General features: G+C 43.4%; 1 protein-coding gene across 2 annotated transcripts; it reads left to right on the top strand.

Annotated features, from left to right (window-relative positions):
• Nucleotides 1-20,868: 20,868 nt before the first annotated feature.
• neurod4 (neuronal differentiation 4) lies at nucleotides 20,869-35,024 on the top strand. Of its 2 annotated transcripts, none has more exons than XM_051925088.1 (2): nucleotides 20,869-21,039; nucleotides 32,370-35,024. In XM_051925088.1, exon 2 carries the CDS (start codon nucleotides 32,376-32,378, stop codon nucleotides 33,441-33,443), a length of 1,068 nt encoding a protein of 355 aa, XP_051781048.1. In that variant the 5' UTR covers nucleotides 20,869-21,039; nucleotides 32,370-32,375; the 3' UTR covers nucleotides 33,444-35,024. The 2 variants fall into 2 exon arrangements, with proteins under 2 accessions (XP_051781048.1, XP_051781047.1); XM_051925087.1 differs by lacking the exon at nucleotides 20,869-21,039 and adding an exon at nucleotides 26,619-26,753.
• The last annotated feature ends 37,065 nt before the right edge of the window (nucleotides 35,025-72,089 follow it).

Genomic DNA, 72,089 nt, shown 5'->3' with positions numbered 1-72,089 from the left:
ATCTATCTATCTATCTATCTATCTATCTATCTATCTATTATATAGTGCTTTTCATTTCTATCTATCTATCTATCTATCTATCTATCTATCTATCTATCTATCTATCTATCTATCTATCTATCTATCTATTATATAGTGCCTTTCATATCTATCTATCTATCTATCTATCTATCTATCTATCTATCTATCTATCTATCTATCTATTTACATAGTGCCCCAGTTGTACAATTATTCCAAATTTGTTTTAACTAAACGTGAAATAGTGTGTGAGTGAGTGAGTGAACGGGTCAGCTTTGCATTTTATGTAAGGGTTAATCAGAAATACCGAATAGAAGCTGACGCAAAACAACACGTTTGCCGGTGGCCAGTGGGTAGCTCGAACACGCACGGCGCAGCGCTCTGCCGTTACTCTAGTTGAAGGTCAGTTGGACACGGACGGACTCTTGCACCATGTTGAACAACGCGCCGTACCGATTTTTTTTTCATTTAAGGCAGGGGGAGTGAAACCTGCTGAAATTCACTGAGCACTACAATGAATCCACACGGTAGACTTGATCTGTTCCCATACCCTGCTGTTGCCCCCTACCCCCCCCCCCCCCCCCCCCCCCCCTCGCCATAGGAGTTGACTAAAATAGCTCATAGGAGTAAACTTACAGGTTCTTTATATGATAGTCAATTGCTGAGCCACCACACTGCTCTTCAGTTGGGTTGCTCAGCTCACACGGTGTACCCTTGCACTACATTGTAGATCGATCGACCCCGATCTGCAGTAATCACCTCGTTAAATACAATGGAAGCTCTTTCTCGCTCACCTGTCCTACCTGGGCTTTTGAGCGCTACGAATTACTACTTTAGGAAATGGTTTCCATCGTTTCACTTCCAGAAGCACTCCCGCCGCTTAATAAAAAATAAGAAAAACGCATATTCTTGAACATAACGACACTCAAACAAAGACTAAGCAAGCCATCACCAAAAAGTTAAACTGAATTCGCACTTCCTCAAACCGCCGCGCCCTCCCTACTCCCAGTCAGAGTCAGTACGTCCATCAGCCCGCAGACACGTGACGTAAACTTCGGTAAGGGGATCTAAACGTGGCGCGCTTGTGAAGCTGCGAAAGCAAGAACCGGCTTGGAGACTCACAGACCTGTATAGATAACCAGTGTGCTGAAAATAAAATACTAAAGTGTCACCGTTATCAGAGACACACGTGCCCAGCGGTAAGCGCAGCCCCGCGGCTCTTTAAACAAAAGCCGTTCAGTTGACAATCCCGACTGTAATCCGCTGTGAGGACCTTGGTGTCATATTGGGTGTTTGTTTCTGTGGAAAAAAAAGCTCCTAAAAAGCAGTTAAGTTTGTAAAGCAAACCGTCAAAGGCTAAGAGTTGGTGTAAAGTTACATGAAAATACTGCGCAATTTTATATAAGGGACTTGAGCATCCACAAATTTTGGTGTCTGCTTCTTCTTCATCATCCTTTTCCCCATTAGGCCTACGTCCTAATGCCTAATAAGACGATGGATGGAGTCCTGGGGGATCTCCTAGGACCTTCTACGAGGGGCCCTGTCCAGCTCTCCTGGAGTAACTGCCTGTCTCCTGGAATCTCCTCCATGCCCTTGAGACTGTGCTGGGAGACACAGCAAACCTTCTGGCAATGCCACATATTGATGTGCCTGCCATCCTGTAGAAGTTGGTCTACCTGTGCCAGCTCTGTAGGGTCCAGGTATGGCCTGATGCTACCAGTAGTGACACTGACTGTAGACAAATGCAAAACGAGTGGCAAAACAGATGAGGAAGGAAAAACGTCAGTGGCCTCCCTCCACCTGTGAAACCATTCATTCCTTTTTTTGGGGGTCGTCTCATTGTGGCCCCTCTAGTGCACCAAAGCAGCTGAAACTGACGAACATGCCCCTCTGCTACTTCACTGACCAGATTGATATCCCACAAGTGTCATTGACTTGATGCTATGCTCTCATAAAATAGGGGTCCTTTCATTTTTTTTGAGCAGTATATAAACGCTGAACATGTGATGTCCACAAATCACACTGGCACCGATTTCTGCCGTTGAAGAGCACATCTTATTTTTCATTAAGAGTTTCTTCACGTTATGAGAACACTTTCATCGCGATGCCCGTATACACTTAAAAATACATACGGGTATTTACTGACCAAGAACTGATTCATTCTGCGAAGGCTTCTTTGCATATGACGTTTGTTCTTTGGGCTTTGAAAAGGTTCTTAATATGTGGACAAATACAGACATCTTCATGGTGTAGTAGGCAGGATACGAACAGATCAAGAAAACCTGATCTGAGCTTGGGTTATTACAGGAGAAGTCAATTTTAAAATCAAGAACCCATTGGTGGCGTCTATTCTTGGATATTTATGGAACTCGTCAGGGATCTGAACAAATGAATGGTCTTTCCGGAACCTTCTTTAGAAAACAAAAAATGGAATCACTCGGTAGGACCACTCTGCCTGGAGGACCCTACACTCTTAAAGGTTGCATTTATTTATTAGACTGTAGTAGGCATCTTTAGGACTTGGCACAAGTATGCCAATGTCATAGGGGGTTTAGTCAGTGGAAGTTTGATTCAGAGCTAAAATGTTTCCCCCTGCAAGAATTCATTTAGTGACCCCCACCCATACTTTACTTCATCCAAAGCTGTGCCTATGCACCCCTGCTATTACCAAATTTATTTTTGCTTTGACTTTTTATTATTGTGTTACATTATTCTGCATCTGTCTGTGAGAAAGGGCTCTGCGAGGAAAAATAAATCAGAGGAGGTTCATTGTTTCTAGAGATTTCTCACAAAAGGGGGCAAAACTCGTACTTAACAAATTGTTTTGCAAGATGTTCCATTTGGTAATTAGTTATCACTTTATACGAACCATCTAACTTGTTAAACAAAGGTCAGCCATCTGTTCTCTAAACCTCTGCCGCGTTTCTGAATCACTTCATTGAACGAGGCGGCTGAGTTGGCGCTGCTGCCTGACAACAAGTAGGCTGGGCAGGGATGGTGGCGTCCCCAGTGTCCCCAGCCCGGAGTTTACATGTTGCCTCCTTGTCCTGTTCTGTGCTCCATTTTCCTCCTGCAGTCCAAAGACATGTGACATGTGAGGTGGATTGGCACCTGATGTGTCTGTGTAATCAGCTGGTCGTTCCCTGACTTGTGTCCTAATCATTGCTGTGTGGGATCGGCTCCAGCTGCCTCACCAACTCTGCCCTGGATAAGGAGGACAGGGAATTGGATGGAAGGGGTCTCTTCACATCATATCAGTGATGCACTTTTCCACTCTTTAAAGAGTTTAACACTCTGTAGTTCAGAGTGAGTGACAGACACATTGTAACTCCGGGGGCTAAACAGGGGGCTTATAGCCAAGTCTTAGCCATGTGACCATGCTGACGACCTTAAACCCGACTGACTTACAAAGGAAAAGGTGGACATGCATTTCCACTTTTTTATTAAATATGGTAGTACTGATCAACAGAGTCAAACGAGCTGCCCTGTGGGAAATTCTGAGACTTCGTGGGATCCTCTCAAGGTGATGGACTGGGTGTTAAGGGGGGGTTATGGGGTCCAGTGGCAGTTGGGTATCTGTTGGTGAAGAAAGACTCACTGATCTTGACTTTGCTGATGATGCTGTGATCTTCAATGGAGGCTCTGATCGGGGCTGTTGGGAGACTGAGCATGGAGTTTGAGGGTCTGGGCTGGCGAGTGTCCTGATAAAAACCAACATCAGGCCTTTAATTACCTCTTAGGCACGGCCATCAGCAGTGTGTCTGTCTGCAGAGAGAGTGTCGACCTTATCAAGAGGTTTACTCATCTGGGCAGTGACATTCATGTCTCTGGTGACTCTTCCTATGAAGTCAGTAGATGGATTAGGAGAGCATAGGGGGGTCGTGAGGTCACTGGAAAGAAGTGTGTGGGGCTCCTGCTATCTGCAAAAGGACGAAGGTCGAAGTCTTTAGAGTCCTGGTACTCTCTGTTTGTGAGGCATGGACGCTATCCAATGACCTGAGATGAAGACTGAACTTATTCAGTACTGGATGTGTGACCTGGGTGACACAGATGGGGCATTTGTAAGATTTAGACAAAAAAAAAAGAAAGAGGATTCCCTTAAAACCTGGTCTAGATTGCATGTTCATAGAATTCAGTTTTGAAAGGTCCAGTTTCTTTTCTGCGTGGTATTATCTGATTACTAATGTGGTGGACGGCAGAGGCGCCCCTGTGTTGGAAGGACCGGGGGAGACGGCATATTTAGGGCAATACCTCTCCTGAAACACAAGAGGACAAACAGCCACTATATAATAGATAGATAGATAGATAGATAGATAGATAGATAGATAGATAGATAGATAGATAGATAGATAGATAGATAGATGTGAAAGGCACTATATAATAGATAGATAGATAGATAGATAGATAGATAGATAGATAGATAGATAGATAGATAGATAGATAGATAGATAGATAGATAGATGTGAAAGGCACTATATAATAGATAGATAGATAGATAGATAGATAGATAGATAGATAGATAGATAGATAGATAGATAGATAGATAGATAGATAGATAGATAGATAGATGTGAAAGGCACTATATAATAGATAGATAGATAGATAGATAGATAGATAGATAGATAGATAGATAGATAGATAGATAGATGTGAAAGGCACTATATAGAGCAGTGGTCTCAAACTCTGGTCCTGGTGGGCCGCAGTGGCTGCAGGTTTTCATTCTAACCCTTTTCTTAATCAGTGACCTGTTTTTGTTGCTGATTCACTTCTTTTGAATTCATTGTATTTCATTTGCTCTTGAAGACGTAGACCCCTTAATTGTTTCTTTTCCCTTAATTAGCTGCCAAACAATATTGAGATACAAAATGAGCCAAAACAACTGGTGTCCATCATACAATATCTGAAAATAAAGAAAGGTGAAGGTCTCAGGAGTGCTGGTCTGCTCAGATCCCCAAAATATTTGACCAGAGCTCTTAGAAAAAAGAATTATTGCCAAATAAGAGCAGCAACAAGCCATGGAATTAAAGAACGCGTTTAATTAACAACGAGACCCTGCACCTGATTAAGCAACTGGTTGGAGTGAAATTGGTTGGAGTTTGAGGCCCTGACTTAGTTGGTCTTCTGTTGGCTCACTCACTTCTCATTTCATTTGTGTTTGGGTGCCATTTAAGGAAAGAAATAAAGCAATTCAGAGGACCGAATCCTAAAAAAAACTAGTCAATTACATTTAATTCAAAAGATGTTAATCAGCAGCCAAAACTGGTCACTAATTAAGAAAAGGATTAGAATGAAAACCTACAGCCACTGTGTCCCACCAGGACTGGAGTTTGAGAACCCTGATAGATAGATAGATAGATAGATAGATAGATAGATAGATAGATAGATAGATAGATAGATAGATAGATAGATAGATAGATAGATAGATAGATAGATGTGAAAGGCACTATATAATAGATAGATAGATAGATAGATAGATAGATAGATAGATAGATAGATAGATAGATAGATAGATAGATAGATAGATAGATAGATAGATATCTCAGGGTGAGCACGTCTGAACAATTTAGGAGCAGCGATTCACTTAATGTGCAGGTCTTGTGCTTTCCAGGCGGGATGAGATTTGCACCAACAGCCGGCAGAACGCCGTAGGCACTGCAGCACAACACGGGGTTTTGTGTGTTTAATGTGAAACGTCATTATCACAAGACAGGTGTCATCTTTATTTAAAAAAATAAGCTCACAGTTTAAAAACGAGAAGTGTAAAACTGATTTTAGTTTTGATGAGCTCATCAGACATTGCGTTTGAACATTAAGAATCAAAATTATTATTATAGATGAAAATGAAAGCAGCATTTAAAGTTAATTTTCCGTTAAGAGTCGTCTCTGTGATATATCGTCACACGGTGACATTCACTTTTTGTCGCCAGACCCACATGTTGTCTATTTAGAAACAAACCCCCCAGTTTCTGATGTGTGCCTTTGTGTTTCTGCGTTTGCATTTTTTTTTACTAGAGAATGGCGCCTTATTACAAGATGAAGCTTCACGTTTGTTCTTCTTTAAACGACGTGATGATCAACTTCGTCCCCTTGTCCTATCACGCGTGTTCCCAAAAAGTCTCCCAGACTTACGTTTATGGTTAACCTCTTTTGTAAATCTCTTTGGTTAAAAGCGCCTGCTAAGTGAATCATTTATTAGGAATGTAAAAATTGTTCCTGAAGCCGAACTCATCTCCGCACTGGGAGCGCCTTGCAGAGCACGCGACGATCTCAGGGATGAAGATTTTTCTGTTTTTCTAAAACATTTGTGACGATTAGAAAACTCAAACTCCGTAATCAGCGCACAGCTCAGATGTTTCCGTGAAGACGGTGCGCCAATGATGTGGAAAAGACGCACCAACTTTTCTTTTCGCCGATTTCAAATTAAGAATTTACACTTGGTGTTTGTGAAACCGCGTAACGAAATATTGTCATTTTGTAAGCCAATTCATAACACAGACTTACTCTTATCTTCTCTTAAAAAGTCAGCAAACGTAAAAAAGTGTATATTTAGTAAAAAAAAATAATTTCTCATTTTAATATAATATTTTTTTTATTTATGAAGCTTGTGCTCATTCTTATCAGTAGTCTTCTGCCGCAGCAGCCACTTCAGCTCAGCACTTTTCCTCGAAGGCATCTACAGCCATTCAGCGCCTGCTGGGAGGTCGTCACCAGAGAATGACCGGGGGTCTCCACACTGAATATATCTTTTATACCGACAGCTGCAGTAGTTTTTACTTCTTTGATATTTAAAGTCTGTTTATACTTCAGCCCCGCGCAGTTTACAGGATTATAGGATGAGGAGTTTGAGACATGTTTGGGACCTTTCGGTATACGTACAGTGACAGTTTTTGATTTGAAGAAAAGGGGTAGCACTTCCTCCACCCATCAGTCTGCAATAGGGGGCGAGTGTCTGGATTTGTTATCTTTACGAAAAGATTACGACAGGCGGGTTTCGGGAGTTGGCACTGTGCACCTTTTTAATAAGGGGGTTAAGAAGAATGACGTCACAGTTGCACGCGGTCGATGCGAAGTAACTTGCATTGCCTCTTCTCCACATTCCTAACAGTCTTGTTTTCTACTGGGTTATGTGGTTCCTTGTCGAACATTTTCTTGACTGAGAGCCATTTTTATTCTGTTGGTTCTTTGAGTTTTGACAAACGTCCTCATTTGTGGGGAAAACACTGAAATCCTTCATGTATGACACTAACAGATTAAGAAAGCGGGGACTGAGCCTGTGTGATTGTATGCAATGAGAGTCTTTATCAGGAGCCACTGAGACTCCTCACATCTGTTACCAGCTTTATTTACTACAGGGAGTCTGTTACAGATCTTAATAAATAAAAGGGTCTTCCTGAAGACTTCCTGTGGATGGGTCTTACCAAGCTGGTCTGTCTTAACTTACGTATGAGGGCCCCAGGACCGTAAGTGCCCACAGTGTTTCTGATGCCTATTTATGTGTCTCTTTTGCTCTCAAAACAGGGGCCCCAGCACACGGCTTTGCCCCGGGGGCTTATGATGCTGTTTAGATGGCCCTGGGGAACGCAAAGCTCTGAAGAACCACTTTATGAATGCAGGAAGAAAAAAAAACATATAATATTACTCCGAGCTCCAGACGAGACCATTAAAGGGCATCTGTGGAATACTGGGATAATATCCTAAAAACCCAACAAGTAACACCATACCCTTTAGCAGGGGTAGGCAACGTCGGTCCTGGAGTGCCACAGTATGTGCAGGTTTTTGTTCCAACCCAGTTCCTTAACGAGAACTCAATTATTGCTGATGAAGCACATATTGCTTAAGTGACATTTTAATGCTTCATTTTAGTGGTCTCGCTTGTTAAGGTTCTCCAACCTTAATTGCTTATTTCAATCTTAAACTGCTGCATTCAGTGTTTTAATTGCTCCTTATTAGCAATAAGATGTAAAAGACAAAGCAGCCAGCAGTTCTCCAGCTAGCTTTTTTCCAATTACATCTGTGTGTGTTCATCATGCACGGTTTGATTTAATAAAACACTTAATAGAAAAATGTGACAGACTGAAAATGATCTGTTTTAGGCTTCAAATCATTTGGATGATATCCTTGGAAAGGAAAAAAATCTACGATATAAAAGCCTTACATTGCACAGACTAACAAGCCATAACATTAAATAAGGTCTGAGATTGGCAATGATTGGTTTCTAATTAAGCAATTGGGTTGAATGAAAACCTGTAGCCACTGCGGCTCACCAGGACCGACATTGCCTACCCCTGTTTTACGTCTTATTGCTAATAAGGAGCAATTAAAACACTGAATGCAGCAGTTTAAGATTGAAATAAGCAATTAAGGTTGGAGAACCTTAACAAGCGAGACCACTAAAATGAAGCATTAAAATGTCACTTAAGCAATATGTGCTTCATCAGCAATAATTGAGTTCTCGTTAAGGAACTGGGTTGGAACAAAAACCTGCACATACTGCGGCTCACCAGGACCGACGTTGCCTACCCCTGCCCTATAGCATAGGTGGGGTGTTTCAAGTTCAAGTTCAAGCACTTTATTGTCATTGTGTAACACAACGAAATTACTTTTTGTGACAGCCTCGATGTGCATTTAAAGAAAAGTCAAATAATTCCAAATCTATATATATTAAATCCCTATGTGCGTTCAGGTGTCCGTGTGTGGGTGTCTTCTGGTGTAGTACGCATGCGCGGGGCACGGTGCGATGAGCGATATTACTGTCAGAGAAAGTTAGAGGCATTTACGGAAAAACAAACCAGTATTACTGCGAGAGGAAATTAAAGGTACACAATACAGTGACGCATATTACTGCCACATACAAGCCAGTATTACTGTCAGAGGAGATTAAAGGCATATTACCGACGCGCACGCCTGTATTACCGCCAGAGAAAATTAAAGGTATATTACGGACGTACAAGCCAGCGGTCGTACAAGGCGGTATCCTTCAATAAGGGCGCGCACAAAAAGGCGACCTCAATTGGGCGCAGCGAATAAAGGCGCGCGTAAATAAAGATCTGCACCTTTGTTGCTCTTCACATATTCCAGAGCCATTTGAACTAAATTATCTATGAACGCCTTTATTCGCCGCGCTCAATTGAGGTCGCCCTTTTGAAGCTCGCCTTTTTGTGCGCGCCCTTATTGAATAGAGCTGTACAAGACAGTATTACTGTCACAGAAAATTAAAGACACACAATACATGGCGGCAGCCCACGAAGAACGGTCAGCTCAGCAAGTAAACATCAACAAAAGAAAGGCTGAAAGAAAGAAAAATACGACCAACAAAAAGAATGAGGTCAAAGTCCCTTGCCATTTAATATAGACTGTTCCTACTAATGTTTATGCACTACTGTTCTAGCGCCCATTATTGTAACGGGCTAAATGACTAGTATGTCATATTGCTCAAAGTACAGCAGCATACAGTAAATTGTTATTGCACCTGATAATGAATAGTACATTACATATTCGACAGTATATTGTATTACATTAGTATATTGCACATTACCATTAGCTTATTGCACATGTTCAATTTAAAAATGGTCATCGAATGAGGAGATTCAGAGTTCAGAAAGTTTATGGCAGATGGGAAAAAGCTACATTTGAGTCTGTTTGTGCGTACGCGGATTGACCTAAAGCGTCTGCCTGACGGGAGGAGCTCAAACCAAGAATTTCCAGGGTGAGTTTTGTCCTTGAGAATGTTTTTGGCCCTTCTCACACAGCGAGTCTTATACAAGAGTTCAAGTGATGGCAGTTCAGTCCCTATAATGGCCTCTGCTGTTTTTACGACAAAACTGCAGGGCTTCTTTAGCAGCCTTGGTGCAGCTGTTGTCCAAGACCATCATGCAGTTAGTTAAAATGCTCTCTATAGTGCATCTATAGAAATTAACCAGCAGCTTCTGGGGGAGGTCAGCTCTCCTTAGCTTCCTGAGAAAACAGAGGCGTTGTTGTGCTTTGCCTATTATAGCCAAGTTGCTGTCAGCCCAGGACAGGTCCTCTGAGATGGTGAGTCCTAGAAACTTAAAGCTGGAAACTCTCTCCACAGGATCTGCATTGATTGTTATCGGACTGTGATTGGTCTTTTTAGTGGTCCTAAAGTCCAGAATAACTTCTTTGGACTTTTTGGTATTTAAGACCAGGTTGTTGGTGTTGCACCATTCTATCAGATTCTGAACCTCTTCCCTATATGCAGCTTCACTGTTGTCTGTTACAAGCCCGATGACAGTTGATTCATCCGCAAATTTAACAATAATGTTTGATTGGTGGATGGGTTGACAGTCACGAGTGAAGAGTGCATAGAGAAGGGGACGTAGTACACATCCTTGCGGCACACCAGTGCTCAGGGCTAGGGTGGAAGATGTGTGTATGCCCATCCTGACAGACTGGGGGCGGTTGGTGAGAAAATCCAGTAACCAGTTGCATATGGACGGAGCAAGTCCTAGTGCATAGAGTTTTTGGATCAGCTGGTTAGGTATGATGGTGTTAAATGCAGAGCTGTAGTCAATGAAGAGCATCCTAACATAGGCATTGGGCTTTTCCAGGTGCGAGAGGGCACCATGTAGAGCCACACAGATGGCGTCCTCAGTTGATTTGTTTGACCGATAGGCAAACTGGTGTTGGTCTAGATCAGCTTTGATGGAGGCTTTGATGTGGGTGATTACCAGTCGTTCAAAGCACTTTGCGATGACAGGGGTGAGAGCAACTGGTTGATAGTCATTAAGACAGGTTATCCTCAGTTTTTTGGGAACAGGTACAATGGTTGTGGATTTCAGGCACAAGGGGACTACACCTGAGGAGAGAGTGAGGTTGAATATGTCTGTAAATACCTCCGCTAATTGGTCAGCGCAGGCCTGGTTTGATAGGTTTGATATGATATTTGGAGAAGGGGGGGGGGGGTATGATGTACAGAGTGCATCCATCCATTATCCAACCCGCTATATCCTAACTACAGGGTCACGGGGGTCTGCTGGAGCCAATCCCAGCCAACACAGGGCGCAAGGCAGGAAACAAACCTTGGGCAGGGTGCCAGCCCACTGCAGGGCACACACACATACACACCCACACACCAAGCACACACTAGGGACAATTTAGGATCGCCAATGCACCTAACCTGCATGTCTTAGGACTATGGGAGGAAACCCCGCAGACACTTGGAGAACATGCAAACTTCATGCAGGGAGGACCCGGGAAGCGAACCCAGGTCTCCTTACTGCGAGGCAGCAGCACTAGTATATATATATATATATATATATATATATATATATATATATATATATATATATATAACAGTATATATTGTCTGGAGGATGGGGGCCAGACCCAGCCAGCACGCTTGAAAGAACCAGAAGGTGGTCTATATGTCCCCCAGGCCACGAAGGTGCAACCGGTCTGGATGAGGAGGGGACCACGGGGACGGAGCAAGGAGGCTCAAACTCAATGGGGCCCGTGGCCACCGCCAGGGGGCGCGCCAAGCATCATGGAGACCCGGGAGATTGACACTTCCACCACACCTGGGAAGGTGGAGGAAGGACATTCCAGAAATGCTTTCGGATGCAAGGGCAGCACTTTTGTCACACCAGGAAGTGCTGCCGGAAGGATGTCATCAGGCACCTGGAGCACATCCGGGTGGAAATAAAAGGGGCCGACTTACTCCAATCAGAAAGCTAGAGTCAGGAGGAAAGGCGGCCCACGGACCTTTGACAGGAAGGCCCGTGGTAAGGGTGATTGATGCTGGGAGCACTGTGTAGGACTGTGCTTAAAAATAAACGTGTGTTTTGTGTACAGTGCTGGTGTTAGTCTGATGGTGTTCGGACCCGTGCTCACAATCTATATATATATAATTCACTAAAGCAGCTGACCATGGCAGGCAAGACGCAAGACAGAGCCCCGCCCGCCAACTCACCGAGCCCCGCCCACCAACAATTTACTATGCACGACATGACAGAGCCACACCCACCAACAATTCACTAAGCAGCCTACCATGGCACGCAAGACAGAGACCATTGGATACGCTTGAAATAGCCACGCCCACCAACTCAGAGCCCCGCCCACCAACTATAAGATCATGGGATCCTTAAAAGAAATGTGAAAGTTTAAAAAGCACAACAATGGAAAAGCAATCAATCCTTTAAAACTGAGTTTAAAACACAATGCAGGAAGCATTCTTTAAACACCATTAAGCCCAGTGCTTCTTTTTCATTAGCGTCACCCATGCGGGCCCTGCAACAGGCGAGACGCTCTCTCAGCACCTGACCGATCCTTGGCTCTGGTCGGCTCCCCCTGACAGTGACTTGGGATTCCCCAACGACCAAGGCTCTCACGTTGGGGACACCACGTCCCAAGTCCCGACTCCCGCTACCTTCCGCGGAAAGTATCCCACCTTCCAGTCACTCCTGCTCTCCGAAGTAATCTCAGCAGAAGCGAATACAACTACTACTCCTCCGGGTCTCAGCCAAACACCCAGGCTGTCTGCTCAGCTGCCGCTCGCTCGCTCGCTCGCTCGCTCGCTCGCTCTACCGTACGGGCTTTCTCTCTCTCCTCACTCGCTCGCTCACTGCACAGGTGAGAAACGCCTGCAGCACGACTCCACTCGGAAACCGCTTCAGCCACACTACCACGCCCCTCACTACGCAGCGAACGTGGTGATTATTTATTTAAAAACGGCCTTTTGAAGGGGAGCTGTGCACCCACTATACCACAGGAACACCTGTGACATTGCCTTCACATTGTTTTCCTTTAATTTCTGATCCAGTTCAACAACTATATGGCGACATCGACTTCTCAACTGTCACTCTGGAACAACTCAGCACGCGAGCTATATTAAACGTCACCAACGAGGACTCGCTACACCTTAATGAACACGTGCTGAAACTTATCCCTACATACCAAGTGACTTTCACCAGCATTGACTCCATTGTCACAGACGATCCTGCAGATCAACTTTCATCCATCCATCCATTTTCCAACCCGCTGAATCCGAACACAGGGTCACGGGGGTCTGCTGGAGCCAATCCCAGCCAACACAGGGCACAAGGCAGGAACCAATCCCGGGCAAGGTGCCAACCCACCGCAGGACACACACAAACACACCCACCCACCAAGCACACACTAGGGCCAATGTAGAATTGCCAATCCACCTAACCTGCATGTCTTTGGACTGTGGGAGGAGACCGGAGCGCCCGGAGGAAACCCACGCAGACAACATGCACACTCCACGCAGGGAGGACCTGGGAAGCGAACCCCTAACTGCGAGGCAGCAGCGCTACCACTGCGCCACTGTGCCGCCCTCAACTTTCATTCCCCGAAGAATTTCTTAACAGTCTTACTCCCACTGGCATGCCTTCGCATAAACTCAAAATTAAAATTGGTTCAGTCGTCATGCTTCTCAGAAACCTCATGCCAGCAAGAAGTCTCTGTAAAGGCACTAGACTGACAGTTGCCAGCATTTACTGCAATGTACTGGAGTGTAAAACAATCACAGCTGCTACCTCACAAACTGTCCATATTCCCTGGATTTCCATGACCCCATCAGATTCAAATCTGCCTTTTACTTTTACACGCAGACAATTTCCTGTTATATTGGCCTTTGCAATGACAATTAATAAGGCGCAGGGCCAAACTTTCAAAAAGATATGTCTGTATCTGCCAAAACCAGTTTTCAGTCACGGACAATTGTATGTTGCTCTCTCCAGAGTTCCATCTTTTCATTCACTCACAGTCGTATCCTCAAACCCACCCCATTTGGACAACTGTGTCGTTCAGGAAGTGTTTACCCATCAATAAATAATTATGCGGCGGGTTGGCTATATATATATATATATATATATATATATTGGTTGAAATAGTTTACTGTCAAATAAATGCAAAGAGTACACAACACGTGTTTCGCCCTCATTCTGGGCTCATCAGGTGTACACACTCCACTGCACTCCCTCTCGGGAATCGAACCTCGGACGTCAGCGGCGATGCCCCTAACGTTGCGCCACGGCGTGTGGTTCGTTTATTTGACAGCATGTAGATCGGGGTAATTACATTCACGGCATTCGTAGTCTGTGTCACAATCTGATTGTATGGGTGGTTATGCTGTCAAATAAATGAACCACACGCCGTGGCGCAAAGTTAGGGGCATCGCCGCTGACGTCCGAGGTTCGATTCCCGAGAGGGAGTGCAGTGGAGTTTGTACACCTGATGAGCCCAGAATGAGGGCGAAACACGTGTTGTGTACTCTTTGCATTTATTTGACAGTAAACTATTTCAACCAATTCTATGATCTGCTCCTCACAAACTGAGGGCACCGTGGCGGATGTTAGCAGATTGCTGGCCAACCACAAGCGTTACCTGGTAGGTAACCACCCATACAATCAGATTGTGACACAGACTACGAATGCCTTGAATATATATATATATATATACAGTACTGTGCAAAAGTTTTAGGCAGGTGTGAAAAAATGCTGTAAACAAAGAATGCTTTCAGAAATATAAATAATGATTGTTTATTGTTATCAATTTACAAAATGCAAAGTGAGCGAACAAAAGACAAATCTAAATCAAATCCATATTTGGTGTTCCTACCTTTTGCCTTCAAACCAGCATCAATTCTTACAGGTCCACTTGCACAAAGTCAGGGATTTTGTAGGATTCTAGTCAGGTGTATGATCAACCAGTTCTACCAGACAGGTGCTAATGATCATCAATGTCACACGTAGGCTGAAACACAGTCATTAACTGAAACAGAAACAGCTGTGTAGGAGGCTTCAAACTGGGTGAGGAACAGCCAAACTCTGCTACCAAGGTGAGGTTGTGGAAGACAGTTTCATGTCATGGCAAGATTGAGCACAGCCACAAGACACAAGGTAGTTCTACTGCATCAGCAAGGTCTCTCCCAGACAAAGATCTCAAAGCAGACTGGGGTTTCAAGATGTGCTGTTCAAGCTCTTTTGAAGAAGCACAAAGAAACGGGCAACGTTGAGGATCGTAGACGCAGTGGTCGTCCAAGGAAACTTAGTGCAGCAGATGAAAGACACATCAAGCTTATTACCCTTCGGAATCGGAAGATGTCCAGCAGTGCCATCAGATCAGAACTGGCAGAAACCAGTGGGACCCAGGTACACCCATCTATTGTCCGGAGAAGTCTTCATGGAAGAGTTGCAGCCAAAAAGCCATACCTCCGACGTGGAAACAAGGCCAAGCGACTCAAGTATGCATGAAAACATAGGAACTGGGGGGCAGAAAAATGGCAGCAGGTGCTCTGGACTGAGGAGTCAAAATTTGAAATATTTGGCTGTAGCAGAAGGCAGTTTGTTCATCGAAGGGCTGGAGAGCGGTACAATGATGAGTGTCTGCAGGCAACAGTGAAGCATGGTGGAGGTTCCTTGAATGTTTGGGGCTGCATTTTTGCAAATGGAGTTGGAGATTTGGTCAGGATTAATGGTGTTCTCAATGCTGAGAACTACAGGCAGATACTTATCCATCATGCAATATCATCAGGGAGGCGTATGATTGGCCCCAAATTTATTCTGCAGCAGGACAACGACCCCAAACATACAGCCAAAGTCATTAAGAACTATCTTCAGTGTAAAGAAGAACAAGAAGTCCTGGAAGTGATGGTTTGGCCCCCACAGAGCCCCGATCTCAACATCATCGAGTGTGTCTGGGATTACATGAAGAGACAGAAGGATGTGAGGAAGCCGACATCCACAGAAGATCTGGGGTTAGTTCTCCAAGATGTTTGGAACAACCTACCAGCCGAGTTCCTTCAAAAACTGTGTGCAAGTGTACCTAGAAGAATTGATGCTGTTTTTATCATCTTATGACTGCCATTCTTCTCTGGGGCTCCTCTTAAGCTCTCTGGTTGGTTGGTTGGTTGGTTGGTTGGAGGCCATGAGTACACAGTGATTGTTGGGTTTCTCCAGAGATGTATGAATGGGTTCAAGACTGAGCTCTAGTTGGGTAATTCAAGGACATTCACCCTATGCCACTCCTGTGGTGTCTTTGCTTTGTGATTAAGGTCATTTTCTTGTTGGAAGGTGAACTGTTGGCCCAGTCTGATGTCCAGAGGTATTCATGAAGGATCTCTCTGTACTTTGCTTTGTCTAGCTTTATACCAAACAACCACCCCCCCCAAGTCCCAGACCGCTGGAGTGGTTTTGTGTGGGGTGATTAGCAGTACCTGGTTTCTTCTAAATGTGACTCTTAAATTTGAGGCCAGACAGATCAATTGTGGTTTCATCAGACTAAAGAATCTTGTTTTTTTTTCTGCTCTCTGAGAGTCCTGGGGTTGCCTTTCTGCAAACTTCAAGCAGGCTTTCCTGTGTCTTCTGGCCATTCTGCCATAAAGCCCAGATCAGTGACATGTCGCAATGACGTTTATCCTCCTAGAAATTGCTCCCATGTCTGGACAGGTTCTCTGGAGCTCAGCCCGAGTAACCATTGGGTTCTTGGTCACCTGTCCCAGGGACCATCTCCCCGATAGATTAGTTTGGTTCTAGTTAGAGGTATGGTCGTTCCAAATGTCTTCAAATGAAGAATTATGGAGATCACGGGGCTTGGGAACCTTCAATACTGCAGACATGTTCCCGTAGCCTTCCACAGTTCTGAGCCTCAACACAATTCTGTCTCTAAGCTCTGCAAGCAATTCCTTGGTCTTCATGTCTTGATTTTTGCTCATCTGTGGGACCTTCTATAAACAGGTGTGTGTCTTTCCTATTTAGTCTGGTAAACAGTGTGTCTGTCTGTGGAGAAAGTGTCGACCTCATCGAGAGGTTTACTTACCCCGGCAGTGACATTTATGTCTCTGGTGACTCTTCCTATGAAGTCAGTAGACGGATTGGGAGAACATGGGAGGTCATAAGGTCACTGGAAAGGGGTATGTGGCGCTCCTGATATCTCAAAAGAACGAAGGTCCAAGTCTTTCGAGTCCTGGTGCTTCCTGTTGGTGAGCCATGGACGCTATCCAGTGACCTGAGGTGAAGACTGGACTCCTCCACGTGTGTCTCTTCATAGGGTCCTTGGGTACCGCTGGTTTGACTTTGTGTTGCTCATGGAGTCCTGAATGAGGCACATGACCTGCATTGTGAGGGACAGTCAGTTTCAGCACTAAGGCCATGTGGTGTGATTACCTGAGGGAGGCCATCAGGGCACGCGAGTGGTTGGACCAGGCCAAGGTGACACCCACGTAACACCTAGCATGTGGCAGATCATTTCTGGAGGGTGGGACTGAACTTCATGTCTGCCTGGGGGGTTGCCAACCGGGATCATGAGCTGTTTTATCATATGGGGGGTGTGGCAACACGCTGTACCAGTGCATGCCCCCCAACCCTACCTGACCTGACGTGACCTGCGCAATTGAAATGATGGACTTCAAACATCTCAACACTGAACAGTGGAATGAGATGCACCTTGAATTAATGGAATATTTCAGTTTTTAATAAAAAATTTCCTATTATCCTGTTTTATTTTCTCATTCTGCGGTGTTGACTGCTGCTTGATGGGAGGAAAAAAATGACTTGAATTAATTTTAGCACAAGGCTGCAATTACAGAAATGTGCATAAGTGAAGGGGCTTAAGACCTCCTAAATCTGCTGTATATAGCGTCAAGATCCATTTAGGTTTTAATTGTCAAATCTGTGGGCACTATATAACTAATAATTTGTAATATTATAATTGCAGGTCATCTGTTACACTTCTCATAGCCCACACTCAATGAAAGGCGCTATAAAAAATAAAACCAAACTCAAACATTAATCTAATTTCTAATCCTCACTTAATTCACACATAAATTGCCACCGTACCCAAACAGGTCAGCAGGGCACATCTCCAAATACATTCATTGGTGCCAACATCCAAATTGAAAAGTTATGGGCTGTGGCCCATGTTGGGACACAGTAGGATAACTTATAATATCTACATATAATAATAATAATAATAATAATAATAATAATAATAATAATAATAATAATAAAATTTATTTATATAGCGCCTTTTCCATGCTCAAGGCGCTACATATAGCAAGTGCTTAGGAAGGGATTTGAACCCAGCGGCACAAATAAGAAGCTATGCAGGATATGGGTAGGGGTCACCGACTACTTTTGACATACCACAAAAAAAAAAAAGAAACATCTCTGCACCTCGAAAATAAAAGTTCCAAAGTGGTGCTTCAGATTGATGAAGGACCATGTTTGATTTCCACACAAACGATCTGCATGAAGCTTCCAGAAAGAACCTTCATTTATTTAAATCCTTGAAAGGGTCCACGGAGTAGTGGAACTTCAATGGCTTGGTGAGTTTTAAAGAACACCTGCTGCATACACCCACACAGTTCACTTTTTTCTTGATCTCAGTACGGGTCGAACGGTACATGGAGCAATATGTCCTGCACCTCAAGAGGGGATTCTACATCGCGCACTCCTTGAATTACAGCGGAGCGTTCAGTAAGTCCATAGCGCGCATTTAGTATATTACTGTAATTAGAATTCGAGGGTCGAATGGAAGCCATACGCAGTGTCTGTGGGACGCGCCCCTTGAGGTACCCCTCGGTGTCTATAGCGGGGCGGCGGGAAGGGTGGTGGATTGGATTGCGTAGCGCGCACCGCTTGAATTACATAAATGTAAAAGCACGCGTTCAGTATTATTAGAATTCGTGGATCGAGGAGAGAAGTCCCACTCGGTGTCTAAAGCACGCGCCCCATGAGATACCCCTCGGTGTTTTTAGCTTGGCGGTAGTTTGCTTCTGGAGCGCGCACCGCTTGAGTTACATGAGCGCGCATTCAGTAAGCCCATAATGTGAATGTAATATTATTACAATTCGAGGCTTGAGGGGAAGCCGTATACTCAGCATATGAATGAAGCACGTGCTCTGTGAGATACTCCTTGGTGTACATAGCGCGGCGGGGATAAGGGTTGGGGGGAGTGTGTGTGTGTTTTTGATTCCGAAGCGTGCGCCTCTTGAATTACATAAAAGTAATGGCGGCGCAATTAGTAAGGCCATAACACTTTCAGTATTATTACAATTCGGGGAATGATGCGGAAAGGTCCGAATGAAGCAAGCACCCCTTGAGATTCTCCTCGGTGGCCTATAGCGCGGCGGTAGTTTGATTCCGGAGCTCACCGCTTGAATTACATGCGCGCATTCAGTAAGCATATAGCGCATCAAGATAGAGCACATTCAGCATTATTACAATCCGAGGGGAAGACCTACTCAGTGTCAGGGACCCTATGAGATACCCCTCGGTGTCTATAGCCCGGCGGCAGTGGGGGTGTGGGGACTTGGATTTCGGAGTGCGCACCAGAATTACGTAAATGTGATAGCGCGCATTTGTTTAGTCCATAGCGCATTCGGTATTATTAGAATTTCAGGAAGGGGGTGGGAGGGTTTGTGGGGAGTCCGACTAGGTGTCTGAAGCACGCACCCCTTGAGATGTCCCTCAGTGTCTATAGGGCGGCAGCGTTGGGGGGTGACGTGTAATGTGGTTTCCGTAGCGCGCACTGCTTGAATTCCGTAAATATAATAGCGCGAATTCAGTATTATTACAACTCGAGGATCAAGGTGGGGGAGTCTCAGGTGTCCAAAGCACGCGCCCACTGAGTTACCCCTCAGTGTCAATAGCACGCTAGGAAGGTGTGTGTGTGTGTGTGTGTGTGTGTGTGTGTGTGTGTGTGTGTGTGTGTGTGTGTGTGTGTTTGAATTCCGGAGCGCCCTTAAACTTTTATAAACGGCTCCCTCGACCATATACCTGTACCTCGCCTTTATGGCTTGACCGGCTCCTATATAACTAGGGGGCCCACCAGAGATTTTTGTTTGACCTCTCGTTCAAAATCTTTCACACGCCTAAAGAACGAATGTAATCCACAAAGACGCCTTTTCCTCTTCAAGGAACCGAACGACATAAAATGCTTTACAGTACCGTTATTCTTAAGTGGGTTTGCACAATTTTGGACTCCTCTGATGATTTTCTTTCATAAAATGTATGCCGAATCGAAGCCAAAAAACAAATCTCGCATAGACCCAAATCGCAAAAGTGCCTGCATGTTGCACCCCTGCCAGTGAATTCCAAATGCCAGGTCCGTCCCTATACGTTCGCTTCTGGATGAATATGGTAAGAAAAGCAGCGAGCGGCACTAAAATGGAGTTCTGAGTCCGCTATCGGTCGAGATGTGTTCGGCAACATCAGAAGTTTCTTCCAGAAGCGGTTTATCTGCTGGCAGACGTCAACCATTGAGGGTCCCTGCTGTTTCTGTGAGACACTGTGACAATAGCGAGACACAAAAGCTTGCTTTTGTTGTTCTTTTCGTGCCCAGTGTTAAAAGAACACTTAACGTACACCATGTACAAACGCTCTTTCCATAACACTTTAAATGTTCTTTTTGCTCTTACTCACGGGCTTGCGAGCTGACCCATTGTATCTTTCTCATTATCCACTTGTTTTTGATTTCCGTGCAACTTGGTTGCTTCTTCTCTACTTGCTTTGAATGCATCTTGTATTATATTTGCGCCTTATTGCAATGTTACCTTTGATATATTTTTTTCTTATTTACAGCTTATGCCATCGCATAACCTAAATCAAAGAAAACCAAGATCCATCCTTTTCAAAAGTCTTGTCGTCACCAGCGGAGTGGCACTTGGTGACATAATCATGCACATTCACTAATTTGTTCAAGCGACGTGACCCCTGCCTGCTCCCAACTTTTCTTCCCTGCGGTTTAATGTAATTTCACCATTGAGTGGGAGGAGTTGGAGGAGAGCGATGAAGCGGGGGGCAGGGCAAGCACTGTAGTGGGCGGGGCCAACTGGCTTGTCAGTCTAACTAGAAAGCTAAAGATCGAGCATTGCGGTCAGGCAATCATCACTGAAACGTCGACGGGAGTGGATGGAATATAACTGACAAGCACGAGAACACTGAAGAGAGGTGTAGATAAAGCCCACCTCTCCAAACAAGTAACCCATTCTCCGCCTGCAGCTTCAAAACAGCAAGCCATAAGAAAAGTGGGAAATTTAAGGTAAGCGCGCCTCAAAACCTTCTTTATTTTTCGATTCGTTCCTAAGGACAGGTAGCTCACCCCTCGTCCTTCTGCCTGCTTATACTAGGAATGCACGCTGCCACAGGCAGAAATTGTTTTGAATGATGTGTGTTATGTTTTCAACAACGCCACGTATATTTTATTTCATTTATGCGTTTGGCTTCAACTTAATACTAAAACTTGCTGCGATATTGGGGTTATCAGTATTTTTTTGTTCCATGTAATAGTTTAAACAACCTAAATACGACTGTGGCCATTGAGTGGATGCGCGATAAAACTTAACAGTTCCTGCGCTTTGTTCTCTGGGGCTTGGGCGTACACCGTACGATTATCCAGTTCCCATTTTAAACGCAGATTTTAAGTTGACTCGAATGACAAAGCTGCAGTGTCGATACAGAAAGTGCATTTTTGAAACATGCGCGGATACTCTTCTACCTAAAAGCTGCAATGATTAGAGTGCGCTACAGGCACTGCGCGCTTTACACATGTCCACACACCCTCGTTTCGAAACTAACATTATACTGGCACTCATAATAATGGAAATATAAATACAGTTTAAGTAAAATTGTGACGCGATCCATACAGTTAATTTAATGAGAGAGGAGAATGAGACAGAATGATAACCCCGATCATCGGGACCGTAGCACACAAACAGATAGATAGATAGATAGATAGATAGATAGATAGATAGATAGATAGATAGATAGATAGATAGATAGATAGATGTGAAAGACACTATATAATAGATAGATAGATAGATAGATAGATGTGAAAGACACTGTATGGTTATTTGTCACTTTTCCTGCGTGGTAATTCGATGCGTGTTGTTCGGAGCTGTCCCAGGTGCGTTAGTGCTGAATCAAACGTGTATGAAACTCAATACCTTGACTTGCATATAATTGAATTACATAGATATACATTTATGTATACATAATTCAATTGTGCAAACTAACAAATTCCTTACATTGATAAAGAATTCGTCTAAGGATCTGCATCAGTAAGGGAGCTTGTTTTAAACGTACCCTGTGTCATTTCTTTATGTTTCTGACGTCTGCATCATGTAACAGATTATTACTTTTCAAAAGATAAAAAATTAATATTTTATGAATTCAGACGTGGCAGACGGGAGAACGAAGTCGCATTTAAGATTGCACCTTTGAACTACTTGCTACATGTGTCACAACAGAGAGAAAGGCGACACGTTTATTTTATTCATTTTAGTGTACTTCTTTTTCTTGTTGTTGTTGTTATTATTATTATTTATTTATTTTGAACTGACCCCTTTATCAAAAGCAACTTAAAACATTTCAGACATAATTGGCTGCATTTATTTTTGTTTTTCCAATTGACGCACAGGCAGGTAAAGTGATTTGCTCATTGTCACGCAGTGTCATTAGCGGGGTTTGAACCTACAACCTCAAGAGTTTAAGTCAAGTCAAGTCGAGTCAAGTGGCTTTATTATCATACAATCTGAAATAAGCAGATTGCAGCACATATATAACCACAAGACAACTCCAAGATAAGTAGTAAACTGTACTTTATTAAACGATAGATAGATAGATAGATAGATAGATAGATAGATAGATAGATAGATAGATAGATAGATAGATAGATAGATAGATAGATAGATAGATAGATAGATAGATGTGAAAGGCACTATATAATAGATAGATAGATAGATAGATAGATAGATAGATAGATAGATAGATAGATAGATAGATAGATAGATAGATAGATAGATAGATAGATAGATAGATAGATGTGAAAGGCACTATATAATAGATAGATAGATAGATAGATAGATAGATAGATAGATAGATAGATAGATAGATAGATGTGAAAGGCACTATATGATAGATAGATAGATAGATAGATAGATAGATAGATAGATAGATAGATAGATAGATAGATAGATAGATAGATTATTTCTTTTTATTACGAGGGACGTTCAAAAAGTTTCCGCACTTTTATATTCTCGTTGGAAACGGTGAATGCGGGAGGAGTAGCAATTGGGCATTAAAAACGCTCGGAAAGTTGCATCTCAAACAAAGAAAAGTGATGTCATTTGTTTTTGAAATTCTTAATAAATAGAGTTAAGAAAAAGTGCGGAAACGTTCTGAACGTCTCTCATATTATTATTATAAGTAATACTACTACTACGACGACGACTAATAATAATAATAATAAACAGTAGCAGGAAATGTAACAAACGTTCTGCTAGTTAATACGTTTTTGGGCTCTGAAGGTGGGCACAGCATTTGCGACTTTCGATGTGTCATTTGTGTGTCGCAGCTCAGATTTCTTGTCCTTAATCCTAAAGACCCTCGACGCTGTTTGATTCTAACCCGGTCTCCTCACTGCGATTGCGTGTTCTTATGCAATGACATCTCTTCCAGTGCTGATTCTGCCATAGGTCAACTAGGACTGACAAAGTTTCCTATACTCCGCAACCCACCAACTGGAAGGAAATTAAATAAATTCATTTATAAAATGCTCTCAGAAAGTTCTGTACAGTATAACCGACAACCTGTACGTTATTATTGCTAACCTTTCAATCTTGGATTTTTGTACGTTTTCGGCGTCGCCCATACTATTAAGATAAAAACTCAGAATCAACGGTAGGATAGCAGGAGCTCGACTATCGGTTACATCTGCGTGTCACGGCGCTTTAAAAGACCCTGCAGACCACAGGGGTCTGCAACGTCAGTTTTGCACTCTTAAAATTAACGGTTCTGTGCATGCACTTCACGGGGTTGTGGGGGTCCTCGTAGCTTCATATCTTGACAAAGAACCTTTTTGGAGGTGTTCCTTGCGCATGAAGTTGGCTTTTTGGTATTTAAAAAGGTTCCTAATACTAGAAATCTTTAATCCAGCGTGGACTACCTAGCAGGACAAACGAAGAAAACGTGAACTTAGCGAACCTGTGCTATAGTCTGCAGCAAGAGTCCTTTTAAAATCAGGAACACACTGACATTTTACAAACCTGTTATCATCTATCTGTGGTTATTTATGGATCAAAATAAAAAAGAAGATTCTTTCTGGAAACTAGACCTTTGGGGAACCAGAAATGTTTCCCGTATGGTATTGATCTGAAGAACCGCTCTGGCACCTTTATTTTGAGGATTGTACTGTAGATAGATATAACCGTCCATCTAAAGTCGTATCTTACACCACCACTGGACTTTTTTTTATTTATCATCAGTTAAACGTAAGATTTATAAAAGTAGCCAAAGGCTTTTATCCTTGTCTAACATCTCTGTGATTAAATGTCACACATTCTCACCCTTTTAGTGCTTTGCACGAAGCGAACGTTCACACGAGAGTTCACTTCAACATGGTCACCTATAGGTTTCTGAATTGGGCAATGCTACTATAAGTTGTTATTATTATTGTTATTATTATTATTTCTGAAGCTTTTATCCATCTGAGACACAATCTGTCAGGTGAGGTGACTTGCTCAGGGTCACACCGCAGTGTCAATAGCGAGATTTGAACCCAAAGTCCAAAACCTGAACAGGTTTCTGTATTTGGACTGAAGGACCCTCACGAATGTTGCCTGATGACGTGGGACGATCCGGGAAACTTCGATTGTTTAGCTTTCGGAATTTTGGAGTCGAGCTGGGAAGCGTTTGCACCCGGTGGTCTTTCTGGGAGCTTGGAGTGCAGATGAGCGCGTGCCTCTTGTGTGTTAGACTGGTTTGGAGGTGGGGGGGGGGGGGGGGGCTAAGGGTATCTAGGCTGTGTGCCAGGGTATGCTTTTTCCTTTACATTATAAAATGCCCCACCCCCACCTACTAAAAAGGAGGCGGGGCTGCCAGATGCGCTTTCCCGCAGAAGCCAAGATAGACGAGTGCCTTATTTTTATGGAAAAGTTGCGGCTATAGGAGCCGCATTAACAGTTTAAGAAATGAGCGGTTATTTCTCTTTACATGAGAAGACATAAGTGCCGTGAATGTCGCGCAATTCCAGCAAAGAAGATAAGTAGTACTTGTGTGGCTATTTCGTTTATTTATTTGTTTGTTTGTTTGTTTTCTGCTGTCCTTTTATAAAAACGAGGAGCCCACTGGCATGTCACAAAGCGTCCACCTGCTGCGGATCTTATTAAAAGAACGGGCTTTCTGGAACCTTCATGAGGATGGCTCTGTTTGAGAACCAACCTGAATCCGCTATGAAGAACCAGTTGGGTGACTTTAAGAATTTAACGGAACAGAAGAGGGGAGCCACTTTGAATACCGCGCGCGAACTGCGCTTTGGAAACACGTCAGGTATTCATTCACACTCAGTCCGGACATTTTTGGTTTTGGTTAGCTTTTTCTCGTGCTTTGATAACAGGTTACGTTCATCTTTATTAAATAAATAAATAAATAAATAACGGCCGACTGACTGTCAGACACAATGAGGGCAAAAGCACCGGGTGTGCGCCATTAAGCTACGGACTTGAATAACATCCAAGCAAACAAACAAACAGACAGACAAATAAATAAATACGTTGGCAGTGCCAGTGTCGCGGTTTGGTCTCTTTCACCATCTGGTGAATTGTTTTTCACAATCGCCGAAAAGTGCAGCAATAGCCGGAATTTTCTTTCTTTCTTTCTTTCTTTCTTTCTTTCTTTCTTTCTTTCTTTCTTAGTCGGGAATTTACGAAACGTTGCGTGATTCCGTTCGGGATCTACGACAGCCGTTTCTTCTGAGGCCCAAGAAATGCCCGGGCGTTGTATTGTATCCGTTGTTTCTCTGTAATCTGATTAAGGCAGCATGAATTCGAATATTCTGTATTGAAAGAAAACTCTTCAAGAAACCCCAGCCCACAAAGCAAATCCACATCCTCGGGGCTGCAAAGTGTGGTGTAGGCGGGGGAGACTTTTTACTCTATCTATCTATCTATCTATCTATCTATCTATCTATCTATCTATCTATCTATCTATCTATCTATCTATCTATCTATCTATCTATCTATCTATCTATCTATCTATCTATCTCATATAGTGCCTTTCCTATCTATCTATCTATCTATCTATCTATCTATCTATCTATCTATCTATCTATCTATCTATCTATCTATCTATCTATCTATCTATCTATCTATCTATCTATCTATCTATCTATCTATCTATCTATCTATCTATCTATCTATCTGATGACCCAAATCAACAAACTCAATCAGTCAGTCACGCAAAGTGCAAAACAAGGAAAAGTCGTAAGTAAATCCGCCCCGGTTGTCTAGCAGTGTGCCATCATCTGACCAAAGGCAGAGCGGCCGGATTTATCCCTAAATATCGGATTACAGCGGGTTTACTTCATCCAGGATCGAGCGAGCGGCCCACAAGCCTAAACAAGATCAAGAAAGCAGGTCAGCGGAAAATACAAATTGGCAGCCGTCAATGTGAGCTATAAAAAGGTGCGCATCTACATATAACGACCTCGTTAGCTTAAATTCTGAGTCGCCACAGAGCCTTAAAGACATCAGCTTGACGAAGGTACAAGTAACAGTGCAAGACGCGCCAGGACAGCAGTTCATTACTTGAGCGGATAACACGGGCATCCAATAACACAACAGAAACGCAATCCTGCCAGCTTGCGTTTGCGCTGCTTGGACAGAAAGACAAAACACGTTTTGTATCCGTCAATTATTCATAGGGGCTCGCATTACCCCACAGTGTGAGCAGAGAGCATCGAGTCGGGAAAAGACGGAGGTGAGTTTGGCTGTCGAAGTATAAGGAGCCAAGTTAGAATTAGTACTGTCTAATATAGTTATATAGTGCCTTTCTATCTATCTATCTATCTATCTATCTATCTATCTATCTATCTATCTATCTATCTATCTATCTATCTATCTATCTATCTATCTATCTATCTATCTATCTATCGTGCGTATCATATGTATCTATTACTGATATAGTGCCTTTCATGTCTATTACCTTTAGTCTTCAATAGGAAAGGCGCTATATAACATTTGGTTACTGGGTCATTTGCTACAAACTCTGTACAGATCCACTGTGTTGTCCTGAGCATGGCACTTCACCTACGGGAACTCATACTGCTGAATGCAGAAACGCTTGTACTTTTATGCTAAAACACTTTGGAATAGTGCAGACTAAGAAAGACACCCTTCCTTCCTTCCTTCCTTCCTTCCTTCCTTCCTTCCTTCCTTCCTTCCTTCCTTCCTTCCTTTCTTCATTATTTTCTAACCTACTTTATTGGGTCACAATAAAAGTCAATTTTCACCTTTGATTTGCTATTTGATTCTTAGTCGAAGGCTTCAACCAGAACGTGCAGCAAGTCCCACTGGAGTTGATCTTCTCACTATATGAAAGGCGCTGTATGAAACTAAATTGTTGGCTTATCTTTCACCACTGACTTGTTCTTTAATGCCCAATTTATCAATATCTCACATACCCGGGCTCAAAGAGTTTAACAATTTCCATATTCTACAGTTTGTGTCCACTCCTAGCGGACTCTGGGTAGGATTCAGTATGAAAGGCACTATATGAAATACGATCACCATTGGCTCCCTCTTTAATCTCCAGTTAGAGGATTCATCATTAGTTGGGCTCATATGCCACACATCTGTCCACATTGACCAGTTTGTACTACCCTTGCTCTTCAGGACAGGTAACCCACCTGCAGCTAAGCATGTTCAGGCCCAGCCAGTACTTGGATGGGGACTCATCATGGGTTGCTGCTGGACGAGGTGTTGGTGGGGCCATCAGGGGGTGCTTACTGTATGGTCTGTCTGTGGATCCCAATGCCCCAGTGGGGACTCTGTGCTGTAAATAAGGGCACCATCCTGAGAGTAGGTTGTACCCTGATGCCCTGGCTGAATTGCCCACCACAACCTTGTCAATTCTGGCCCCTTAATCATCCTTTGGCTCTAATGGACTATCTATCTCTGTCATTCCTTCACCACCTAATGCCTAATGTGTGGCTGGCATACTGGCACAAGAATGGCTGCCGTCGCCTCATCCAGACTGGTGCCACAGATTAGTAGTGCTTGAAGTGGACCCCCTCTGCCTATGTAAAGCTGGTCAGAAATGCACTGTATAAAAGTTTTAATTCATTAATTCTGCAATACTTTGGTTAGTGTTCACTATGAAAGGCGCTATATGAATCCTGACTGTTGGCTCATTTCTCATCATTGATTTACTCTTTAATTCTGAGTTAGGGGCTTCATCTACCAGGGCTCATAGAATACAACTCATTCACCTTTCAACAGTTTTTACAACTTCCTAAGCTACTTTGGGTGACGTTCACTCTGAAAGGCGCTATCTATGAAACTTGACCGTCGACTCGTTTTTCCAACCAATGGATTGGCATCCCATCCTGGTTTAGCCCTCGAGTCCCAGTGGGTTTGGGCCCTTCCTTGTGTTTCTCTGGCTAGATGATAATATAGAGTAGATAAGCCCCCCCCCCACCTTGATGATCCTCAAAGGCTACGGGTGGGCTTTGTACTCCCTTACTGTACAACACTCCTAATTGTAGGGCACCTTGACACCCACTCAGCAGACCTGAGGGTCTAACCCTAACCCTAATTTCTAATTGGAGGTAAATCACAGGTCTTGGAAGAGGAAGTAGGAAATGTGATGGGTGGTGTTGGCAGGGTATGAAAATGGGGGAGTCGGGGGCGGGGGGGGGGGAGTTGGTTGATTTAGCCCTCTGTGTACGTCAATTAAACAGAGGGGCTGATGGAGTGCCACAGTAATTCTGTACTGCACTCTGGGGACCCTCAAAACTTGACTGGATGTTATTAAAGGTGAAGAGGACTGGCAAGCTTTGTTGGGCTGAATGGTATTCTCCCATTAAAATTGTTTAAAGAAAGGTGCTATAAAAATAATTGTACTGTTTATTCATTTTGGGTTTTTTTTTTGAGAAATTATTTAATTACTCTGAGTTGGCTTGGTGTGTTTTTTTGTATGTGTGTGTGTGTGTGTGTGTGTTGGAGGGCTTGTGACATACCCAGTCTTGGCTCCTGCCTTGGGCATGATGCTGTCAGGATTGGCTCTGCCCACAACCACCTTGAACTGGACAAACTGAAAACACTTCAGATAGCAGCATAGGACGGCACATCGGTCAGGTCATGGTAAAGCAAGATGAATGGTGGAGTATTATGGGGTGCTGGTGGCCTGAAAGGCGCTATATAAATGTTTTTTTGTTTTTAGAGGGGTCAAGCTTGCTGTTTATGTAAAATGGTCAGCAAGGAGTGCAACGGAAAATGAAAGCCAAACATGATCTCATTGTATCAATCAAGCATACTGGCATTGTGTTTGGGTAACGGTGATGATCACAAAGGACTTCAACATGCCAGTGGGGGCGACCTTGAGACAGGCGGACGTGAAGAGGGTTGCTGACTGTCTGGCTATTAAACGGGCAGCACGGCGGTAGCGCTGCTGCCTGGCAGGAAGGAGACCTGGGTTCCTGTTCTGAGAGATGAAGGTGGGGTCAACTAGCAACAATAATTTGGCCTGTGTGTGTGTGGTGTGTTGAGGTGTGTGTGTGTGTGTGTTCACCCTGTGACGGACTGGCGCCCTGTCCAGAATTTGTGCCTGTCTTGTGCCCTGTGCTAGATAGGGTAATCTGAAGCACCCCCTGGTCTGGATTAAGTGGGTTAGAAAATGACATGTCTATAAAACACAGCCAAGTGCTGCAGTAGTTACTGTATAGTCATCATAGTCATCCTCCTCATCATCATCATCATCATCACTATGGTCATCAGGCCACTAGGGTGGCACAATTCAGTCAGTCAGTCAGTTAGTCACTTTCCAACCCACTATATCCCAACACAGGGTTATGGGGGTCTGCTGGAGCCAATCTCAGCCAACACAGGGTGCAAGGCAGGAAACAAACCTGGGTCTCCTTACTGCCATCATGCGGCCCTGGCACAATTCACTTGACTTCATATCTAATGCCTGCTCACACTCTCTCTCTGGCTTTTTTTCTCACATCCTCAAAGATGAACGTCTGAGTTTAATTGTTGCCATCCAGGTTGGTTCCTGCCTCGTGCCTGAAGCTGCCTGGCTAGGCTCTAGCAGCCCTCACTTTGAAGAAAGCAGGTTGGAGGGTCTTGTGTCAGTTAAGGTCTAATTAGCGGGGATGTTAAGTGTTTAGAGTGACACAAGCAGCAAGGGAGAGCATCAATCAATCAATCAATCAATCAATCAATCACTCAGTCAGTCAGTCAGTCAGTCAGTCAAATGGGTGATCAATGTATTGACTGAGGAATTCATTCATGGCTGCCAAATCGATTAATTGCATTATTGACTAAATGGTGAACTGGCACAATGGTTGATTGACTATAGATGGCATGGCCGATTGACAGGTTAATTGGTCAGTCAATTAACTAACAAACTAAGTGGTTAAATGGTACAGCATTTCATTTACCCATTGCTTTATTGACTAATTTATTACTAGAATAGTCAGTCAATTCATTAACTGAGCGATTGGTTGTTTGACTTATTGAGTGAAGGGTTAATTTGCATATCGTCTGATTGATTAATCAAATGATTGAATGGCTAAATGGTTATTGGCACATTGATTGATTGATTTTTTGACAGAATTGTTTTGTGGACTGATTATATGATTCATTACTAAATGAGTGATTAATAATTGATTGAATTATTGATTAATTCTTTGACTAATAGGCTTTTTGATTGATTTATTAATTAATTGATTTACTAAGTGATTAATTAACCCATTGTTTGACTGACATTAATTTTCTGACTAAATGGCACACTGATTGACTAATTGATTGACTGATGAATTGATTTTTGATGGAATGATTGAATGGCTCACAGATTTTGTGATTGATTGATTGATTGATTGATTGATTGCCTAAATAATTAAGTGGAACACTGATTGACTGATTTATTGGTTTATTTTTAACAGCATTATTTTGTTATCTAACCATCTGATTGATTGATTGATTTATTAAGTGAGTGATTGAATAATTAATTGACGTAGTGACAGATTGTCTGATTAACTGATTGATTTCTGGATTGATTTATAGAGTGAGTTTTTGATTCACTGTTTCAATGAGCATGTCATTTATTAAGTGATTGGTAACTGATTGATTTATCAATGGAATGGATTGGCTAACTGTCTGATTGGTTGATTTATTAATTGAGTGCTTGAAAAATCGGTTGACTAAGTGGTGAATTAACATCATGAGTGACTGATTGACAAGGGGATTGGACTCTGAACTGAGCGATTGATTGATTTATGAACTGAAGGACAGAAAGGCATTTTGTCTTCTCTGATTGATCCATTGAGTGACTGATAATTGATTAATTTATTAAGAGAATGGATTGATTCCTTTATTAATTGTTTGACTTAATGAGTAAATAGTTAATTGGTATGCTAGTTGATTGATTAATTGGTTTATCGGTTAATCTGTGGGGTAAATTATTAACTGTTAGGCACACTCTCTGATTGACTAGCTGATTGAATTATTGACTTATTGGTGAATTGTTCCACTCGATTGACTGATTAATTGATGCCTGCACAGAATGATTGATTACCTGGTTTATTAATTGATTATTGGTCTGATTGAATGGCTTAATGGAGATTTGTCATGCTGATTGATTGAGGAATTAACAGATTGACGGATCTTTGAAGTCTTCACAGGATGGTTAATTGTTTGCTGCTTGATTAGGTGACCTGTGGTTGGCTGATTGATTGGGTCACACTGATTGGATGATGAAGTGATTGATTGACACAATGGTTGATTGTCTGGCTACTTGATTAGGTGACCTGTGATTGGCTGATTGATTGGGTCACACTGATTGGATGATGAAGTGATTGATTGACACAATGGTTGATTGTCTGGCTACTTGATTAGGTGACCTGTGATTGGCTGATTGATTGGGTCACACTGATTGGATGATGAAGTGATTGATTGACAGAATGGTTGATTGTCTGGCTACTTGATTAGGTGACCTGCGATTGGCTGATTGATTGGGTCACACTGATTGGATGATGAAGTGATTGATTGACAGAATGATTGATTATCTGGCTGCTTGATTAGGTGACCTGTGATTGGCTGATTGATTGGGTCACACTGATTGGATGATGAAGTGATTGATTGACAGAATGATTGATTGTCTGGCTGCTTGATTAGGTGACCTGTGATTGGCTGATTGATTGGGTCACACTGATTGGATGATGAAGTGATTGATTGACAGAATGATTGATTGTCTGGCTGCTTGATTAGGTGACCTCTGATTGGCTGATTGATTGGGTCGCACTGATTGGTTGATGAAGTGATTGATTGCTGTAACGTCTGGCCCTCACACCTTCTCGCTTTGCTCCCCTCCTAGAGCACCATGATGACGAAGCACTACAGTAAAGCAGTCGAGATGTCCGAGCTGGTGGGCTCTCTGGGCTGGATGGAGGAAGACACGCTGAGCTCCCAGGACGAAGGGCCCGCCGAATCAGACCGATATACCATCGACGCCAGGGAGGACGGCGATGCTGGCAGTGATGAGCTTGACGAAGGGGAACAGGATGAAAACGAGGAGAACGGGGCCGAGAAGCTGCCAAAGAGACGAGGGCCCAAGAAGAAGAAGATGACCAAGGCGCGAGTGGAGCGCTTCCAGGCCCGCCGCATCAAAGCCAACGCCCGGGAGCGCTCCCGCATGCACGGCCTCAACGACGCCCTGGATAACCTCAGGCGGGTGATGCCCTGCTACTCCAAGACCCAGAAACTGTCGAAAATCGAGACCCTCAGGCTGGCCAGGAACTACATCTGGGCTCTGTCTGAGGTGCTGGAGAGCGGCGAGTCCCCCGACGGGCGGGGGTTCATGGAGATGCTGTGCAAGGGGCTCTCACAGCCCACCAGCAACTTGGTGGCAGGGTGCATGCAGCTGGGCCAGCAGCCGCTCCTGCTGGACAAACGAGAAGAGAAGGTGGCCCCTGTATGTGTGGGGGGGGCCATCCCAGGACATCCATTCAGCTACCCATCCCCGGGCCTGCCGAGCCCCCCTTATGGAGCGATGGATGCCTCCCACCTCCTTCACCTCAAGTCACACAGCTTCAAAGGGCTGGTGGAACACCCTGCTTATGAGCACACCTCACCAGAGTGCGGGGGCACCCCTCCGTATGACGGACCACTCACGCCACCCCTGAGCGTCAGCGGCAACTTCACCCTGAAGCAGGAGCCGTCGCCCCATGAAATCGACAAGGGCTACGGCAGCAGTGCCCCTGCCACTCACACGGCGGGCTTTGTGCCACATTATGTCCCCTCGGCTATCCCTGGACTGGGGGGGCCTCAGGGGCAAAATGCCCTCTTCCAGACCGCCCTGTCACGTTATGAGCTGCCAATGGACATGACTTTCGACAGCTACATTCAACACATGGTGGGATCACAGATAGGCACGGTCTTCAACGAGTAGTGATGGACCAAGAGCAGGATGAGCACGAGCACAGCAAACCCCCTAGCAGTAGGTCTGAATCCACTGTTCCACCCAAACCTCCACCCACATTGTTCAGACCACAGGATTTGATGTCATGAGAGACATTGTGACAGGACATGAGAATGACTTGGCCAAATAATAGAGACGTGACTGAGCAAGCCGGAATCTAGCGCCTTGCTATGCATTTCTGGGGTGAAGCTCAGTATGGACCCATGAGAAGAAGGCAGCAGACTGGGAGATAATGAAGAGTGAACCCCTCAGAGATGCACAACATCTAACAAGGCATTTCAGTGAGATGAAGAGCATGATGGGTCAGCTTAGTACAGATAATGAAGAGATGACCAATGGTCAAAAGGCCCCTCAGAGGTGGACAACATCACACAAGGCAACTCATTGAGGTGAAGACCATGATGGGTCAATCAAGTTTAAAACGCCTGTTTTTTTTTTTTGGTTTTTTAAATGAAGATGTGACAAGTAGAAATGGACAGTCAGAATGAATCCCAAATAAGGTGGACACATTCTGACATCTTCACTCAAGACAAGGTTAGCATTCTATTAAGCAGAACACAAGGTACCCAATAGAGGTGACAACCTTGTCAAGACACATAGGATGAGCTCTTTGGAGATGAACACCCTCAGCCAAGGAACTGTCTAAGGTGAAGAACATGACAGGACTATCAGGGATGACCAGCTGGTCAAAAAATGTAGGAAGAACCCCTTAAGAGATGGACAATATCACAAAAGGCAAATCTTCAAGATGAAGAACATGTTTGGTCAAACAAATATGGACAGATATTCATACTGTTCAGCAGAGATGACCACCTGGTCAGGAGATGTCAAATGAGCCCTTCAGAGATGGATATCAATCACGTCTTGCAATAATATGAGGTAAAGAAAATGATGGGTCAGTCAGTTTCAAACACATGTATTTTGAAATCAGGATGTGCCCCATGGTGATGGACAATCCAAAGTAGGCCATTTAGCTTTGGCAAGGGTCACTAAAGTTTTCTGGAAATTCAGAATGAATCCAAAATAAGGTGGACACTTTCTCAAACATTCCATTAAGAAGAACACAATGTACCCAACAGAGGTGACAACCTTGTCATGAGAGATAAGATGAGCTCTATGGAGATGGACATCCTCAGTCAAGGCAACCATCTAAGATGAAGAACATGACATGGCCTATCAAGTTGAAGCAGCTCACGGAACTCATCAGAGATGAACGCTTCATCAGGGCGGCCATACAAAGACAAGTATAAGCTGAACTCAGCAGAGGAGGACATTCTTAGATGGAACCTTCAGCTTTAGAAAGTCTTAAGGCCGCTTTTCGAATGAAAGTATTGAGGTCCTAGAAATGGACACCGTTCCACAAATGCACTCAGGGGAATAGGAATAAGCATTACAATGCAATTCATTTCCAACACCCGTGTATGAAAATGAGAGCAAGAATTACAGAGATGAACATTCTGAGGTGGACCCATCAGCTCAGAGTGACCACTTAGATGTAAAGGGGACCCCTTGCAGATTGACAACAGTCTCACTATGTCATTTCAGAGCAAGTCAGTTTACTGAGGTGAAAAGCATGGCAGCCATAAAGTAGCCAATGGCTGTCTAAGAAGATTAGGATGAAGTCTTCAGAGATGGACCAGTGAGCTTTTCTGAGGCCCGAGGCTGCTGTTCAGCTGTAAGAAGACTAGAGGGGCCTCTTCCATGAGTAGGAGAAAATAGGCAGATTTCTTCAAAACTAAGGATGATCTCTGCAAAGCATGAAAAGTCTCATTTTGGGGCATGAAGGAAGACAGGATGTTTTCTTAGCCCATGTTGGTCACAATGAACTTGGAGTGGCAAGTGTGATGAAGAACTTCTGCATGTAAAGTTTAAGGATAAACTGCACAAAGATCTTCAAGATGAGGATCTCAGACCTCAGCTGAGGTGGACTCTTCAGAGGTGGACAGTGATCGTCTTTAAAGCCCAAAGTGGTCCCATGAAGCCAAACTCTCACATAGCCTGTATGAGGAATCTTAGAAACAAGCAGATTTTGGCCAATGGAATTTGGAAATAGTAACCATCTACCCATCAAAATAGACATCTAATAGACAAATGGCTTTTTTTGGGGGGGGGGGGGGGGTTTGGGCAAGCACATTTCTGCAGGGTGGCTCCCGATAGAATTAAACGTCTCAGACTCCGTCTCCTCGCTTTAGAGGGGCACACATCAGAGTGGGCAACTCAGGTTCTTCAAGGTGTCCGTTCAGTCAGAAGATCAAGGGAGGAGTGGGCACTGGGGTTCAAGAAAGTTAAAGTGGGCCAAACTGGTGAAACCTTTCGGTTGGCCTTTATTGTCAACATGTGGAGGGGACTAGGGGGGCACTGGAGTCCTATATGATAAGGGGGGGGGGGGCAAAGTTGGTAACAAGCAAAACCCACTTTTCTATCCACACATTCCTAAAAATCCTGGGTCAACTGGACAATGGAGGCCCACACCAGCTAAGCATTTCCACAGCACGGTGCTGAAATTCTATTAATTTATGATTTTATTTAATATTTATTTTTTGTTGTCTTATGTATGTTTCTTTCTGTCTGACTTTTTCTTTCTTTTTTTTTTTGTCTATGGAACATTTGAATGACCAAGGCGGTTGTCTTAGACAACACAAATATTTATATACTTGATTATTTAAATTATTTATTGATGTCATTGTGCTGTGTGAATCGTTTCCCTCTCGCACTTAAAGCCTGTAAGGAGACAAAAAGTCGCTGCTGAATGAGCTCCAGAAGCAATAAACTCAACAATGGACTATGCAAAAATAAATGAAAATAATAATAATAATAATAATAATAAAAAAACTTTTGTAAAGAAAGAAGACAATGGTTCATATATTTTCAATATTTCCCAAAAACATAATTTGTCTTTGCTAATATATACTGTGAAAGTAAAATTTTGTTTCCATTTTTAAAGAAAATCTGATATACTTTTGTACAAATGGACCAGATTCAGCGAGCAATAATGTTCTTACGTGTTCCTGTATGTGAACCAGCTTGGCTTTATTTTGTACAGATAAAAATGTTATATTCTTTTTTAAAAAACAATAATAATGTTAAGAACTAAAAATCTTACTTGTGTCTGCCTTTCTTACTGTCGTGTGTTAAACTCTTCTTGGTATTCTTTTCATCCATTTGAGGGGTTTTCAAACCAGGAGAATTGGATTCTGTAATTTATTTATTTAATCAAGATCATTAAGCCATTTTGGTTTTCTGTGGGTGCCACCACTTGTGGCATGGTGGTGTCATCACTGGAAAATGAGACAAATAAAGATTTGGGGCCACCCAGTTTAATGAAAAGAAAAGACTTCAAAGCTCGGACATACATGGAGACTCCAGGACTACAGATGAGAGAGACGGGCATTTCGTCATTCAAAAAGGGGTCATGCATGTCATTTGGATCTCTGCCACCCCATTCAACATATACATTTGACAGAAAATAGTGCCATAGGTGAGTGGTTGAAATGGGACCCCGCTCGCAGCAACAAGCCCTCAAGCCGTTCTCAGGATTTTGTGCATGGAGGCATTCCGTAAAAGCTGCTGATTAGTTTCTTAAAGATAGATAGATAGATAGATAGATAGATAGATAGATAGATAGATAGATAGATAGATAGATAGATAGATAGATAGATAGATAGATAGATAGATAGATAGATAGATAGATAGATAGATAGATAGATAGATAGATAGATAGATAGATAGATAGATAGAATATGGAGATAATTGCAGATATATGTGGCAAACGTTTACCATCCTTGTGAGTAACTAACCAGGCTGGAACTTTCAGTTGGGAAGCCCAACCCCAAACTTCACAGGCAGGCTTGGGCATGCACTGTCCTAAAATGGGGGAACTGATTTTTAAAGTTAAAAACATATATACTTTCCATGTACATAATGTACAAAAATGTCCTATAATAAGAAGGGTGTAAACAATAAAACCTCTGCCTTGAGACAGGCAGACAAAAACCTTCATAAAGACCACCAGGGAAAAAGGCAAGAAGCGTTTGCCTAAACAAGGTGATTCAAAGCTTAAAAGTCTGATTCGATACCAAACTTTTGTGTGATGAAACTCCAGAGTCTCAAAGCAAGTAATTTCCATACAGTTCAAACAATGCCCGCTACAGGGGGAAAATTCCATCAAAAACCCCAGCTAGTATCACAGATGGCAACATAAAATATTATAAATAAAAGGCCTTGTTAGTACAAGAGACACAGATGGGAATGCCTGCATAGGCAAACAGATAAGTCCCAAATGCAAATCCAAAAATAAAAAATAACAGACCACAAACAGCCCAAAAAATTCAAGAAATTTACCCCTCCCAAGCATTTTCTTAATGATCCACAAGGAGCTGTGGGTTCCCCCATGCCATTAATGGGCTGAGGGCAGGTGGCCCTGCCTCCAAAAACCAGGTCACCCCAGATACTTATGCCACTCCAACCAAGCAATGACATGGAAATCTATTTAGTCACATCAGGACAGCATTGTCGGTCCAATGAGGAATGGGAACATGCAACTACGAGAAGACGACTCTCACCAGTAGCCAACATTTGTTTTTGAAGAGGATGATGGACTCACAAAGTCACCTTTTTTGGGGTATGCTGTATTAATCCATCCATCCATCCATTATCCAACCCGCTATATCCTAACTACAGGGTCACGGGGGTCTGCTGGAGCCAATCCCAGCCAACACAGGGCGCAAGGCGGGAAACAAACCCCGGGCAGGGTGCCAGCCCACCACAGGGCACACACACACACACACACACACCCACACACCCACACACCAAGCACACACTAGGGACAATTTAGGATCGCCAATCCACCTAACCTGCATGTCTTTGGACTGTGGGAGGAAACCGGAGTATCCAGAGGAAACCCACGCAGACACGGGGAGAACATGCAGACTCCACGCAGGGAGGACCCGGGAAGCAAACCCAGGTCTCCTTACTGCCAGGCAGCAGCGCTACCACTGTGCCACTGTGCCGCCAGCTGTATTAATCCCTAAAGGGAAATTCTCTTTATCACAGACCCCAACTTACTCAGAGTTTTAGTTGGCAGAGCACAGGGTCAGCTATTTGTACAGCGAGCGCCCCTGGAACAATTGCAGCTTAAGGGTCTTGCTCAAGGGCTCAACGGAGTAGCATTCTTTCTTTCTGCCCCTGTTGGGATTCTTACTGGTAAGCTTCGGATTACCAGCTCAGCTCTTTCAGCCAGAGTGTCGTCACTCTGTGGGTTGCCCAGTGACCTTAAATGGACTGAGGGCAGTTCCTTTGTGGTGAACCACCCAAAAACCAGATGGTACATAACACAGTCACAGGGAATACGAAAAATAGTAATAAGCAAAATTAAAATGAACATAAATCAAAGAGTCAAAATTGAACGAAAGAGACGTAAAACAAGCCAGCCAGAATAGGAACCCTGTCTGAAATGCAACACATCAGAATTCAATAACAAAAACCCTGTCATGAATGAAAGAGAAGGGCATTCAAATGTGATTGTGTTATGGTGGGGTGAGTGAGCCTCACTAAATTCGTAATGAGGTTGGCTTATACTAAACACACACGCACACTTGTGCAGGCCATGACCGTGAGAGCGGCCTGTTCAGCCCACCACTCCTGTGGTATCTCTTATAACGACCCACTAGCACAGGACAAAGCATAGCAGACAGCTGTCTGTAAGTCAATGGAGGCCAGTCGTCTTTTCCCTAAAGGCGCGGTCACGCTACACGACTTCCCTTCGATTTTCAATCGCAGACTTCATTTCCATAATCTTAGTGAGTCGGTGACAACAACAACAACAACAACATTTATTTATATAGCACATTTTCATACAAAAAGTAGCTCAAAGTGCTTTACATAATGAAGAGAAGAAAAATAAAAGACAAAATAAGAAATTAAAATAAGACAACATTAGTTAACATAGAAAGGAGTAAGGTCCGATGGTCAGGGTGGACAGAAAAAACAAAAAAAAACTCCAGAAGGCTGGAGAAAAAAATAAAATCTGTAGGGGTTCCAGGCCACGAGACCACCCAGTCCCCTCTGGGCATTCTACCTAACATAAATGAAATAGTCCTCTTTGTAGTTCGGGTTTTTCACGGAGTCACTTGATGCTGATGGTCATACAGACTTCTGGCTTTTAATCCATCCATCATTGTTGGGACATCATGGTGCTTCAGGTAGATGGTGCTGGCACACGCCACCACCAACAGGACACTGGAAAAGGAAACAGAAGAGAGAGTGGGGGTTAGTACAGATTTTGAATGAATAGTTATTATAATGAATTAGATATACAGAGTGTCAGGATTAAATTACAGTGAAGTTATGAGAAGGCCATGTTACAGTAATGTGTTTTCAGCAGTTTTTTAAAGTGCTCCACTGTATTAGCCTGGCGAATTCCTACTGGCAGGCTATTCCAGATTTTAGGTGCATAACAGCAGAAGGCCGCCTCACCACTTCTTTTAAGTTTTGCTCTTGGAATTCTAAGGAGACACTCAGTTGAGGATCTGAGGTTACGATTTGGAATATAAGGTGTCAGACATTCCGATATATAAGCCGGGGCGAGATTATTTAAGGCTTTATAAGCCATAAGCAGAATTTTAAAGTCAATTCTGAATGACACAGGTAACCAGTGTAATGACATCAAAACTGGAGAAATGTGTTCGGATTTTCTTTTCCTGGTAAGGATTCTAGCAGCTGCATTCTGCACTCGTTGCAAACGATTTATGTCTTTTTTGGGTAGACCTGAGAGGAGTGCGTTACAGTAATCTAGCCGACTGAAAACAAACGCATGAACTAATTTCTCTGCATCTTTCGATGATATAAGAGGTCTAACTTTCGCTATGTTTCTTAGGTGAAAAAATGCTGTCCTAGTGATCTGATTAATATGCGATTTAAAATTCAGATTACAATCAACGGTTACCCCTAAGCTTTTTACCTCCGATTTGACTTTTAATCCTAATGCATCCAGTTTATTTCTAATAGCCTCATTGTATCCATTATTGCCAATCACTAAGATTTCGGTTTTCTCTTTATTTAATTTGAGAAAGTTACTATTCATCCATTCTGAGATACAAGTTAGACATTGTGTTAGCGAATCAAGAGATTTAGGGTCATCAGGTGATATTGATAAATACAGCTGTGTGTCATCAGCATAGCTGTGGTAGCTCACGTTGTGCCCTGAGATAATCTGACCTCATGGAAGCATGTAGATTGAGAAGAGCAGTGGACCCAGGATAGAGCCTTGTGGAACACCATATAGGATATCATATGCCTTTGAGTTATAATTACCACAACTAACAAAGAATTTTCTCCCTGCCAGGTAGGATTCAAACCAATTTAAGACACTGCCAGAGAGGCCCACACATTGACTAAGGCGATTCTTAAGAATATTATGATCAATAGTGTCAAATGCGGCACTCAAATCTAAGAGGATGAGAACAGATAAATGGCCTCTGTCTGCATTTACCCGCAAGTCATTGACTACTTTAATGAGTGCAGTTTCTGTGCTGTGATTTGTTCTAAAACCTGACTGAAATTTATCAAGAATAGCATGTTTATTGAGGTGCTCATTTAACTGTATAATGACTGCCTTCTCTAGAATTTTACTTAAGAAAGGCAGGTTAGAGATGGGTCTAAAATTTTCAAGAGCAGAGGGGTCGAGATTATTTTTCTTAAGTAGGGGTTTAACTACCGCAGTCTTAAGACAATCTGGGAAGACCCCCGTATCTAATGACGAATTTACTATGTCAAGAACATTATCACTAAGCACGCCCGATACTTCTTTGAAAAAATTTGTTGGTATTGGGTCAAGGGCACAGGTGGAGGGTCTCATTTGAGAAATTATTTTATGTAAATCAGGTAAATCTATCCTAGTGAAAGACTTTAATTTGTTTATTATGGGGTACTGGGGTTTAGGAGGATCCTTAGTGTTGGGGAGATATACTATGTTATTTCTAATATCATTAATTTTTTGATTGAAAAATACAGCGATAGCCTCACAGGTTTTACTGGAAGTACTTACCTGGGTTTAACAGACGATCAATCGTCGAAAATAAGACTCTGGGATTACTAGCGTTGTTATTTATAATCTTAGAGAAATAGCAGCGCCTCTCAAGACGGACTGTGTTATTGTATTCTGTTATTTTAACTTTTAATATTTCATAGTCAATAGTTAGTTTAGTTTTCCTCCATTTACGCTCAGCTCTACGGCATGTTCTCTTTAAATCAGACACTCTTTGGGTCTTCCATGGTATAACAATGCTAGAAGATTTTTTAACTGTCTTTTCAGGTGCAACTAAGTCAACAGCAGCCCTCACTTTAGTATTAAGTGTTATTTTAGTCACAGCGTAGGACGTGTGGTCTGACAATCCAATGTAACCATCCTGCGACTCCAAATCCCACAGCTTTGTAGTTGTGGGTGTGGCTCTGTGTGTGTGAGGGCTGACAACCAATGGGAGTTCAGCTGGAAGGACAATGCACAGAATTTCGCCAGTTTTCGCCAATATTTAAGTTGTGAAATCTCCACTTTTAAGCCATTGCAAAGTTCCTTGAAGAAATGTAATGGGGGAGAGCATGTACCACCTTTTGACATTTTCGTCTGGTTTGGTTTCGTATTCTTTTAATAGCTGTGCCCCTGCTGGTGCCCCAACTCTTTACTTTATTCGGTCTGATTATATTACAGTGGCGTAGTTGGCAGGATATGGGATCCAAACTGTTTTGTCTTTTTCCCCAAAATTTTTGCACTAACGGGATCACCACCCAAAATAATTCCCCTTAAGGGAACCTTATCTAGTGGCCACGCCCGCACTTTATCAACTCTTTGAGGGCTGAATATTTTTTCCAGGGTGGCACGGTGGCACAGTAGGTAGCACTGCTGCCTCGCAGTTGGGAGATCTGGGGACCTGGGTTCGCTTCCCGGGTCCTCCCTGCGTGGAGTTTGCATGTTCTCCCCGTGTCTGCGTGGGTTTCCTCCGGGCGCTCCGGTTTCCTCCCACAGTCCAAAGACATGCTGGTTAGGTAGATTGGCGATTCTAAATTGACCCTACTGTGTGCTGGGTGTGTTTGTGTGTGTCCTGCGGTGGGTTGGCACCCTGCCCGGGATTGGTTCCTGCCTTGTTGGCTGGGATTGGCTCCAGCAGACCCCCGTGACCCTGTGTTCGGATTCAGCGGGTTGGAAAATGGGTGGATGGATGGATGGATGGATATTTTTTCCAAAAAACAGTTTCTGAAAAGCAATGGTTTCACACACAAATCAACATAAAACGTCTGTTGCTGCGTGCTGTGGCTGCCAGTTCACCAAGAATGTGCAGCAGGTTTGCTGCCAGGTTGTCTTCACATGGATGGGGCAACAGCAGCAGCGATCACAGTCGCAGTGCATTGCAATGTGGTTTCTACCTCTTTTCATTGTTACGTGGCAGTTCTACCTGGTGAACATTGTCAGTAGCACGATTAGCTGAGGACCAATCAGCTGAAGCTGGAACCTCACATTCATTTTCGATCACTTGCATCAAAATTGGAGTCCGACAAGTCATAGTCCAGTTCAGAGATAGTAGGCAAAATGTCGTCTGCGGAGTATTTTGCTTTACGCATTTGCTTTGATCTCTCACCAGATGTCAGTCTCATTTTTGCCATTGTTTGCGCCTTGCTACTCACGCGAGCACAAGAAATCTCGGTCAAACCAATGAATCTAACGTTCCTTCAGATGAGAGTCCAACTAAAACATAACAGTTGGTTTTGTCACAGTTTACAGTTGATTACCATCGTCAACTCCTCCTTTTGACAAAAGTTGACATCAGCCCTGAAAGAGTTAAGACATTGTCCCAAGGGGGTATTCTGGGGACTTGGCACAGGTGTCCAAGATTGCACCCCATAGTGAGTTTACTCCATTAAAATTTGGTTTGGGGGAAAAGGAATTTATTTAGTGACCTGCACTTTATCTCATTACCCTATGTGCTTGTTTGTTTATCATCAGCCTCAGATTGTGAAGACCACCCAAAGCGGCCCACGGCAGCCAAAACTTGAACTGCTTGGGCCTTAAACGATACAGGATGATGACACATTAGAGATAAGTGCCCACCTGTGGCTAGATGAGTCAAGTAGGTTACAACTTGATGGACCCGAGTGCAAAAAAATATATTAGCCCCCCCACCCACACCCCCACCACGTGAAATTAAATTAAATCCAATTAAAAAAATGACAGCCATCCAGTATCCAAGTGACATAAAAGGTCAATAGCTGGAATTGTGAGAATGAGAACAAATAGGCAAACATGGCCTTGTGACACAGCAGCAATGCCCTCACGGTGGGCACCAGTGTAGTGGCCCTGCCCGCTCTGACTGTACTTACACCACACTGTTATTTTTAAAAGAAAGTAGAGCTTCATTTAGCCAAATGAAAAAACGCAAACCCTGTGAGCTTAGAGAGGATGGAAGCGCCTGCCGCTCAGCACCTCACATGGTGCCAAAGACAAAGGATCATCAGGGTTACAGCTTAACTTTCCTAATCTGTCTCATCCTGCTTTTACCGCGAACTCGTAGGAAGAGCCACTCAGCAAGATCATCAGAGCAGACTGGGACTGTGAATTATAGGAGATTCAATCTCCATGTCTTAGCCGAGTGGGGCGGGCGGGGAAAAAACTGGGTCAGAAGACATCCCGACTCGAGCTGGTAGCATCTTGGCACCATGGCGTGCCTACTTGATTTGATAAGGTGCCCTTCTGGCGTCCATATTGGTTTGCTTGGGTCGATCGTCCCGTGTGGGTGATTGTGACTGTCAGTCTGTATTTACTTTGTTATGATGAACAGGAAAGTGAACCCCTCAGCAGAAATAACGGATAGTGGCCGACCAACACTACCTTAGTTCACAAATCCTCTGAGAACAATACGCATACAGTACAGTAAAACACATTAAGAAGACAGCGTGCAGAAGTTCAAGGATCAAGCCTCTTCAGAGCTGCATTGGCCAGATGGCCATCGTCAAATCAGTTCTACTTCTGTGAGTAGACAGCACAGTGAACTTCATACTTGTGTGTTTCCTCAGAATATTGGACCCCAGAGGCTCATTTAAGATATGTGATACCACCCCGAGACGAGAGAGGGCGCTGTTGCTAACAGTCTTTTCTTCTTTTCCGTGTCGAGAAACCACTCCTTGAAGGCAAGGGAGCCAGAGAAGCGCCGGAACCTTCCAGTCCAACCATATTAAAAAGTGAGTAGTCCCCAGAGGATGGTATCTAATTTGACCTGAGAACACAACTATCGAGAACGACTCCAGAGAATGCCACTAGAGGGCGATAAAAGGCCATTACCTGTGTTGTATTGATAGTGCCATCATGCGCCTGTTCATGTAATTTTTGTTTTTTTTGGCATGAAATGGGGTTTGTCTGGTTAGCACCCCAGCTATTTTGGGTCTCACTCTGCCTTCACACTCGCCCCCCTCAATATATATATATAAATATATATATATATATATATTATGTATACCGTCTATATTGTCACACACATGCGATTTAGGAGGCAGCTAGAGGGCCTGAATAATAGTAGTACCACACTAGACCAGGGGGTGGCGAGCTGCACTAACTCTCTCTCTCATTCCTCTACAGACCATCCAAGGGGAAATCCAGCTAGGTTCCGGCGCATTTGATGATGTCACATCCGGTACCGGAGTCACTGATGATGTCACTTCCGGTACCGGGGCCATTAAATACATCACTTCCGGTTCCCGAAGATGTCACTTCTGGGTCCGGCGCTATTGAAGAAGTCACTTCTAGTCCCGATGACATCACTTCTGGTTCCGGTCCCGAGGATGTCACTTCCTGTACTGGCCTTTAAAGCAACCATGTTCTCACTGTCAAATCAGGTCTGTTTTGGACGTTGTACCATTACACATGCAGTGGGTAGCACTGCTGCCTTCCAGTTAGGAGACCCAGGTTCGCTTCCCGGGTCCTCCCTGCGTGGAGTCTGCATGTTCTCCCCGTGTCTGCATGGGTTTCCTCCCACAGTCCAAAGACATGCAGGTTAGGTGCATTGGCGATTCTAAATTGTTCCTAGTGTGTGCTTGGTGTGTGAGTGTGTGTGTATGTGCCCTGCGGTGGGCTGGCACCCTGCCCAGGGTTTGTTTCCTGCCTTGTGCCCTGTGTTGGCTGGGATTGGCTCCAGCAGACCCCCATGACCTTGTAGTTAGGATATAGCGGGTTGGATAATCGATGGATGGATGGATGGATGGATTAATACAGCATACCCCAAAAAAGGTGACTTTGTGAGTCCATCATCCTCTTCACAAACAAATGTTGACTACTGGTGAGAGTCATCTTCTCGCAGTGGGTAGTGCTTCTGCCTCACAGTTAGGAGACCCGGGTTCGATCCCGGGTCCTCCCTGCGTGAAGTTTGCCTGTTTTCCCTGTGTCTGCGTGGGTTTCCTCCCACAGTCCAAAGACATGTCGGTTAGGTGCATTGGTGATCCTAAAATTGTCCCTACTATGTGCTTGGTGTGTGTGCCCTGCGGTGGGCTGGTGCCCTGCCCGGGATTTGTTCCTGCCTTGCGCCCTGTGCTAGCTGGGATTGGCTCCAGCAGACCCCCATGACCCTGTGTTAGGATATAGCAGGTTGGACAATGACTGACTGACTGACTGACTGACTGACTGACCATTACACAACTCATCAAAATTCCCCATTTTGCAGCCAGGGATATTAATATAGGTGGTTGCAGTGGCGTAGCATAGTGGGGGCAGCAGGGGCGGCTCGCCCCGGGCGGCACTTTTAGGGGGCGGCAAAATTTCACAATAAATAATAATAATATCTTGTAAAAATTTGAACCATACCTAAATAAGGGGGTGGCGGACACCCACGCTACGCTACTGGGTGGTTGCCCCAAACCTTTGATGTTTCCTGTGTCTTATTGTGACAATATGTATACCCTGCTTAAGAAACGGACAGGTGTCTGTATGTCCATGCAGTTGCTATGTCTCTATTATTTTTGTACAGAATATGAAAAGTCAATGCTAATATTTGTGATGCACCATCTGTTGGAGTGAAAAATGCAATTATTTTTATTAATACATGCATTACAAAATACATTCCAACAGATGGTGCAATACAAATGTTAATGGCCTATGCTGATTATTTAAATGTCTACCCAACCTAGACAGATTAAACAGCTAGTATTTACATTGTAAATGAAAGAGAGGACAACGATAGAGTTTGGGTGCTATGATGGCCACCCCATACAAATGGATGCAGCGAAAGTGAAAAAGGCAAATAATTATTGTGGTGTCATCTCTGCAGACGTGAGTTCAAACACAACTGGCAAAGATGACGGGGCTCCCAGCTTTCAGCCCTCCCAGCAGGAAGAGGCGGGTCTAGGAGGGCAGATACCAGCAACGACATCAGAGGTGTTCTAGCTGTCAGTCATCCCATCTGCAAAGGGTGGAACAGAGGAAGATGTTAAGACACAGCGCCACCCCCTGGTGTGGCAGTGGAGTTACAGTCACTAGAGCCTTTCAGCTGTCCCCTAGCACAAAAGTCCCAAACACTTCTAAAAATGCCCACTGGGGGGAGACAGTCAAGAAATTTTTTGAATGTCCCCCTGGGATTAATAAAGTTTATTAAATCTAATCTAAAAGAGCCTTGTCTAGTAACACAGAGGACAGCACAGACTCTTTATAAATAAATGATTTACTGTTACAAAAATGTTCTGAACAAAAGCAAGCTCTGTGGAGCACAAAAGGCAAAAAGAAGTTGCCAGTAAAGGTAACAAAAATTATAATAATTCTTTACATTCATATAGCACTTTCCTCAATCTCCATGCAGGGACGACTTAAGAAGCGAAACCCACAATCTCCTTACTGCAAAACAATAAGTAACTGAAGCTGAGCAAAATCACAAAAACCAAGAACTCATCACTCCTAAGAGCATTCGAAATGAACTTCAAAGGACTAGGCGTTAACCCCGCCTTTATAGGGATGAGGGCAGTCCCTCAGAGTGATGGGCAGCTGGCCCCGCCTCTTGGGGAACCCCCCACAAGCATATGGAACACTACAGAGCATACACTATATTGCTAAAAGTATTGGGACTCCCCCTCCCTCCAAATCATTGAATTCAGGTGGTCCAATCCCTTTCATGGCCACAGATCATAACATCGAGCCCCTCGGCAAGCTGACGGCTTCTACAAACATTTGTGACAGAATGGGTCGCTCTCAGGGGCTCAGTGAGTTCAAGCCTGGTACCGTCATAGGACGGCGAACAGACAGCACAACACGCAGCCACAGACGTTTGATGTTGAGTTACGTGAGAAACTGTCGCTTTGTGTGCTTTCAGAGTTGTTTGGAAAAATAATTCAGCCCTCAGAGAGTTGAAAGGGCAGGCACAGTTATGGGACACACTCGGGACCCCCCGGGAGCGAAGGAGAGAATTCAAACAAAACTGAGTGCCTTTATGAACAATGCTGCACATCCTCTTTCTGACACGTCAACACCGAGAACTTTCAGCCAATGAATCATTCAGCGGAAGTGCGTCAAGAAACGCTGTGGGGGGCTTCTTATATACCAACAGTAATACACGATATTGCCAAAAGTATTGGGACCCCCCCCCCCTTCCAAATCATTGAAATCAGGTGGTCCAGTCACTTCCATGGCCACAGGTGTATAAATTGAAGCCCCTGGGCATGCAGACGGCTTCTACAAACATTTGTGACAGAATGGGTCGCTCTCAGGGGCTCAGTGAGTTCAAGCCTGGTACCCTGATAGGATGGCACTTGTGCAGTAAGTCCATTCGTGAAATGTCCTCACTACTAAATATTCCACAGCCAACTGTCAGTGGTATTATAACAAAGTGGAAGCAACTGGGAACAGCAGCAACTCAGCCAACCAAGTAGATAGATAGATAGATAGATAGATAGATAGATAGATAGATAGATAGATAGATAGATAGATAGATAGATAGATAGATAGATAGATAGATAGATAGATAGATAGATAGATAGATAGATAGATAGATAGATAGATAGATAGATAGATAGATAGATAGATAGATAGATAGATACTTTATTAATCCCAGGGGGAAATTCACATACTCCAGCAGCAAAAAATATTAAATTAAAGAGTAATAAAAAAATGCAGGTAAAAAACAGACAATAACTTGAATAATGTTCAACGTTTACCCCCTCTGGTGGAATTGAAGAGTCGCATAGTTTGGGGGAGGAATGATCTTCTCAGTCTGTCAGTGGAGCAGGACAGTGACAGCAGTCTGTCGCTGAAACAGCTCCTCTGTCTGGAGATGACACTGTTTAATGGATGTAGTGGATTCTCCATAATTGATAGGAGCCTGCTGAGTGCCCGTTGCTCTGCTACGGATGTCAAACCGTCCAGCTCTATGCCAACAATATAGCCTGCCTTCCTCACCAGTTTGTCCAGGCGTGAGGCATCCTTCTTCTTAATGCTGCCTCCCCAGCACACCACTGCGTAGAAGAGGGCAATCGCCACAACCATCTGATAGAACATCTGCAGCATCTTACTGCAGATGTTGAAGGATGCCAGTCTTCTAAGGAAGTACAGGCGGCTCTGTCCTTTCTTGCACAGAGAATCAGTACTGGCAGTCCAGTCCAATTTATCGTCCAGCTGCACTCCCAGGTATTTATAGGTCTGCACTCTCTGCACACAGTCACCTCTGATGATCACGGGGTCCATGAGGGGCCTGGGTCTCCTAAAATCCACCACCAGTTCCTTGGTTTTGCTGGTGTTCAGTTGTAGGTGGTTTAAGTCGCACCATTTAACAAAGTCCTTGATGAGGTTTCTATACTCCTCCTCCTGCCCACTCCTGATGCAGCCCACCATAACAGTGTCGTCAGCAAACTTTTGCATGTGGCAGGACTCCGAGTTGTATTGGAAGTCCAATGTATATAGGCTGAACAGGACCGGAGAAAGTACAGTCCCCTGCGGCGCTCCTGTGTTGCTGACCACAATGTCAGATCTGCAATTCCCGAGATGCACATACTGAGGTCTGTTTGTAAGATAGTCCACGATCCATGCCACTAGGTATGAATCTACTCCCATCTCTGTCATCTTGTCCCTAAGGAGCAGAGGTTGGATGGTGTTGAAGGCGCTAGAGAAGTCTAGAAACATAATTCTTACAGCGCCATTGCCTCTGTCCAAGTGGGAGAGGGATCGATGTAGCATATAGATGATGGCATCTTCCGCTCCCACCTTCTCCTGGTATGCGAACTGCAGAGGGTCAAGGGCATGTTGGACCTGTGGCCTCAGGTGGTGAAGCAGCAGCCGCTCCATGGTCTTCATCACATGTGATGTTAGAGCGACAGGCCGGAAGTCATTCAGCTCACCAGGACGTGATACCTTTGGGACTGGGGTGATGCAAGATGGCCACATCAAATCACAGAGCAGGGAGAGCGCATGCTGAGGTGTGCAGAAGTCGCCAACTTTATGCAGAGTCCATAGCTACAGATCTCCAAAAGCTCAAGAACAGTGCAGCATAGATAGAGAGCTTCATGGGATGAATGGGTCTCAATGGCCGAGCAGCTGCAGCCAAGCCTGACATCACTGAGTGCAATGCAAAGTGCTGTAAAGCCCACCGCCCGCCATTGGACTCTGGAGCAGTGCAGACGTGTCCTCTGGGGTGAAGAATCATGCAATCCAATGGATGAATCTGACCAGGAGAACGGGACTCGCCTGACTGCATTGTGCCAAGTGGAACGTTTGATGGAGGGGGGATTATGCTGTGGGGTAGGCCTTGACCCCTTAGTTCCAGTGAAAGGAACTCTTAATGCTTCAACATACAAAGCCATTTTGGACAATTTCAGGGTCTCAACTTTGTGGGCACAGTTTGAGGATGGCAACATGACTGGGCACACACACCAGTGCACAAGGCAAGGTCTATAAAGACATGGAGGAGCGAGTTTGGTGGAGCTGCACAGAGCACTGACCTCAACCTGACAGACCACCTTTGGGAGACGGCGAGCGAGCCAGGCCTTCTCCTCCAACATCAGCGCCTGACCTCACCAATGCTCTTCTGGTCACAAAGTCTCATTAACACACTCAGTCCTACACCTCATGGAAAGCCTTCAGAGAAGAGCTGAAGCTGTTAGAGCTGCAAAGGGAGGGCCGACTCCATATTAAAGCCTATGGGATGGCATTCAAGTTCATGTGTGTGTAAGAGCAGGCGTCCCGATATGGGGTATATCTTATATATAAATGTAAATAAAGACTACAGCATGAAGCTGAAAGAGCCAGCCAGGCGTCCCCAAGTTAACGAGTCAAAAGAAGAAAGAAGTGCGAGGCTACAGCATGAAGCTGAAAGAATACGCCTCGAAAAGACAAAAACGAAAGACAGACTTGCTTAGCCGCTAATACTGAAGCGAGGCGAAAACATCGGTAAAACGAAACCTCCGAGGAGAGAGGAACTCGCTTAGCCGCTGATAGACAAAGTGGGGCCGAGCACGTTCGCAAAACGAAACTGCCGACTCTGCATTTCACTTTTTTTTCTGACGATTTCAGTAGTTTCTAGGAGCCCGGGGTTTTTACAGCACAGGCTTACACAGCTAGAATACAGTCATATGAAAAAGTCTGGGACCCCCTCTCAACCTGCATAATAATCGACTCTCCTTTCAACAAAGTGGTCTGTGTTTCATTTCTTAGGAATATCGGAGTACTGCGGTGTTTTCCGAACAAAGATTTTTAGTGACGCAGTATTCAGTTGTATGAAATTAAATCAAATGTGAAAAACTGGCTGTGCAAAAATGTGGGTCCCCTTGTCATTGTGCTGATTTGAATGCCTGTCACTGCTCAATGCTGATTACTGGCAACACCAAATTGGTTGGATTAGCTCGTTGATCCTTGAACTTCATAGACAGGTGTGTCCCATCATGAGATATAAAGGGATTTAAGGTGGTCAATTGTGAGTTGTGCTTCCTTCCCTTTGACTCTCCTCTGAAGAGTGACAGCATGGGATCCTCAAAGCGACTCTCCAAAGATCTGAAAACAAAGATTGTTGAGTCTCCTGGTTTAGGGGAAGGCTACAAAAAGCCATCTCAGAGGATTAAACTGTCAGTTTCAACTGGAAGGAATGGAATCAGGAAATGGAAGGCCACAGGTACAGTTGCTGTTAAACCCAGCAGGTCTGGCAGGCCAAGAAAAATACAGGAGCGGGATATGAGCAGGATTATGAGAATGGTTACAGACAACCCACAGATCACCTCCAAAGACCTGCAAGAACATCTCGCTGCAGATGGTGTATCTGGACGTCGTTCTACAATTCAGCACAATTTTCACAAAGAACATCTGTATGGCAGGGTGATGAGAAAGAAGCCCTTTCTACACTCACACCACAAATAGAGTTGCTTGTTGTATGCCAATGCTCATTTAGACAAACCAGATTCATTTTGGAACAAAGTGCTTTGGACTGATGAGACAACAATGGAGTTATTTGGTCAGAACAAAAAATGCTTTGCATGGTGGAAGAAGAACACCGCATTCCAAGAAAAACATCTGCTACCTACTGTCAAATTTGGTGGAGGTCCCATCATGCCGTGGGGCTGTGTGGCTAGTTCAGGGACTGGGTCCCTTGTTAAAGTCGAAGGTCTGATGAATTCAACCCAATATCAACAAATTCTTCAGGATAATGTTCAAGCATCAAGCACAAAGTTGAAGTTACGCGGGGGTTGGATATTCCAACAAGACAATGACCCAAAACACAGTTGGAAATCTACAAAGGCATTCATGCAGAGGGAGAAGTACAATGTTCTGGAATGGCCGTCACTGTCCCCCGACTTGAATATCATTGAAAATCTATGAGATGATTTGAAGCAGGCTGTCCATCACATTGAACTGAACTGGAGAGATTTTGTATGAAGAATGGACAGAAATACCTCCATCCAGAATCCAGACACTCATCAAAGGCTATAGGAGGACAGCATCTAGAGGCTGTTAGATTTACAAAAGGAGGCTCAGCTAAGTATTGATGTCGTATCTCTGTTGGGGTGCCTAAATTTATGCACCTGTCTAATTTTGTTATGATGCATATTGCATATTTTCTGTTAAACCAATAAACTTAATCTCACTGCTGAAATACTACTGTTACCATAAGGCATGTCACATATTAAAAGGAAGTTCAGCCAATGAGAAACAAAAATCCAAAGAATTAAGAGGGGGTCCCAAACTTTTTCAAATGACTGTATATATATATATACAGTATATATGTAGTTATACACGTGTGCAACTTGAAGGCTTATCTAGCAGTAATCCCACCCCAAGTCGAGGGCTGCTGCACTTGCCTAATGAGCCTCCTCCTTTCTGTTGTGCACATCATCATATGACTGGTAACCCCAGTGATGTCACTTCCGGGTCACACTCCCCTGGCCCCACCCTTTCTGGTGTGGCTACTTTCTTAAGAGTCACTGCTGCCATCTTTGAGTCAGTCACTAACAGTGTTTGAAATGCTTGAGTTGTAATTTTAAATGGTGCAGCAGAGGGGAAAATCTAGGACAAATGTGTCTTTGTCCCATACATTATAGGGGGGGGCTCTGTATCAGAATGATATGATGGCAGTGACATAATCTGACGCATCCTGAGATTAAAATTATGTTTTAAACGGTGGAGTGCTGACAAATCCTTAAGGTCAGAAGGAATGCCAAAATCCGCAGGCGTTCACAGACCCCGAAGGTTGAGGACCACCAATGAGGACCACCTCTGTGCTCAGAGGACCTGCCTTAGGTACACCAACAGAGCACAGGTAGGACTCCAACTGTCCACATCACCACTCGAGGGCGTGATGACTGACTGACTGATTATTGGTTGAGTCTCAGTGGGGGTCTCCGGAGTTTGACACGTCCGACTGATACAAATGGGGGTAAACTACAGTGTTGGGAGGAGAGTCAGGTGGGGATTAGAGGAAGAATCCACCAAATCTGGGGGAGGTGGAGGGTACAAGTGGAAGGTCGGGTCTGTGGAGAGTATGAGGGGGGTTTAGGGAAGGTCAAGAAAGATAAAAGGGGTGAATTGTAGGCAAAGAGGTGGGCTTCAGCCAGGCAGACCCACCACTGCACATTGAAAAACTACCAAGTTGAAAGCTGCACAGGACACCATGACTTTAAATGCCCACCCCAACCTCTTTTTCATTTTCTCTGCTCACTAAAGGTTGGACAGCGCCAGGGTCCGAGATAAAAACATCAGAACTAGTGTAAAGGACGAGGCGGATGGGGGCTGAGGCCGCTGCCTGCTGTTTTTGTGCAGCGCTTTAGATCTCAGGCCTGCTAATCCACTGGCCAAATACGCCGCGGAGCACAGAGCAAATGAAAGGCTGGGGCTTTGCGCTGATTAAGGATAAAACAGTGTGATTAAGATCGTATTAATCGGGCGCTAGGGAGGGCCGGGAGGCTTTTAATCGAGGGGTCTGTGTGGTAATAATCCTCAACTTTAAGCCCTGGCAAGCAATGCAGTGCAATAACAGGCTTCTGCACAATCCCACGCCACCCCATAATAAACTGCAGCATCAAAAAATATTGATGAAAAGAGCGCGGCGGTAGCAATGGCAGAAACAGTCACCTAACCCTAATGCCCCAGAGAGTCCAGCATGAACCTCGACGTTAAGTCTCTCAACAGCACTAGGGTGGCATCAGCACCCTGCCTGGCCCCTATAAGGCAGACAAGAACTCGGCCATCGAACGTCACAGCTTCTGTGGTGTGGGTCTGTCTGCCAACGGAGAAGATCTGAGGAAGGGAAAGTCTGCAGTTGGGGTTGTCTAGTCAATCAATCAATCAATCAATTAATCGAATGATTGACAGAAGAACTCAATTGGATAATGGGACGATTGATTAATCAAGCAAGAAAGCAGTCAACTGTTCCATAAACCAGTTGATCATCAGTCCACCAGAGAAGAACAATTCAGGTTTCTTGACTTCAACTAAACAGCATGAAGATGGAATACGTGGAATGTGGCACTCCAACAAATGTCTCCATATGCGTTGATGGCCAAGACTTCGATAAAGTCACCGATTTCACTCGTCCTCTTTGATGGTGGCACCTCTCCTGATGCTCAAGTCAGCACAGCAAGGATCAAAAGAGCAGCAGGTAACTGGAGTCCACTATGATGACAACGAGACCCGCCATCCCAGTACAGTACAATACAATACAATACAATTTATTTTTGTATAGCCCAAAATCACATAAGGAGTGCCGCAATGGGCTTTAACAGGCCCTGCCTTTTGACAGCCCCCCAGCCTTGACTCTCTAAGAAGACAGGGAAAAACTCCCAAAAAAACCTAATAGGGAAAAAATGGAAGAAACCTCAGGAAAGGGCAGTTCAAGGAGAGACCCCTTTACCAGGTAGGTTGGGCGTGCAGTAGGTGTTAAACAGAAGGGGGTCAATATAATACAATGCAATACTGTACTCAGAACAGAATGAATCCTCAATAAAATACAATAGTGCAATAAAAAAAATTACAAGTAAAGAGCAGAATTCAGCAGTTGATGATATCCCATAATACGTTTTGGATTTGTTCAGAGAGTCCTGGAGACCTCAGCCATCAAGCTGCCTCCTTCTACTGGCCATTCCATAGCTGAGTCAGTGCTGGGCCAGCCAATCCGATGAAAGGAGCCTCTACCCGATGATTCCACTGATCCTCCATCAGAGATGGCAGGCAGAACAACTTGGCAGGAGGGCAGTGGGCACCAAGTGGCACATTTGAGTACCGAGAAGAGAAACAGAACAGGAGAGGAGGGTAAGTAACAAATTGTAACTGTCACATTCCTTATGTTTAAGTGCTAAGTTTAGTGTCTAGTTTAACATCCGTGGCGGAGCGACGGGCGCTCAGCAGGCTCCTGTCAATCATGGAGAATCCACTGCATCCACTGAACAGGATCATCTCCAGAAAGAGGAGCAGCTTCAGCGACAGACTGCTGTCACCGTCCTGCTCCACTGACAGACTGAGGAGATCGTTCCTCCATCACACTATGCGACTCTTCAATTCCACCCGGGGGGGGTAAACGTTAACATTATACAAAGTTATTGTCTGCCTGTATACCTGCATTGTTATCACTCTTTAATTTAATATTGTCTTTATCAGTATGCTACTGCTGGAGTATGGGAATTTAATAAAGTATCTATCTATCTATCTATCTATCTATCTATCTATCTATCTATCTATCTATCTATCTATCTATCTATCTATCTATCTATCTATCTAATATATAGTGCCTTTCACATCTATCTATCTATCTATCTATCTATCTATCTATCTATCTATCTATCTATCTATCTATCTATCTATCTATCTATCTATCTAATATATACTGCCTTTCACATCTATCTATCTATCTATCTATCTATCTAATATATAGTGCCTTTCACATCTATCTATCTATCTATCTATCTATCTATCTATCTATCTATCTATCTATCTATCTATCTATCTATCTATCTATCTATCTAATATATAGTGCCTTTCACATCTATCTATCTATCTATCTATCTATCTATCTATCTATCTATCTATCTATCTATCTATCTATCTATCTATCTAATATATACTGCCTTTCACATTTATCTATCTATCTATCTATCTATCTATCTATCTATCTATCTATCTATCTATCTATCTATCTATCTATCTATCTATCTATCTATCTATCTATCTATCTATCTAATATTAGTGCCTTTCACATCTATCTATCTATCTATCTATCTATCTATCTATCTATCTATCTATCTATCTATCTATCTATCTATCTATAGTGCCTTTCACATCTATCTATCTATCTATCTATCTATCTATCTATCTATCTATCTATCTATCTATCTATCTATCTATCTATCTATCTATCTATCTAATATATAGTGCCTTTCACATCTATCTATCTATCTATCTATCTATCTATCTATCTATCTATCTATCTATCTATCTATCTATCTATCTATCTATCTATCTATCTATCTATCTATCTATCTAATATATAGTGCCTTTCACATCTATCTATCTATCTATCTATCTATCTATCTATCTATCTATCTATCTATCTATCTATCTATCTATCTATCTATCTATTATATAGTGCCTTTCATATCTATCTAGTCCTTTATTTCCATCCCCGGGTGTGGTTAAATCTCTTTCTCACAGGATGTATAACGCTGTTCACGTTATCAAGGTTGCGGCTGAACGCATGCTAAGGAGAAGCCGTCGGATCATCTGCTGTCTTTCTGCTGCTGTTGCGCTGCCTGTCGGTCATTTTAAAGCCTGTACAGCAGCTGTCCTTTTGCCACTTCACGTCTCTGCCGCTCGCGTTCTGATTTAGGGTGACTGAACGCACACAAGGAGAAGCGGTCGGATCATCTGCTGGGTTTCTGCTGCTGGCGAGCTGCGTGATTTGCTTGTCTTTGTTTTAAGAGCTGGGAGCAAGTCAGGGATTTGTATCGCGCCAACATTTTTTTTTGTGCCTTTCGAATTCCACTGCCTTTCATAATCTCTAACCTGCTCTTATTGAACGTCCTTATGAAGTTCTACTTTGTCTTTTAATTCTGAGCCCAACTGGACGTGCTTTTTTTTTTCAATTCCACTTGTTCCGGGCTGTTTATTACTTTCCTTTTTTTCTGAATTTGCACCTCGATTATTCTTTTTCTTTTTTGCATTTGTTTTTCTCTCCAACGCTTTTGAATCTCTTTTCTCTGCGCTGCTCTTTCTTCTTCACTTAGTCGTCGACGTTTCATGTATAACGTATTGTCCTTATAGCTTTATATGCGTTTAGAGCCCTGGATGTGTGTGTGCTCAAATCCTTTACATGACTGAGTGTTTTGCTGCCCCGTGGTCTTATTTTATATTGCTTGTAAGTAGGGAGTGTCTTGCAAGAATCTCATGTTCTACAACCCCGCTAGATGGTCCTGGGTCAATGTCTTGGCACCAAGTCTCATGTTTAAGATCCCCATGAGACCCTCCGTGGCCAGTCTCTTTCGTCTTGTGGGTTTTTTAGGTGTCTTCACATGAAGATCTCGTCTCCCTAGTCTTTCTCTCCTAAGATTTTGTTTTTTATAATAGAGAGATGGGGGCTGGAAATTGCTGGAGGGGCAGATTGATGCCTGTGCAGAAGCGGATGTTGGGGGTTGTGGGAGGAAAACGGAAGTATTTGTTGTTGGTGTGATTGCTAATAAAAAAGGTAGTTAAGTATTATAGGTGTGTGAACTGCTATTTCTGATATAACAGTTTGCTGACGAGGATGGGATAGTTTGGCTTACCTCCTCCACCTTCTTTCTTGCCAGACATGATAACTACTGATAATGGGGTCCAGTTCACTTCGGGTGAATTTCATAACAGTGGAACCTCGGTTCACGACCATAATTCGTTCCAAACCTCTGGTCGTAAACCGATTTGGTCGTGAACCGAAGCAATTTCCCCCATAGGATTGTATGTAAATACAATTAATCCATTCCAGACCGTACGAACTGTATGTAAATATATATAATTTTTATTTTTTAAGCACAAATATAGTTAATTATACCATAGAATGCACAGCGTAATAGTAAAGTAAATGTAAAAACATTGGATAACACTGAGAAAACCTTGAACAACAGAGAAAAGTTACACTGCAAGAGTTCGCGCTATAGTGTTAGGAACCACTCGCTAAAAACACTTTTTTTTTTAATGAGTTTTAAGCACAGGGGAAAAAATGAACATTTGAAAAATTCGTAATTTAATAAACCACCAAGAAAAGTAACATTGCAACAATGCACGCTACGAACCAATCGCTGTAAACAGAAGTGAAAACAAAAACAAGCCTTCTCTACCTTATGCGTCCCTCCCTCTCTCGCTCACTTGCTCTCTCTCTCGTGCCTGTGTGTGCGTGTGTCTCTCTTTTGCGAACCTGGAGCGCCTGTGTGTCTCTCTAGCACGCTCCTGTGTGTGTGCGCAGCTCTCTCTCTCTCTCTCTCTCTGTCTCTCTCTCTCGTGCCTGTGTGTGCGTGTGTCTCTCTTTTGCGAGCCTGGAGCGCCTGTGTGTCTCTCTAGCACGCTCCTGTGTGTGTTCACGCCTCTCTCTCGCAGGCTCCTGTGTGTGTGCGTGTCTGTCTCTGCTGCCTGTGTGTGTGCGCAGCTCTCTCTCTCGCGCGCTCCGGTGTGTGTGCGTGGCTCTCTCTCTCTCTCTGTCTCTCTCGCTCTCACGTGCCTGTGTGTGCGTGTGTCTCTCTTTTGCGAGCCTGGAGCACCTGTGTGTCTCTCTCTCGCGTTGCCTGTGTGTGTGTGTCGCGCTCTCTCACTCTCTGCCCAGGAAATGCACAGGGAGAGACTGAACACGTACAAACCGAAAGGGAACCTGGCTTGTTCGTATACTGAGTGTGTGGTCGTGAACCGAGGCAAAAGTTTGGTGAACTTTTTGGTCGTAAACCGATTTGTACGTGTACCGAGACGTTCGTGAACCGAGGTTCCACTGTATTTGGAAGAGAAGGTCATTAAGACTGCTGTGTACCACCTGGAATCGAATGGCAAGGTCGAACACCTCAACCATCCATCCATCCATCCATCCATCCATTTTCCAACTCGCTGAATCCGAACACAGGGTCACAGGGGTCTGCTGGAGCAAATCCCAGCCAACACAGGGCACAAGGCAGGAACCAATCCAGGGCAGGGTGCCAACCCACCGCAGGACACACACAAACACACCAAGCACACACTAGGGCCAATTTAGAATCACCAATCCACCTAACCTGCATGTCTTTGGACTGTGGGAGGAAACCCACGCAGACACGGGGAGAACATGCAAACTCCACGCAGGGATGACCCGGGAAGCGAACCCAGGTCCCCAGGTCTCCCAACTGCGAGGCAGCGGCGCTACCCACTGCGCCACCATGCCGCCCCATGCCTCAACCACATGGAAAAAAAAGGAAAATGGAACCTGTAAAAAAGACACAATAAATCAGAAAAAGAGTTGGGGTATTCCGGCCCCGTATACTGTGGGAAAAGTGCAATCAGTCAAATATACAATTACAACTGTCATAACACCGTTCGCCATCATGGCGGACGGGGGGGAACATTTATGAGGGAGGGACCGGAAATGGATGAAGCGCTGCTGGGAAGGAACCGAGGTGGATGATGGGATTGCTGACGTCATTGGGGTGCGACAGAGGGAAGGCGGAAGTGGCGTGTTGGGAATCCACGTTCAGCAGGTTCATGGCGGTGTTGTGTCTTTCTTTCTGTTGGAGATAAAGAGAGAAAGGTTAGTACTCCGCCATTCCCGTCTGGTATATGCTTTCGCGCAACAGTTTAGGTCGTTCTGCGGCTCCCTAATCGCGCATGCGTGACAAACCATAAAAAAAAATTATAATCCAGTGCATATACAGAATATGAGGGCTACACTAAAATGACGCTCTGAGAAAGCCATGTTCCAATAATGAGTTTTTTATCAGTTTGTTAAAGTGCTCCACCGTATCAGCCTGCTGAATTTCTATCGGTCAGCTCTTCAGATTTCTGGTGCCTAACAGCAGAAGGCCACTCACCTCACCACTTCTTTGGAATTCTAAGCAGACCTTCATTTGAAGATCTAAGGTTACGATTTGGAGTGTAAGGTGAGAGGCATTCTGGGATATCGGATGGAGCAGATTATTGAAGGCTTTGTAAACCATCAGCAGGATTTTAAAGTCAATTCTAAATGACACAGGTAACCAGTGTAGTGATGCTAAGACTGGAGTGATGTGCTCGGTTTTTCTTTTCCCAGTTAAGATTCTAGCAGCTCCATTCTGCACTCGTTGTAATCGATTGATGTCTTTTTTCGGTGGTCCTGAGAGGAGTGCGTTACAGTAATCTAGTTGACTGAAAACAAAAGCGCAAACTAATTTCTCAGCATCTTGCAAAGTCCTAAGAGGTCTAACTTTTGTTATATTTCTTAAGTGAAAACATGCTGTGCTGGTGATCTGATTAATATCTGATTTAAAATTCAGGTCAGAGTCAACAGTTACCCCTAAATTCTTTACCTCCATCTTGACGTTGAAGCCTAATGTATCACGTTTATTTCTAATATCCTCATTATATCCATTATTGCCAATCACTAAGATTTGTTTCTCAGCATCTTGCAGTGTTGTAAGATGTCTAACTTTTGCTCTGTTTCTTAAGTGAAACAATGCAGTCCTGATAATGTGATTAACATGTAAAAGCGTGGAGCCGTTGTGAAGACGTCTATGTGTTTGCTGGTGCCGGTGATAGTGAGGACCTGCATGGAGTACTGTGGGGGACAGGCGTTTGGTGTCACTTCTGCAAAGGGGGTCCTAGGTGGGCATCCCTCGAGTCACTGTCTGTGTGTGTATGTGTGTGTGTGTTAATGTCAAGGTGTGACAGTAGACCACCCTAGTAAAGGCACTCGGCAAGTCCCAGAACCACACAGCCGCCCTCCCGTGAAGCCCCGACTGCTGGCGTTGTCTTTCTGGATGCCTTTGCTCCTCTCCATGCAGGTTCTCTGGTGCTCAGTGACGGTGATCATCAAGTTCTTGGACATCTCTTAACGTAAGGCCCTTCACCTTCTCACCTACTTGCTTTGTCTGACCTGGTGGCCAGCTCTACAACAACAACGAGCATTTGCTCCTCCAGTCCCACACCAAAGAAGAATTTTGAAACTCAAAGCTGTTGGACATCAGAGGTGACCTACAAAACTGGGGGTCTAGTTGATTATCCTTCAGGGGACAAAGAGCACAGATCGGAGGAGAATGGGGTCTGTCCTTGCACCGGACCTTTTAGAGGCCCTAAGCACTTAAAAGATTTTGGTGCCTCCATATATATGAGCAGCGGTCACTCAAGGACAGCTGATGTGACGATCATATGAGCCTCACGTGGCAGTTATCAGATTCTAATGTTGTTGTCTTCCCAGCAATGACAAATGAATCGGGAGCTTTCACCCAAACAATCGGTCAAATTGATCAGGTCATCATTTTACCGAAGAAGAACACAACCCATTAAGTAATCAGGCAAGTATGGAGGTAATGAAGGAAATGGTCAATGGGGTGTTAAGCAAGAAGATGCTTAATCAATGAATCAATCGATTGGGTGATCAGCCAGCCAGCCAAGAAAGTAGGTCAATCTAGCAGGCAGGTGATCAATTGATCAGATGGGAACACGAGAACGTAATCAATCAATTAAAATGAGGATCAAGGAATCAGTTGCCTTGGGATGACCAAACCATTGAAGCAAAAGACACTCGCAGATCAATCGGGTAACAAAGAGACCAGCAAACAAATCCATCAATTAATGAAATGAATTACTCGGTCAAATAAAATAAGATAATCAATCAGCCGTCCAATCAATCAGGCGATGAATGAACTCATCAGGAATGGAAGTGCTTGTTAATCAAACACTCAATTAGGGAATCACTCGGCCAAATGATAAGCTAATCGATGAACTTGCCTATCAATGAGGTGATCAGAATGAACCGATCAAGTAAGTGTGTGCTTGATAACCAATCAAACAATCAATCACTCCGCTAATTACGAAAACAAAGAAGGAGCAATTTGGTCAATCAATCAAGTAATCAAATCCATCAGTTGGGTGAGCAAACACGTCGGGTCCAAATCAGTCCATTAATTAATGAATCATTCAAGTTCGGGAAGAGGGAAATCAGTTATCGGCCAGGTGAATGGACCAATCAAGAATGCAAACGTTTGAAAATCAAATAACCCATCGCTCCGTTAATTATGAAACACTTGGTGAAATGATAACCTTAGTTAATTAATTGATCAATCAATCAAGTGATTCAATCCATTAAAGTGACAATGACAAAAAAGATCGATCTATCTATCTATCTATCTATCATTCATATAGTGCCTTTCACATCTCTATCTATCTATCTATCTATCTATCTATCTATCTATCTATCTATCTATCTATCTATCTATCTATCATTCATATAGTGCCATTCACATCTCCTATCTATCTATCTATCTATCTATCTATCTATCTATCTATCTATCTATCTATCTATCTATCTATCTATCTATCTATCTATCTATCTATCTATCATTCATATAGTGCCTTTCACATCTATCTATCTATCTATCTATCTATCTATCTATCTATCTATCTATCTATCTATCTATCTATCTATCTATCTATCTATCTATCTATCATTCATATAGTGTCTTTCACATCTCTATCTATCTATCTATCTATCTATCTATCTATCTATCTATCTATCTATCTATCTATCTATCTATCATATAATGCCTTTCACATCTCTACCTATCTATCTATCTATCTATCTATCTATCTATCTATCTATCTATCTATCTATCTATCAATCATTCATATAGTGCCTTTCACATCTCTATCTATCTATCTATCTATCTATCTATCTATCTATCTATCTATCTATCTATCTATCTATCTATCTATCTATCATATAATGCTTTTCACATCTCTATCTATCTATCTATCTATCAATCAATCAATCTATCTATCTATCATTCATATAGTGCCTTTCACATCTCTATCTATCTATCTATCTATCTATCTATCTATCTATCTATCTATCTATCTATCTATCTATCTATCTATCTATCTATCATTCATATAGTGCCTTTCACATCTCTATCTATCTATCTATCTATCTATCTATCTATCTATCTATCTATCTATCTATCTATCTATCTATCTATCTATCTATCTATCTATCTATCATTCATATAGTGCCTTTCACATATCTATCTATTATATAGTGCCTTTCCTATCTATCTATCTCTCTATTTCATGAACAATAATAATCAGTCAATTAATTGGTGAATCATTCAGTCAAAATAAGCTAATCAATCAATTGGCCAGTTGGGCAGGTTATGAATGAACTGACTGAGTAAGGAAATGGTTGACAAACAACCAATCAGCTAATGAATGAATGAATGAATCACTCAGTCCTACAGTAAGACAATCACTCAATTGGCTTATCAATGAGGTGATCAAAATGAATCCATCAAGTAAACAAATGTCTGAAAATCAGGACGGTCCATCGGTTTACTGATTCATGAATCACTCATTCAAAGAATAAGCGAATCAATCAATCAGGCCAGTCAAATAATTAATAAATCACTTGGTTATATAATATGCTAACTGATCAATCAACTGGACAATCAATCGGTTCATGAATGAACCAATCAAGTAAGCAATTGTTTGATAAACAATCAGTCCATTAAATAATGAATCACTCTGCCCAACGATAAGCTAATCAATCAATTGGCCAATAAATCAGGTTATGAAAAAAAATAACCTGAGCAGGAAAATATTTAATATTTGAACAATCAGTCACAAAATGAATGAATCACTTGGTTAAATAAGGCAATCAATCAGCCGATCAATCGGTTGATGAAAGAGTCAATCGAGTAAGCAAATGCTTGATATCTAAACAGTCAATCAGTCCATTTATTAATTAATTAATCACACGGTCAAATAATAAGCAAGTCAAGGAATTTACCAACCAATCAGGTGAGCAGGTAAACTCAAAATTGATTTCTGACTCAGTGATTCATTCAAGCAAGCAAACATTTAATCACTCAGTCAGGGAGCAACCTAATCAACTGGCCGATCAATCAGGTTATGACTTAATCAACTGAGCAAGCAAATATTTGCTGCTCATGTAATTAATTAATAAATTGATCACCCTGTCAAATAACAAACTAATTAACCAATTTGTCAATAAGTTTTGCAAATATTTGACAAACAAGCAATCAGCCAACAAATTAATAAGTCAGTCACTGAAATAGTGAGTCAATCAATCAATCAGGCGGGAAATCAGAAAATGAATGAATTAATCGAGTGAGCAAATTCTTGATAATCCAACAATCAGTTGGTCTTTTAGCTAATCAATCACTCGATTAAATGTGAGCTATTGAATCAGTCGGCCAATCAATCAGTTAATGAATGAATCATTCAGGTAAGCAAATGTTTGATAATCAAACGATGATTAATCCATTAATTAATTAATCAATCACTCAGTCACACTATATGCTAATTAATAAGGTGATCAAAATGAATCAAGCAGTGAATTAGGCGATAAATTACTCACTTAAATAGTAAGGTAATCAATCAATTGGCCGATCAGTTGTTTGATGTATTAATCAATCGAAGAATCAAATGTTTGATAATCAATCAACCAATCAGTTTATTTATTTATTACTCGGTCAAATAATGAACTAATGGATTCATTTATCAATTAATGAGTTAAGTAATTAAAGTCACATTTGCTTGTTCACTCAATGATTCAATCAAGAAGGCAAAAATTTGTCAAACGATCAATTTGTCAATCACTCAATCAAAGAGCAAGTGAATTAATTAAGTGGGCGTGGAATCGGTCAGATGACTACTTAATTGATCAAGAAAAATATTAAAGCACTTTATTGATTTATTTTGCGTTGTCCAATTCAGGATCGTGGAGGGCCGGAGCCTCCCCCAGCAGCCCCGGACGAAGCAGCAATCCAGTCCATCGCAAGGCTCGCTCACGCATGCGCACACTCTTGCAAACTCATAGCGAGCCCGATGTTGAGTCACCCATTACGAGACGCGTCAATTGGGCAGTGAGGAGAAATCCGGGCGCACCCAGAGGACAATTCAAGCCGACGAGAAGAACAGTTGGCAGTGGACTTCAAACCCAGGCGGTACGCAGCGCTGATCTCTACGCCAACAAGAAATACGCGCACCATTCCAACGGTCCACCTCAGCAGGACGTGTCCCTCCTCGTCTCGCATCCGGACATTCGCCGGTGTGTGACGTCACAATCTGGGTATTAAGGGCAGTTTTCCTGGCCAATCACAGCAGCGAGCCGCAGCTGACCGTAAATAGGAAGCAATCGCGACGGATTATAAAGCGACTTTTTTTATCTTTTCTTTTTTTTTGCGGGGCTGAGCACTCAGAGCGGCTCAGCAGCGCAGGATTGAGAGCGCCGAGTCACATTTATATAACGAGTCACACAAGCCGGGGTCAGCCACTCGGAATATCGAGCCGCTAGAGAGAAAAGCAGGCAAATACGCGTAAGCGGATTAAAGTTGACAGGCTGACGGACGTGCAGGACCACAGCGGACATGGCGGGGTAGGATTCGGTCAGTCGGATTTTCTGTGTGCTCTGATGGACACGCGGAGACGAGGCAGGAACATTCAGTAAAATTCGTTGTGTTCGGTGATATAGCGCCTTTCATGACAAACGCAGTTTACTTCTAAAAAGCACGTTTGTCTAAACCATTTATTCTAGATAAGGACCATGTAGCGCTGGCGCCAACCCTGGCAGGGTGGGGCACAAGGCAGACCCCCCCCCCCCCCCCCCCCCAGATGAATCACGTGCCAGAAGATAACTGGAAAATGAAGAGCAGCAAGGAATGAGTCAAACTCGAACTTGGTATCCCACTCCCACACATTTTGGAGAAAGTGATTCTCACAAGTCAAGAGCACTGGGGTGGGCATCAGTTCTCCATCCATTTTTAGAACCAACTTATTGCAATTCACGATCAGAGAGCCAGGGAGCAGCAGACAGAAATCAATGAAAGACAGGGTGCCACTCTGTCACAGGACACACCAGCTTCCACACACCAGCAGATGCCAGTCCATGAAAACCTTCATGGGGCATTACAGGAAACAAGAGGTACCTGACAGGGGAAAAAAAGAAAACAAGAAGGAATGGCGAGAGCATCCAAACTGCATGGCAACGTCAAACAAGCCAGATGTGAACCCGAACTCCGTACTGCTCACTTTACAACAAGCAGAAAAATGGCCACAACAGACATCTAGTGATGCACTTGAATGCTTCTTCAGTGATGTTAGGGCACCAGCTGGGCATCCATCCAATCCCTTAAATTATAGGAAGCCAGAGCCGCAGACAGATTGTAGGAACCTAACGTGGACTGGGCACCGTCCGTGTTCTGATCTGCTTGTCTGTAATTAGGCTCATTTTATATAGTGCCTTTCATGGTGCACCACATTCCAAAACTGCTTTGCAAGAGCCTACAAAAACATGGCAAAGGTCACCCAAGTGGCTTTTGGCATGCAAATATTAATGTGATATAGCGCCTTTCATGGACTATGCCCATTATAAAGTGAACAAATGATGTCCTGTATGACACGTAAAGGGATTCCAATAAAAGCAACTTGAAGGATTGTGTGTGTATTTTCCACAAAAGAGTCCTCTATGATGTGTCACATTCCAAAGTTTGTCACTTTATAACAGCAAAAAAAATAAAAATAAAATCCTACTATATAAAAGCGGTCGGGATTGTCCTTCTGTCCCGTGAGTGCTACGCAGGCGCGGAGTTTCACGCACACCCCGTCAATTTTGCAATGCACGATGGGATTTGTAGTTTCGTTTTTCCAGGTAAAAGATGATTTTCCAGTCCAGACTGTGCGATATATCCTACTACTGTATATAAAACCGGTCGGGATTTCCTTACGTCCCGTGAGTGCTACGCAGGCGCGGAGTTTCACGCACGCCCCGTCCATTTTGCAATGCACGATGGGATTTGTAGTTTCGTTTTTCCAGGTAAAAGATGATTTTCCAGTCCAGACTGTGCGATATATCCTACTACTGTATATAAAACCGGTCGGGATTTCCTTACGTCCCGTGAGTGCTACGCAGGCGCGGAGTTTCACGCACGCCCCGTCCATTTTGCAATGCACGATGGGATTTGTAGTTTCGTTTATCCAGGTAAAAGATGATTTTCTACTTCAGACTGTGCGATATATCCTACTATCTAAAAGCGGTCCGGATTGTCCTTCCGTCCCGTGAGTGCAAAGCGTAGCGGTATTCCGCTTATCACAGACTTACTAATTGCGGCTTGCGGTACGAAGCGACGCGATGTGAGCAGAGTTGTGGTGCTCCCCTCGTTTCCTTGCTTTTGAGCGCCATGCGCTGGAAAAATAGACAAAATGATGTCTCTGGAAATAATTAATGTTGATGGAGTACAAATGCCTCACCGCGTAGTAAATATCAGGGGAGATGGTGCTTGCTTATTCTCATCTATAGCTTATTTAGTGCATGAAACTACGTCTTTAGCGGTACAGATTCGGGCTGACACAGTGGCGTAGCGTAGTGGGGGCGGCAGGTACGGCCCGCCTCGGGCGGCACTTTTAGGGGGCGGCAAAATTTCACAATAAATAATAATAATATCTTGTAAAAATTTGAACCATACCTAAATAAGGGGGCGGCGGAATTTTCCTCCGCACCGGGCGGCTGACACCCACGCTGCGCTACTGGGCTGACATTGTACGACATGTTTTAAGTAATTGGTCAAGGTTTCAGCCATTTACAATGATGCCGTCAGGAATCTCTTATAGAAATGAGCTTCAGTATCTCACTGAAATGTCAGTCTCAAACTTATGGTGCCATTTCTGAGCTAATGGCAGCTGGAGAGTTGTTCCCCAATGTGTTTCAAGTATATTATTATGGAGTCCTACACTCCAAGTTTGGACAGGCACCCGAGGAGATAAAAAAAAACTCGGGAGATGTTATGAATGGGCACTTTGATGTTCTCATTCCCTACACTTACATGCCTGATGTACACATGGAGCGCACACAAATTGAGGATAAAAGTCGGTCGCCTTAAAAGGCGGGTCAGCCTAGTATGAAGTAAAAAGCGAACATCAATCAATCGGTCTGTCCGTCTGTCTATCCATCCATTCTGTAAACTCGCTTCTCCAGGGCAGAAAGAGGAAATCTGAAGGAATGTGGTCATCGAGGAGATTTACACACAAGTTAAGCACACGCCATCAAAACACAGAGATATGTGAAGAGTGGCTGGTGAAGAACAGCCAGGCAATGTTTTATATGGCGCCTTTCACAGGGAGCTTTCAGGCGAAGATATTTTGTTAAAGCCCATTGCGGCGCTCCTATTGTGATTTTGGGCTCTTACAAAAATAAATCGAATTGTATTGTATACTAGCAAAATACCCGCGCTTCGCAGCGGCGAAACAAGCTGGAGTGAGAGAGACTTTACCACCATTACAGCACAAATCAGGAGACTCGCATTTCCTATGAGCTTGACAATACTCACAGTGAACATCCATGGATCCAATGTGTACTGTTTTGTCAGATTCATAATGTATGTTTGGGTCGTACGCAAATCCACAATCGGCTTTTTTGAGCCAAACCTGTTGTTTTCGTATGAGCCGCTTTTTGTTATTGAAACAGAAGCTCTATGAACTTGTGGATTTGCGTGTGAATATTTAGCTTTATTTAACTTTACCAGAAAATATTTTTGAAAAGCCTGTCCAGTTTTGGAACAATTTACTTTGGACAAAGGAAGCGAAGATCAATACGTATGAGCAGTACCGCCGCTCCCTATACGCAGAGTACGCAGTCTGCGTAGGGCACCAACTCCCAGGGGGGTACCATCCCAGCTGCTCAAAAAAATCATTTTTATATATTATAATAATAAATTAATATTAATAATATACATATACAAATAAACAAAAATATAAACATATATATTGCATTTTACGGTGAACGCAGAGTAGGCTAAGCACACGTGATGACGCGCGCGCCCTCACCTCTGTTACGGCTGCCTAACTAATATTTGGGGGAGGGGGCACAAAAGTAAATTTCTGCTTAGGGCACCCATTTGGCCAGCAGTGGCCCTGCGTATGAGAATGATGGAAAGAGAAGAGAAGAAACAGACGACTACCACATCATCAGTGGTGGAGGCCGTGTTAGGACCTGATCATGCAGGGCTGCCAATGGAAGTCGCTCACCGGTGCTTATTGATGATAAGAAGTAGCAGGATGAATTCTGAACTGTAGAGGGCGCCATACTGTCTGCTCAGATTGAGACAAACGGCCGTTTAGGAGATACAGGACAGGAGAGCGAGTCTATGAACTTGTGGATTTGCCTGCGAGTATTTGTCACAAAGTTGTTTCCGTCGCTGCATCAGAAAATGTCCCACGACGTCTGACACTCCTCCTTTTTACTGTTTTCTCACAGCTTGGATTGCCGCTGTCATAATCGGTTTGAGTTTCATGGTTTGTTTCAATTACGTTAGTATCTGCAGGACTTGTTGTGTTGAAGTGACATTCGGCATCTGTCAAGCGTTATAAGCATACAACCGGTTTCATCGATAACTTCGCATCCAGCTTTTGAGAGTTAAAACATTCATGAAAACATCAAAGTGTCCACTGCTCAAATCGTCACCTCTGAGTCTAAGATGTTTAAGCGGCATTGGTGGTTGTCTAAAGGTGTAAAATATTTGGCCGTTTCGGTACACTTGAAAGCGACAACCGAATAATTCAGCGGCAGCCATCAACTCACATGCAGAACCACAGGTGAAGGGTTAAGCATTTCACTCTTCTAGTGCTCCTGTGTAGTATAATTATCTCCTGTCCTGTATCTCCTAAACAGCCATTTGTCTCACTCTGAGCAGACAGTATGGCGCCCTCTACAGTTCAGAATTCATCCTGCTACTTCATATCATCAATAAGCACCAGTGAGCGACTTCCATTGGCAGCCCTGCATGATCAGGTCCTAACACGGCCTCCACCATGTCTCACTGATGATGTGGTAGTCGTCTGTTTCTTCTCTTCTCCATACTCTTCTCTTTCCATCATTCTCATACGTATTGATCTTCGCTTCCTTTGTCCAAAGTAAATTGTTCCAGAACTGGACGGGCTTTTCAAAAATATTTTCCGGTAAAGTCTGATCTGCTTGAGGTTTCCCGGTGGTCTGCGCCTTGTGATGACCCCCTCTGTCTTTACTTTCATGAAGTCTTCTCCTGATTGTAGACTTTGGTGATGACAGGTCTTCCTCCCAGAGAGTGGTCTTGGTTTGGCTAAATCTCCTGAAATGGGTCTTCTTCACCAAGGACAGAATTCTGTGATCATCCAGCACAGTTGGCTTCTGTGGTTTTCCAGACCTTCTGGTGTTGTGTTGAGCTCCCCAGTGTGTTCCTTCTCTTGCAGAATGTTACCAAATGGTTGAGTTGACCACTCCTGGTGTTCCTGCTGTCTCTCTGATGGGTTTGTTTTGTTTTCTTTGCCTGTTTTCACTTACATGGTCAGCTCTTTGGACCTCATATTGAGAGTTCACAGCAACAGCAAGCAAAATGCAAACATTTGGAATCAATTTCAGATCTTCTACCTGCTTAATAAATAATGAGGGACCTGCATCCACCTGGATACGGGACAGCTGGTCAGTCAAATGGCCAAATAGTTTTGAGCCCCTGAAAATGGGGGGGGGGGGGGTGATGTATACAAATGGCTGTCATAAACGGCTCATACGATATTTCTGTTACATCCTTTGAGTTAAAGCTGTAAGTCTGCACTTCAGTCCACTCAGATCCACAGTGGTGGTGCACAGGGCCAGAATTATGCAAATTGTGTTCCCGTCCAAATACTTAGAGACCTGACTGTATATACAAGGTATTTTATTTTCATTCCACCTCAACAATTTGGACTGTATTATTAGGACCATTACAAAAAATCCAAATGATAATCCATTTTAATTCCAGATTGTAATGCAGCAAAACAGGAGAAATGTTAATACTTTCTCATGGCACTATACTGGGCTGTGCCAACAATGAGTAGATGGCATTCAATGTTTTTTGATAAAGCAACTGGTATGAAAAAGACAACCTACTGAGACACATCCAACCATCATCATCATCATCATCATAATCTCCATTTACTCATCCACTCATCCAGCCTGTAGTCATAAGGCAGGAAAACACACATTTTAAAAATATGAAGTGAAACAGATAGGCATTAGTCAAGCAACCGTATTTGACCTTCTGTGTGCACTGTGGTTAGTGAATTGTGTAGAGTGCGCTTTAAAGGAAGAGTAGAGTGGAACATCAGAATGAAAACAGGAGCGCAAAGGCATGAGAGATACGATGTACTGGCTAGTTGGGAGGGTAGAAGTGAAAGGCACTCTATAATCAACGGATAGAGAGATACGATGAGCACTATCTAACATGTGAGGGTGACTTTAATGTAAGCAGATAGCTATATAAGGCACTATATAAATGAGATATGGGAAATGCTGTATAAGGAAAGGCACTATATGATAGATAGATAGATAGATAGATAGATAGATAGATAGATAGATAGATAGATAGATAGATAGATAGATAGATAGATAGATAGATAGATAGATAGATAGATAGATGTGAAAGGCACTATATGATAGATAGATAGATAGATAGATAGATAGATAGATAGATAGATAGATAGATAGATAGATAGATAGATAGATAGATAGATAGATAGATGTGAAAGGAGCTATATAATAGATAGATCTGAAAGTTGATATATATTAGACAGGCTGGTAGATGTGAAAGACACTATACAATTTTTAGCTATTTTCATATGAAAGTCGCTATATGGTAGAGGTAAAAGGCATTTTAGAGAGATCAATATGAAAGGTACAATATAAAGATACATATGGATACACTGTATACTAGGGAGGTACGAAGATGTGAAATACAATATATCTATGTATCTGTCTATATATCTGAATATTCACTAATTTATAGATAACCGACATAGTGCCACAGTGGTAGATTTGCTACCTCACAGTAAAGAGAGCCATGTCTGAGCTCCATATGTTTGTGTTTTCGCCCAGTACTGGACTGGAGCCCTGTCCACGGTTTGTTCCCTCCTTGATCTCTGTGTTAGTT

Source organism: Erpetoichthys calabaricus, chromosome 3, assembly GCF_900747795.2.
Source record: "Erpetoichthys calabaricus chromosome 3, fErpCal1.3, whole genome shotgun sequence".
NCBI classification, from domain to species: Eukaryota; Metazoa; Chordata; class Cladistia; order Polypteriformes; family Polypteridae; genus Erpetoichthys; species Erpetoichthys calabaricus.
Note: the sequence above shows the minus strand (reverse complement) of the source record. Positions and strands in the feature narration are given on the sequence as shown.

Coding starts and splice junctions, on each gene's coding strand:
- neurod4 (XM_051925088.1), top strand. CDS start 32,376: ATGATGACGAAGCACTACAGTAAAGCAGTCGAGATGTCCGAGCTGGTG.